The 72089-nt window shown below is 42.5% G+C and overlaps 2 protein-coding genes across 2 annotated transcripts; one reads left to right on the top strand and one right to left on the bottom strand.

Moving 5' to 3' along the window:
* Window positions 1-13777: 13777 nt before the first annotated feature.
* On the bottom strand, window positions 13778-19739 carry sh2d1ab (SH2 domain containing 1A duplicate b). Its single transcript, XM_029666336.1, has 3 exons — window positions 19430-19739; window positions 14534-14597; window positions 13778-14357 (listed from the first exon to the last, which is right to left on the bottom strand). Exons 1-3 carry the CDS (start codon window positions 19570-19572, stop codon window positions 14133-14135), a joined length of 432 nt encoding a protein of 143 aa, XP_029522196.1. The 5' UTR covers window positions 19573-19739; the 3' UTR covers window positions 13778-14132.
* Window positions 19740-32325: 12586 nt separating this feature from the next.
* LOC115133272 (6-phosphofructo-2-kinase/fructose-2,6-bisphosphatase-like) lies at window positions 32326-71764 on the top strand. The gene is made up of 14 exons (XM_029666335.2): window positions 32326-32537; window positions 32992-33117; window positions 39362-39458; window positions 39626-39692; window positions 40879-40953; window positions 57760-57816; window positions 57926-58047; window positions 58281-58488; window positions 61521-61667; window positions 61787-61891; window positions 69927-70056; window positions 70264-70326; window positions 70447-70511; window positions 70831-71764. Exons 1-14 carry the CDS (start codon window positions 32447-32449, stop codon window positions 70888-70890), a joined length of 1413 nt encoding a protein of 470 aa, XP_029522195.2. The 5' UTR covers window positions 32326-32446; the 3' UTR covers window positions 70891-71764.
* Window positions 71765-72089: the final 325 nt, after the last annotated feature.

Raw genomic sequence — 72089 nt, 5'->3', positions numbered from 1 at the left:
GTAGCCTGTTTTCCCACTCTTGTTTGTGGGTGGTTATTTTCCGTTTCAGTGTTTTCCCCATACGGGACTGTTTCGGTTTTCCTTTATTCGCTTGTTCGTTTGTTTTCTATGTTCTGTGAAATAAATATGACGAACACTTACCACGCTGCATATTAGTCCGATATTTCCTACTCCTCCTCAGAAGAGGAAGACGACAACCGTTACACTTGGTTAAGTCTTGGTGGTTCCAAACTTATTCCATTTAAGAATGATGGAGGCCACTGTGTTCTTCGCGACCTTCAATGCTGCAGAATATTTTTGGTACCCTTCCCCAGATCTGTGCCTCGACACAATCCTGTCTCGGTGCTCTGGAGATAATTTGGCTTGGTTTTTGCCTTTCCAAATCATGTACAATCAATTCAATTTACCACAGGTTTGGCTAAAACTCAAGTTTTAGGATTACCCCTGGAGAATGGAATGCACAATGAGAATGGACTGTGGACTGTGAACTAGTTGCTGAATTCCCCCCTTTCCCTCAGTGTGCAAATCCCCCTAATATACATTCTCCATTTGTATTCTAGTTGTGCTTTGTGTGTGTGTTTGATTACTGAACTTGTTGACATGGAAACCCCACCCCCTTGAGCCTGCTACATGTGGTGGAGAATGTGGGCAAAGCCAACCAAGCTTAATAACTAAACAGACGTGAAGCACAATGGTAGCACCAGTGAAACAGCTGGTGGAGGCGAACATTACACAGTAGGCTATGCATCAGGAGCTGCTGGAGGAACAGCGTCAGCAGACCGATCTCCTGTGAGCTGAACTCCGCCAGCTGATAGTCGCTCAGGCCTGCGTGGCTGCAGGTGCAGCAGTCTCTCGTCCCAAACCCAGTAGGTTAATACTGAAGCTGACAGAGCCTGATGACAGCCTAGGGAGAAATGGCCCCATGAGCAATGGACCAGCCTGGTAGCCTCCTTCCTGTCAGGCATGGCACAGAAGACATATCAGGATCTGACGGGTGACCAGGATACGCATTACGAGGGGCTGAAAAAGGAAATCCTACGCCGGTATGGTTTCATCCTGATTAGCAGGGCACCAAGATTCCATGATTGGCGTATGATGCTACAACATCCCCCCGATTGCAAATTAATGATCTAATTAGGCTGGCCAATAACTGCTGAACCACTGATGCTCATGCCCATCGAGACAGTGCTCATTGATACATTTCTACGCTCTCTCCTGTTCAAAGCTAAAAAGTTAGCAAGCCAAGCTAACCCGCAGAGCACAGATCAGCTGGGGGAACAAGTGGAAGGTCAACAGGTGTCTTTGGAGGTTCTGCGCGGTGGACAACCACAGAGGACGGAACCCTCCACTCGCCCGATGGAGCGGAGAAGGGTGGAGGATCACGCCGGGACCCCAGCCAGCTCTCTGAGATGAGCTCCCTTCCTGAACGATGCATCCCTGTGGCTTGCTGAAGGCATGCTGGGCTGAGGAGAGTGGTCCTTTCCCTGTCAACCCGGTAAGAGCCAACGGAAAGGACACCACGGCACTTTTGGACTCCGGGAGTATGGTGACCCTGATCCGACCTGACTTTGCCCAGTCCCCAAACCTGACTGACACCATGGCCATCACGTGCATACACGGTGAGACCAAAGACTACCCTACCACACTCCTCCACCTACAAGACCACAAAGGGACAATACACACGGCCAGTGGGAGTCATCCTGAACATGCCTGTGCCGGTCCTTATCGGGAGGATTTCCCGATGTTCCGCCAACTGTGGACCAGTATGTCCGCAGACGTGGGGAACAAGAAAGGAAGAGGAAGCCAGAGTGGTGGGAGGGATGCCAGAAGGAGGGATGCCTGGATGTGTGGATTCTAGGCGTCAACAAAACCCCTCTCGGAGGGTGACTCGAGTGATTTTACTGGACGGGTGTGAAGAGATCAGTGGAGGATTACTGCCGCAATTGCCTGGAGTGCCAGCAGGTGGTGCCAAAACCACACTTTCGCAGCACCTTAATTCCCCTACCCATTATTTCGGTCCCTTTCAGCAGGATTGCAATAGACCTGGTGGGACCTCTACCCAAGAGCAACCGAGGGCACCAATACATCCTGGTGATTCTGGATTATGCCTCTGGGTACCCGGAAGCCATTACCCTGCGCACCATGGCCACCAAGGGAATCGCACGTGAGTTAGTCATGCTGTTCTCCCGAGTAGGCATCCCCTACAAAATATTAACAACCAGGCAACCCTGTTCATGTCGCGAATCATGAAGGATCTCTGCAAACTAATGAAAATAACCCAATTGCGCACCTCAGTGTATCACCCGCAGACCGATGGGTTGGTGGAAAGATCTAATTGAACCCTGAAGCAGATGCTAAAGACTGTGATGGAGGCCGAAAGAATTGGGACCAGCTGCAACCCTACATGATGATCTTGATCTGAGAAGTGCCCCAAGCTTCAACAGGGTTCTCTCCCTTTGAACTCCTGTACGGGAGACGAGCCCGGGGACTGCTGGACGTGGCTAAAGAAGCCTGGACACAGCAACCATTGCCCCATTGAACCATGGTGGAACACATGGAAGACATGAGAGACCGGATGGTAACCCTGTGGCATCTGGTACGGGAACACATGCTGTGGAGGCCCAGGAGGCCCAAGCGTAGGTGTACAACAGAGGGGCACAGCGGAGAGACTTCCTGCCAGGAGACAAAGTGTTGGTGTTGGTACCCACCTCAGAATGTACTTTTTTGGCCCAATGGAAAGTGCCATATGAAGTCCTCGAGAAGGTGGGGGAAGTTAACTATAGGGTCAGATAGCCAAGACGTAGGCATCTGACCCAGATTTACCATGTGAATTTGTTAGAGAAAAGGAATGCACGGGATATACTTTACTCTATTTCCCAAAGAAGGTTACCACAGAGACCAAGCCGGAGGAGGTGCCACTGGGGGATACAGCTGAGCCAAGTACAGAAGCAGGAGCTGACGGAGTTGGTCGGCCGGAACCAGGACATGTTCTCCAGTTAACCAGGACAAACCGATCTGGTACAGCACAGCATCCTCACCGAGCCTGGGAAAAAGGTGAACCTGAGACCCTACCGCAATACCAGAAGCAGGGAAAGAGGCCGTTAGGACCGAGGTGAAAACGATGTTGGAAGATGACATTATCGAAGAGTCTAATAGTGAGTGGTGCAGCCCCATAGTGCTCGTCCCGAAACCAGACGGTACCATTCGCTTCTGTAATGGTTTTAGAATGGTAAACGAAATCTCACAGTTCGATGCATACACCATGCCCCGAATTGATTAACTAATCAAAAGGCTAGGGACCGCCCAATTTTTCAGCACGCTCGACCTGAGGAAGGGTTATTGGCAGTTGCCCTTTGCTCCAGAGGCGCGGGAGAAAACTTGTTTCGCCATCCCTGATGGGCTATTCCAATACAAGAAGTGGCCTTTGGGTTACACAGGGCCCCGGCCACCTTCCAGAGGTTCTCCGTCCGCATCGTGAGTACGCGGTTGCCTAACTCGATGATATTGTGATCCATGGGAGCAAGTGGGAGACACACCTAAACCAGGTGAGTGCAGAAATGCAGGCCTTATAGGGGCGGGGCTAACAGCTAACCCAAGGAAATGTTGGCTCGGCCTGCTGGAGGCTGAGTACACAATCGGGAGGGGATGTGTCAAACCCCAGGTGAAGAAAGCGGAGGCGATTCGGGTCTGGAAATGCCTATGCCCTCTCCAGGAGGGAGTTGGATCGTCCCTGCCTCTTGGTTGGAGAGCGGGAGCGTAATCATCGACTGACACTAATTAGCATAACACATTGGACATAAATATTACTAGAAAATATTCCTATTCATGAAAATCACAAGTGAAATATATTGAGACACAGCTTAGCCTTTTGTTAATCACCCTGTCATCTCAGATTTTCAAAATATGCTTTACAGCCAAAGCAAGACAAGCATTTGTGTAAGTTTATCGATAGCCTAGCATAGCATTATGTCCAGCTAGCAGCAGGTAACTTGGTCACGAAAATCAGAAAAGCAATCAAATTAAATCGTTTACCTTTGATGAGCTTCGGATGTTTTCACTCACGAGACTCCCAGTTAGATAGCCAATGTTCCTTTTTTCCCAAAATATTATTTTTGTTGGCGAAAAAGCTCCGTTTGTTCTTCACGTTTGGCTGAGAAATCGCCCGGAAATTTCGGTAACGACAACGCCGAAAAATATTCAAAATTAGCTCCATAATATCGACGTTGTTTATAATCAATCCTCAAGGCGTTTTCAAATATCTATTCGATAATATATCCACCGGGACAATTGTTTTTTCAGTAGGACCGATTGGAAAAATGGCTACATCTGTATTTGACGCGAGAATCACTCTGAGAGCCATCAGGTGACCACTTACACAATGTAGCCGCTTACAGGTGATTCTTCAACATAAAGGTGTAAAACTACGTCACAATGCTGTAGAAAAAGTAATCTGGTTGATAGCCCACTCAATAGGAAGCCATTGGAACGCAGAGCTTTCAAAACATGAGGTACTTCCGGATTGGATTTTTCTCAGGCTTTCGCCTGCAATATCAGTTCTGTTATACTCACAGACAATATTTTTACAGTTTTGGAAACGTTAGAGTGTTTTATATCCCAAGCGGTCAATTATATGTATATTCTAGCATCTTGGCCTGACAAAATATCCCGTTTACTTTGGTAATGTTATTTTTCCAAAAATGAAAATACTGCCCCCTAGGCACAATGGACTTCCTGCCCCAATGAGGCAAGCCTGTGGATCATTAAGCCATGGAGTGCTTGGGGATAAAAGAGGAAGCGGGCTGCGCAAACAAGGAGAGGACTGAGAGGGAAACGTGTGTTATGTAGAATGTGAGAAGAGAGATAAGTATCTGTGTGATTAGCTGTTGTGACCTAGACTGTCTGATTACCCCAACTGTGTACAGAACCGGTTTGGCTGAGGACCCAAGTTTTAGGATTACCCCTGGAGAATGACATGGACAATAAGAACAGATTGTGGACTGTGAACTGGTTGCTGAATTACCCCCTTTCCCACAGTGTGAAAATCTCCCTAATAAATTCCCGATATGTATTGTGGTTTGTGTGTGTGTTTGGTTATTGAACTTGGTGACGTGAAAACCACACCCCCTTGAGCCTACCACAATAGATTTAAATGTACTGTGAATAGTTATATTAAAATGTTTACATGCTTTGCAAGTAGAAAGTCGATACAGCATGACTAATGCCATACTCTGCTTACTGCAATAATCATCAGTTTGAATTATTTTAGTGTGAATGTAAACGTACTTACTGTGTTTTTTGGTGGAAACTGTTGCGTGTGAAAATCCCAGCGGGGTTGCAGTTTTTAACCACAAACTGATGAGCCTGTAACCTACTACCATATTGCGTTCAAAGGCCTTTGCATATTTTGTATTGCCCATTCACCCTCCGAATGGCACAAATACACAATCTGTGTTTCAATTGTCTCAAGGTGTAACGATCGTCGTTGGTGGAATTAGACCAAGATGCAGCGTGGGGTAGGTTAATCATATTCTTTAACAGCCAAAGCAAGACAAGCATTTGTGTAAGTTTATCGATAGCCTAGCATAGCATAGCATTATGCCTAGCTAGCAGCAGGCAACCTGGTCACGAAAATCAGAAGAGCAATCAAATTAAATTGTTTAATGATAACCAGAAAAACAAGAAAGAGAGAACCAACGAAATGTAGGGCTCAACAGCAACAATACAAGGACAAGATCCCACAACATAGGTGGGAGAAAAGGCTACCTAAGTATGATTCCCAATCAGAGACAGTGGTAGACAGCTGCCTCTGATAGGGAACCACACTCCGCCAAACACAAAGAAATACAACACATAGAATGCCCAACCAAATCACACCCTGACCAAACCAAATAGACATTAAAAGGCTCTCTAAGGTCAGGGCGTGACACAAGGCTTAAAAATCCTTCTTTAACCTGTCTCCTCCCCTTCATCTACACTGATTCAATTGGATTTAACAAGTGACATCAATAAGGGACCATAGCTTTCACCTGGATTCACCTGCTCAGTTTATGTCATGGAAGAGTAGATGTCCTTAATGTTTGTATACTCTGTGTATAAATACTTATGGTAATATACTGATGTAACCTGGAGTAATTGTGACCAGTAGCAGCATAAATAGAAAAATAGTAATGCCAACAAATAGTCATTGTGGAAGGTAGCCTTAGAGTTATTGGGAGCAGGAGTGATGTTGATCATCTTGAGACAAGTGGGGGTTACAGACTGGGACAAGGAGAGGCTGAAAATGACTGAAGATTCCTGCCAGCTGGTCTTTGTATCCTCTGAGAATGAGCCAAGGAATACCGTTTGGGCCTGTGGCCCTGCGAGTATTGACCCGATTAAAAACATTACTCACGTTGGCCTCGGAGAGCGAGATCACCCAGTCTTCTGGCACAGAGCGTGCCCTTGTGCACGGCTCAGTGCTGTTTTGTCAAAACGTGCATAAAATGCATTGAGCTCGTCCGGTAGAGAGGCATTGTTGGATAGATCACGGCTAGCTGTTCCTTGTAATTCGTAAAGGACAGTAGCCCCTGCCACATGCGTTGCGCATCGGAGATGGTGTAATATATTCCTATATATTGCCTTTTTGTCTGTTTGATGCCTCTGAGGAGATCGTAGAGGGACTTCTTGTACGTGTTCGTGTCCTCAGTCATAGCCTTGGGGTTGTCTGCGATAGCCTTGTGTGCAGTAGCTCGGTCCTTTAGTTCGGTGCGTACCTCAGTGTAAATCCAAGGGTTTTGATTGGGGAAGCAGTGAATCTTCACTTTTGGGACAACGTTGGCGATGCATTTCCTGATGAAGCCAGCGACGGAGTTAGTTAGCTCATTGATTTTGTATTTGTATTTATTACGGATCCCCCCTTGGCAGCAGCTAAAGAGTCTGGGTTCCAGCAAAATTAAGGCAGCTATACTATTTTTAAAACATTACAATACATTCACAGAATCCTCGAGCTGACAAGGTAAAAATCTGTCGTTCTGCCCCTGAAGAAGGCAGTTAACCCACTGTTCCTAGGCCATCATTGAAAATAATAATTTGTTCTTAACTGACTTGCCTAGTTAAATAAATGTTTAAAAATAATATCACAAAATGTTGTGTGTCCTCGATGATGCTATTGGCAGAGTCCAAACAGAGCTGTGTATGTAAATATTTTTTTTTCCTAACGCCTATGTCAGGATTTGGCCAGGGTTGTTCCGGTTTTTGGTCACTAGATGCCCCCATTGTGCCTTTTGACCTTTTGTTTTCCCTTGATCCCCATTATTATTTGCACCTGTGCCTCGTTTCCCCTGATTGTATTTAAACCCTTTGCTTTCCTCAGTCCTTTGCTCTGTGTTTGTATGTTAGCACCCAGCCCTAGTATTCTGTTAACGCTTGTTGATCCCGGTGGACGCTCTTGTGGAATTCTGTTTTTTGTTCTTGTTTATTTATTTTTGAGTATCTTTTGAGGCTTTTTGTGCTATACCTACCACCTTGTGGATTTACCTTTTTTGTCTTGGAGGATTACCTTTGTTCTTGTGGAATTCCTTTTGAGGTTGTGGAGTTACATGTGTTCCTGAAGGGCTTCACTTTTTACTACATTAAATACACCGTCTCAAGTACTGCTGTGTCTGCCTCATCTTCTGGGTTCTGCCGACTATTCGTGGCTCAGTTGGTTAAGTGACTGTTTCTCACTCCGGAGACCCGGGTTCGTAACCGGGTCCTGACAGCCTACACCGTCAGTGTCACACACTGACCTTAGAGAGCCGTTTTATTTCTCTATTTGGTTAGGACAGGGTGTTTATTTATTTTTTATTTATTTTTTATTTCATTTTTTATTTCACCTTTTATTTAACCAGGTAGGTGGGATCAGGGAATCGCCCGCAGCAAGAGCAACATCATTGGTATATACAGAGAAAAGAGTCGGCCCGAGAATTGAACCCTGTGTCACCCCCACAGAGACTGCCAGAGGACCGGACAACATGCCCTCCGATTTGACACACTGAACTCTGTCTGCAAAGTGAACCAGGCAAGGCAGTCATTAGAAAAACCGAGGCTACTGAGTCTGCCGATAAGAATATGATGATTGACAGAGTCGAAAGCCTTGGCCAGGTCAATGAAGACGGCTGCACAGTACTGTCTTTTATCGATGGCGTTTATGATATCGTTTAGTACCTTGAGCGTAGTACCTTGAGGTGCACCCGTGACCGGCTCGGAAACCAGATTGCACAGCGGGAAAGGTACGGTGGGATTCGAGATGGTCAGTGATTTGGGGTGGGCATTCTATGTTGTCTATTTCTTTGTTTTTGGCCGAGTATGGTTCCCAATCAGAGGCAGCTGTCTATCGTTGTCTCAGATTGGGGATCATACTTAGGCAGCCCTTTTTCCCACTTTCTGGTGTGGGATCTTGTCCTTGTATAGTTGCCTTGTACACTACAATACTGCACGTTTGTTATATTCTTTGTTGTTTTTGTTGTAAGTTTCACTATTAAAAAATGTGGAACTCTACGCACGCTGTGCCTTGGTCCGATCCTTTCAACAAATGTAACAGTCAGAGTGAGCATTTCAATGGACAAAGGGAAATAAATTATTAAAATGTATATTTTGGAATTATGTTCAGTAAATTAACACACACATTGATTTATTAGACATACAGTGATTTAAAAATGTAATTAAAAATACTTCTGGTGGCTATAAGCATATATTAGAACATGGAGATAATAATATTAATATTAAAATACAAAAGAGAGGTAAGACATTGTACACACACACACACACACACACACACCCATCAGTGTTGAATAGGGATTAACAGAAAGAAAGAAACAACAGATAGTGTGGGAGAGTTTTGCAAACGTGTGAAGAGCTGCGAGACGAGTGCACACACAGGAAATAGAGAGAAAGATTTTTCTCTTTTTAACATCTCACTCCCTCAGACTCTTTCTCTGTAGAAATGTGTTTGTATTTATTAAGGATCTCCATTTGCTACTTCCAAGGCAGCAGCTACTGTCCTGGGGTCCAGCAACATTAAAACAGTTATATACAGTTTAAAATATTACTTGACATTACATTTCATAACACTTTAACCAATACATTTAGTGTATTTCCTCAGGCCACAACTCCACTATCATATATTTACAATGCAACATCCATGTGTATGTGTCTGTAGAGTGTATTTCTTATCGTGTGTATGTGTCTGTGGCTCTGTGTGTCTTCATTGTCCTCCCTGTTCCATAAGGTGAATTCTTAAAACTTAAAAAAAATCTTCAAAATCTACTGCTTGCATCAGTTATCTGATGTGGAATAGAAATGTAGCCATGGAAATGTAGCCATGGCTCTATGTAGTACTGTGTGCCTCCCATAGGCTGTTCTTGACTTGGGGATTTTGAAGAGGCCTTTGGTGGCATGTGCTAGTAGTTTGAACAGACACCTCGGTACATTCAACATGTCAACACATCTTATAAAAACAAGAAATTATGAAGTCAATCTCTCCTCTACTTTGAGTCATGAGAGATTTACATGCATATTATTAAAGTTAGCTCTCTGTGTACATTTAAGGGCCAGCCATGCTGCCCTGTTCTGAGCCGACTGTAATTTCCCAAGGCCCCTCTTTGTGGAACCTGACCACACGACTGAACAATAGTCCAGGTGCGACAAAACTAAAGCATGTAGCATCTGCCTTGCTCATAGTGTTGTTAAAAATGCAGAGGAGCACTTTATTATGGAAAGACTTCTCCCCATCATAGCTACTGTTGTATGAACATGTTTTGACCATGACAGTTTTACAATCCAGGGTTATTCCAAGCAGTTTAGTCACCTCAACTTGCTCAATTTTCACATTCTTTGTTACAAGATTTAGTTAAGATTTATGGTTTAGTGAATGAAATGTTCCGACACAATGCTTTAAGTTTTTGTATTACAGTTTTTTCCAAATGCTTACACACGTTTTCGAAACTGCCTCCTTTTTTCAAAACTCTACACACAATTTCCAAAACTGCACACACAAAATGCAAAACGCCTCACATCTCCTTCAAAATGTAACACTGCATTCAAAATGCCATAAACACATGTCAGAATGAAGCATTTGCATCAAATGGCAAACATATCCAGAAATAGTACATTTTTGGATATACCATGTAAACACTGCTGTTTTAAATCTAAAGCTCTTTGGTCTGTCATAGGCTTATATCTACATTTCAATACAATGTTCGACAGTGAAAGTAATCTGCTGAGAGGGGTAACAAGTACACTGTAAACACCAATGCAATGTAGACACAGAAAATATTTATTAGGCCAAATATTACTGTTGTATACAGTAGCATACAACAAAACCATAAGCATATGTAGACCAAAAGTATATTCTTTAGAATACAGTAAAGAACACAATTGTGTGTGTGGGGTCCCGGGGGGGCAGTCCAGGAATTGGTAGGGGGGGGGGCAGTCACCAGTGCTATGCTACGCTTCATCTCTTCTCCGGCCTGGGTCTGGCCACATACTTCATCCACATCACAAGATATGTTTTCTCTTGCCAAACATCGAGGGAAGTATCTCCTAGCATGGTGTATCCAACCTTGGACAGAGGCAACCTCTATGTCCCGACATGCGTCCTCCATTGCCTGGAGAAGCGGCATGCGGGCATAGGGTTGGCGATCATACACTTTCATGCGCCAGGCTGAGAAGAATTCCTCTGTGGGATTTAGAAAAGGTGAATATGGGGGTAGGTACAAAACTACAAATTGTGGATGGGTGGCAAACCAGTTTTGGACCAGAACAGCCTGGTGAAAACTAACATTGTCCCATAAAACCACAAATCTAGAAGGCTCCTGATCTGGATCAGGGACAAGCATTGTGTAAATTGCATCCAGAAAAGTATATGGCCAGTGTTGTATGGACCCAGTGTGGCATTGTGATGTAGGACCCCATCTGAGTGATGGCAGCACACAGTTATATTACCCCCACGCTGTCCAGGGACATTGGTAATTGCCCTCTGTCCTATTACATTTCTTCCGCTGCGCCTGGTTTTGGTGAGGTTGAAACCAACCTCATCCACATAAATAAATTAATGGCGAATTACATGGGCATCTAGCTCCAATACTCTCTGTAACAGACAAAAGGATATACAGATGAGTAAATATGGTATGTCTGAAGTACTGGAAGTAGTGTTGCATACATACCTCTACAAAGTCATGTCGCATATTCTTGACTCTGTCAGAGTTTCTCTCAAAATGGCACCTTGTAAAGTTGTTTCATCGTCACTCTGTGTCGTTGGAGGATGCGTTGTATGGTCGACAGGCTTACAGCATTTATGTTGTTAAATATGGTGTCATTATTCAAGATATGCTCTCTTATTTCTCGAATCCTAATTGCATTGTTGGCCAAAACCATATTGATAATTGCAGTCTCTTGTACATCTGTAAACAAGCGTCCTCGTCCTCCGTGATGTCTTTGCCTTCCCACTCTGTACAGAATTCAAACACAGTATGTGTTCAGCATAGAAACTGTAAACAATGTACAAAACAATGTAGTACAGCATGATATCCAACCTCCTTCATGCAATGCAGTGCAGTAAATGGATGGCTTACAGTTACAAATGTTTATGCAATACTATGCAGTCATACGTATTTTACAGTACATTACTGTAATGCTAAAATAGTCATTAGATAGTTGCATACCTGTTCTCATTTCTGAAGGTTCGAATTATGGACGCCACTGTAAATCGACTCAAGTTGGGCTGGACTCTCAGTCCAGCCTCTCTCATGGTCAAACCGTGGTTGATCACATGATCAACAAGTGTTGCCCTAATCTCATTAGAGATGGCTCTCCTTCCTTCTCTTCTTTGCCCTCGTCCTCTTCTTCCTTTTCCTCTCCCTCCTACTCCTCTTGCTCTCTGTCCATTGTTGGCATCCATTGTTCAAAACAGGTAATCTGACCTTTGACCTATTTATAGGCCTATACTACAGTAAAGCAATGATTGGTTAGTGATCAGTTAAGCTATTCGTTTTTGCACATGTGAGGAGTGTGTGTGACCTGGTGAATAAGTGTAGCATTTTGATTGGTTGTGTTTGGAAAAGGAAAGCAAGTTACTTCCTGTTAGATTTTTGTGTTTTAGGTAGAGAATTGTGTGTAGTGTTTTGGAAAAAAGTGTTTTATGCAATTGACAACTGAGTCAAAGCCTGAGAAATAGCTTATGGTTTTGGATATTTGGTGTGTAGTTTTGCACTTTGAGTGAGAGGTTTCAAAAATCGTGTGACATGAAATTATTTTGTGTGTAAACAGTTGGAAAAAACTGTAATGACTAATTTAATTATTGCCACCCATTCTTAAGATAACTGCAGCTCTTTGCTAAGTATTGCATTGATTTCACCTGCTGTAGTAGCTAATATGTATAGTGTTGAGTCATCCGCATACATAGAAACACTGGCTTTACTCAAGGCCATTAGTAATGACTCATGTCATTAGTAAAGATTGAAAAAAGTAAGATTATACCTGGATTATGTTGGAGAGGCTTCCAATAAAGAACACCCTCTGTGTTCTGTTAGATAGGTAACTATTTATCCACAATATAGCAGGGGGTGTAAAGCCATAACACATATGTTTTTCCATCAGCAGACCATGATCAATAATGTCAAAAGCCGCACTGAAGTGCTCCCACAATTGTTTAATCATCAATTTCTCTCAGCCAAATATCAGTAATTTGTGTAAGTGCTGTGCTTATTAAATGTCCTTCCTATAAGTGTGATGAAAGTCTGTTGTCCATTTGTTTACAGTAAAATAGCAAAATAGCATTGTATCTGGTCAAGCACAACTTTTCCCAAAAGTTTACTGAGGGTTGATAACAGGCTGATTGGTTGGCTATTTGAGCCAGTAAAGGGGGCTTTCCTATTCTTGGGTAGCATAACACTTTCTAGTAGGCTTAGATTGAAGATATGGAAAATAGGAGTGGCAATATTGTCCGTGATTATTCTCAGTAATTTTCCATCCCGTCACTACAGAGATATAGGGTTATAGTTAGAGCTAGATTCAAACAGATCCTAGCCGACACCCACATAGTAGTTGTTTTGGAGTTGTCAGAGGTGAGCTGCATTAGAGCTGTCAAATCCACAAGTCGCTCCTTGCATTACGCTATCACAAACACAGCAATTGGATGCAGTGAAACCACACCAGATTTATAATCTGACAAATCCCATGCAGCCGTGTTACAAATTCAAACACAGGATTGCCTTAAGTTGTATTGTCTACTGAGGCGGCAGGTAGCCTAGTGGTTAGAGAGTTAGACTAGTAACTGAAAGGTTGCAAGATTGAATCCCTGAGCCGACAAGGTAAAAATCTGTTGTTCTGCCCCTGAACAAGGCAGTTAACCAACTGTTCCTAGGCTGTCATTGAAAATAAGAATGTGTTCTTAACTGACTTGCCTAGTTAAATAAAGGTAAAATAAATAAAAAATACTCCGATTAAACTGATAGACAATAAATCCCTCCATCCAAATTAAGATGAAAACATGCACTACACTTTCTCTCGACCCGTTGAATTCCTAACCTGGTGGGGACACACAAGACCATCCACCTATTTGACAGCTCATACCGCCAAAAACATGCACAATGTGGATGTCGGTCAATGCAGGTTATTAAAGCTTGATCTGAATTAATTAAGGCCTTAGTCTTTACTGGAGATGATGTGGTCCCTGATGAGGTTAGGGTTAGGGTCAGATGATTGTCCATGATGAGGTGCCATGCATGTGTGAGATAGATAAACTTTACAGAAACGTACATATTAACCAATGGCATTTATTTATTAGCATTGGTAACACATTTTCATTTGTCAGTTAGAAATTATTTTACTTTAAAAATAAAGCATACTATTTATCGGCTGACATGAAACTATGTAGTTGAGTTGTAATCGAATATAGCAACAATACTGTCTTACAAATACATTTTAAACACCAATATAGAACATCGATACCACAGATGTAAAGAGATTTAAAGGATCACATTGAAGTTTTGATACTGAAACCAAATGCTATTTTCAAATTAATGACTGGCACAATGACAACATAAGAATACAGGCCCACATCAAGAATGTCTGTCTCTAGCGTAGTCTGTCTCCCTCTGTCTCTAAGCTGTTGTCTACTGTTGGTAATGATTCTCAGTGGTGTGAGTTGGTGGCGGGCTGCTAGGGTGTGCTTTCATGTTGCCAGGCTGTGTATGATTCTCTGTGGTGACAGGGTGCGTGTGACTCTGCATGGTTACGGGGAAGAGGAGAGGTGTAGCAATGCCTTGGCCTGGTTTCTGGAAAGCTGTTATCAAGTTCTTCATTTTCCGAAAGTATCGTTTCTCCACACCGGGAGTAGTCTAGAAAAGAGAGACAGAGGGTGAGAAAGAAAGAAAGAGGTGGAGAGAAAGGGAGATGGGGAGATAAAGAGACAGGAGGAATCAGGAATAACATCAGTGTGGTGGTGAGAGCTTGAGAAAGATAGAGAGGGTGAGAAAGAGCGAAAAAGAGAGAGACAGGAGGTCTAGTGTCTTACCTCTGCTGTCCAGGAGCCTCCACCATCCAGGGACAGCCTATATGTGTACACATAGCCTTTATACCTGCACACACACCCACACAGTAAGTTTGACCATGCACATAGCAGACAATCACAGTGTCAGTATTACTATGTGTGTGTGTGTGTGTGTGTGTGTAAAGTACTTAAGTAAAAATACTAGTTAAGTAGATTTTTGGGGTACAGAGCCTTCCCGAAAGTAATCACACCCATTTACTTTTTCCACATTTTGTTGTGTCACAGCCTGAATTTAAAATATATTAAATTGAGATTTTGTCACTGGCCTACACACAACACCCCACAACGTCAAAGTGGAATTATGCTTTTACAAATGAATTAAAAATGAAAAGCTGAAATGTCTTCAGTCAATAAGTATTCAACCCCTTTGTTATGGCAAGCTTAAATACGTTCAGGATTAAAATGCCCTTAACAAGTCACATAAAGTTGCATTGATTCCCTCTGTGTGCAATACTAGTGTTTAACATGATTTTTGAATGACTAGCTAATCTCTGTACCCCCACACATACAATGATATGTAATGTCCCTCAGTCGAGCAGTGAATTTCAAATTCAACCATAAAGACCAGGCAGGTTTTCCAATGTTTTCCAAGTGCACCTATTGGTAGATGGGTAGAAATAAAAAACAGCCATTGAATATCCCTTTGAGCATGGCAAAGTTATTCATTAAACTTTGGATGGTGTATCAATACACCCAGACACTACACAGATACAAGCATCCTTCCTAACTCAGTTGCCGGAGAGGAAGGAAACCGCTCAGGGATTTCACCATGAGGCCAATGGTGACTTTGAAACAGTTACAGAGTTTAATGGCTGTGATAGGAGAAAACGGAGGATGGATCAACAACATTGTTGTTACTCCACAATTAGGGCTGTTGCGGTAACCATATTACCGCCACACTGGCAGTCACGAGTCATGAAAGGCAGTCAAATTCCACGTGACAGTTTAGTCATGGTATTTAAGCTTCTCTAAGCTCTGAAGCTGTTGATCGTCATTAGTAGCCTACCAAACTTACTAACTGCCTGGTACTCAGCACTCTATTGTCCCTCTAATAACTCTGACAGCAATGCAAATGTATTCAAAAATCAAATCAAACACTTCATGTTTTGCAACATTTCAATAGGCTATGCAATTGCGCAAGAAAACAAGAGTGATGGCCTCCACAAAAAATAGGAGGATCAGCTTTCTATAGGCTAAGCCTACTCTATATATTTCTCAACTTTCCTAATATTAAGCACATTGCATATATTTTCAACAGGAGTATAGCCTACATGGGTGGCATGAAAATAAACCACAGGGAAAAGTCCACCATTCACTATTTAAGTACATAGTGTTCTGATACAGGTGCATGATAATGGTCTATTCTAAATCAAAACTAATTTCACACATATATTATTTAGTATATGTAAAGACAAGATTAAATCAAGAATAGGCGGATGGTGGACAATACTAGCCTATGAATGATATATTATCACTTGTGAATGATGCCCAGCATAAGAAACAATGCCTTTTTTTTGCAACTTTTTCGAATCATAGTCTCATACCTCATGTAGCCTACCCCATAGGCCTATATGTTTTAATAAGGTTTGTATCACAACTAAAGTAGCCAAATAAAATTAGGCACATTAATCTGCTTTACAAGGGGTGTAGAGCCTAAGCAGCGTGTGAATTTCAAGTTTGGGGAAGATAATTGTCAACATAAAAATGCACCTTTATAATAAAAGCATTACATGCATAATTGTATTTGCTGTCACCTTTGATAATGTTTTTTCTTGGAATTGCATAAGGACAGGTGCAGTTGTGTCCCCGATGTGTCTGTCTTCACTTGTAGCACGTGAAATATACACAATCACATGATGGAGCGTGCAGCACCCAGGGAGACGTGCCTAATGGCCTCTTGCCGCAAAAGTCCTGGATTATTTTTAGGGTACATTATTGCCACACAAAGGGGATGCCACTGTGAAATTCTAGGCATTATCAAGTGCTTGTCAAATGACTGATGTCGTGTGTACAGTCTGTGCAAAAAAAACAAAGCAGAGCTCATGCCTTTCAAGCTACTTTTTTCAAATCATCATTCATCTTCTGCACATCTACCATTCCAGTGTGTAATTGCTATATTGTAATTACTTCGCCACCATGGCCTATTTATTGCCTTTAACTCCCTTATCTTATCTCATTTGCACTCACTGTATATAACTTTTTGTTTTCTTTTGTTCTACTATATTATTGACTGTGTTTTGTTTATTCCATGTGTAACTCTGTTGTTTTATGTGTCGAATTGCTATGCTTTCTCTTGGCTAGGTCGCAGTTGCAAATGAGAACTTGTTTTCAACTAACCTACCTGGTGAAATAAATAATTTTTTAACAATGCAGCCTTTCAATGTATTAAAAATCTAAACATATTAGCTCAACATTTGTAGAACAACTAAAGTTACATTAATAACTCTAAATTAAGCATATAGGAGTACCCATTTCTTTGTTAACCACTCAATACAGCATGTGTACACTCCTTCAAATCATTTGGAGAAAATATCCTTTCTATTTTATTCAGCATTGTTCAATTGTATTCTTCATAGTATAAAATAATGCCATGTCATGCTAAGATAATCTTGTCTGCTAAATGAACTAGTGTAGCCCACAGCCATTTGACATAGCTAAATCAGGACCTAACATAAGGACAACTCAGAGTATGCTATTCTGTTCTTCTGAAATAGACTACATGTTCTTCATATCATGCTTCTTTAGACCTGTCTAAAATAAATAATGGATTTATTGTGAAGGTGTAGGCTATATTACATGGATTTATTAGACTTTTTAAAATGTAGATGTTCCAAAAGTCTGCATCAGTGGCTTGTTTGGAAGCCAGGAGATGCTAAAAGTGTTAATTAACGGTCAATTACCGTGAGATCGACAGTTATTTGCTTGACAATCACCGACTGACAAAATGTTGTGACCACCAGAGCCCTATCCACAATACTAACCTATTTGCCAGAGTGAAAAGAATGAAGCCTGTACAGAATAAAAAATATTCCAAAACCTGCATCCTATTTGCAAACAAGGCAATAAAGTAATACCACAAAAAAAATGTGGCAAAGCAATTCACTTTTTGTCCTGAATACAAAGTATTTTGTTTGAGGCAAATCAAAAACAAGACATTACTGCGTACCACTCTCCATATTTTCATGCATAGTGGTGACTGCATCATGTTATAGGTATGCTTGTAATTGTTAAGGACTGAGGAGATTTTTAGGATAAAAAAAAACGGAATGGAAGCAAACTGCCTTCCAGTTTGCTTTCCACCAGACACTGGGAGATGAATTCACCTTTCAGCAGGACCATAATCTAAAACACAAGGCCAAATCTACACTGGAGTTGTTTACCAAGAAGACTGTGAATCTTCCTGAGAGGCTGAGTTACAGTTTTGACTTACATCTGCTTGAAAATCTATAGCAAGACCTGAAAATGGTTGTCTAGCAATGATCAACAACTAACTTGAAAGAGCTTGAAGAATTTTGAAGAGAATAATGGGCAAATGTTGCACAATCAAGGTGTGGAAAGCTCTTAGAGACTTTTACCAGACACTCTTATCCAGAACGACCTACAGTAGTGAGTGCATACATTTCCATACTGGTCCCCCGTGGGAATCACATGTTTTCACTTTGTCATTATGGGGTATTGTGTGTAAATGAGTGAGATACAATTATTTGTTTTATCCATTTTGAATTCAGACTAACAACAAAATGTGGAATAAGTCAAGGGGTATGAATACTTTCCGAAGGCACTGTATCTGCACTGTCCTATTTATATTTTTTACTACTTTTACAAACTATATTCTGAAAGAATTACTTTTTACTCCATACATTTTCCCTGACCCATACATTTTCCCTGACACCAAAAAGTATTTGTAAATTTTAGAATGCTTAGGCAGGATATAATTATGGTCCAATTCACGCATTTACTGTATATGAGGTGTTGTCATCCCTACTGCTTCTGATCTGGAGGAGTTTGTAAATTAAATTTGAGTGTTGAAGTGTTAAATGTACAAAATGCTGTCGGTTTGCTTAATATAAGTAATTTGATATATAGCATTTACTTTTACTTTTAAGTAAAACACTTTACCTCCACTGTACTTAAGTACATTTACAAACAGATACTTTGACTTTAACTCAAATAGTATTTTACTGGGTAACTTTTACTTTTACTTGAGTCATTTTCTATTAAGGCATCTTAACTTTACTCAAGTATGAAAATTTAGTACTTTTTCCACCGCTGCATCCTGTATCAAAAGGTTGGCTGGTCCTCACTGAAGTCCTATAGATCACTTCATTACTCCCTTTTTGTTACAAAGCTCTACTACACAAGCTTCCAACTGACCTAACTTGCTAGTATTAAAGTATGAGTTACTAAACCCGCTTGCAGGGTTGGTTAACTTCTGGTCTCGACCAATTTAGGTAAATCCTCCTTTAGTTTTAGTGCCCCCCATTGTTGGAATAAATTGCTAAATTACTTGCACCTTGATTCCCTGGTGCCGCCAAGGCAGTTTAGGACTCTGGTGTTAAATTCATTCCTTGAGGATTGCAGTTGTTTATTTTTTGGAAAAAAAACAAGAAAATCAGTTTTGCTTAATATTAAGGAATATAGCATTTTTACTTTTTACTTTTACTCAAGTACTCACGTAGTACTTTTCTCACCACTGTACTTAATTATATTTAAAACCAAATACTTTTACACTTTTACTCAAGTATTATTTTAATGGGGTAACTACTTTTTGTTGAGTCAATTTCTATTAAGGTGTCTTTTATTTTACTCAAGTGTGACAATTTAGTACATTTTCCACCACTGTGTGTGTAAGATACTCACAGCACACAGAGGCAGTAGAGCCCAGCTAGACTCTCACTGTTGCGTATCAGGTAGCTGCCGTCCCGTCCTGCTGTCCACAGCCTCATCTCCCCCTCCTCTCTGCTGATGGCTCCGTGGTACATGGCTAGTTTTTCCTGTTCCATGGCTGTGGACCACTCCACACTACTATACTGCTAACACTATCCTCTCAATAGAGTTGACTTTCAGCCTCCTAACCAAGCTCAGAACACCAGCTGACACCTCTCTTTCTGTAATGTCTGTAATGTGTGGATGCTGGCAGATCTCAGTTTCCTCTTATCTGAGTGCAGGCAAGCCAAGTATCTAACCTCTCACCTCACTCTCTCTCTCTCTCTCTCTCTCTCCATTGCTCTCTCTTTCCCTCTCTCTCTTTCTCTCTCTCACACATTTAATTTCCGTGGTAGGTTTGCAGCTCTCTCAGGAAGTTAAGTCATACTGAGAGGAAGCAACATCAAAAGCCTCAAACTGAATATTTCCACAACAATAGAGATAAAGAACAGGGGAAAAGATCAGTTTGACACTTCTGAATGAAAAAACTGATGATGCACTGCGCAGAGGAGTGTTGCCTGCTTAACCGTCTCCGTGCAAAACATCTTTAAGGGGAAAGCAGACCGCACCAACAATTATTAGCAGTGGGTTGCCACAGGGAAATTAATATGAAATCCCGGCCAATGTTTTTTGGTCAGAGGTGATAGACAGACACCAGCATTGGTCGGCACGGTATGCTTTCACCATTACTGACATGGTACAGCTCTAAAACATCATTAGTAACATCAAACATGTCTATAAAACATCCTTAGTAGTATCACACACACATCTAAAACATCACTACTAGAATCACATACAGCTCTAAAACACATTAACATAACACACACCTCCACAACATTATAAATGAATTAGAATTAGAATTATAAATGATGATATAATCAAATATATTTAATGTGCATTGATCCTGTTTGGGACAGGTGTTGGCAAGCTCCTGCTTCATTAATACATGTGTTTTGGTCCTGCTCTTCTCTACATAACTATTTGTCTGCCATCTTTGATACCATATCTAAAGTATTACAAGTGCCTTTTGCTCCTACTGCCATAACATGATTATTTGGGATAATACCTGATACTATAACACTACCAAAATACATATCTGACTTTGTAGCCTTTGTGAGTTTGTTGGCAAGAAGTTTGATTTTACTTCTGTGGAAATCTCCCTCTCATTTTGTATGGATTAAAGATGTCTTACACTTTATTAAATTGGAGAAGATAAAATATACACTACAGGATTCTTCTGACAAATTCTACCAAATGTGGCAACGTTTCTTTACCTACTGTATGTAGAGACACTGCAATTTCCCTCTACTTTACAGTAAACTGCCTACCTAAGCTTTGTATTTAATTGATCTACCTGTGAGTGTTTAATATTAGCCTGTCCTATTATAATTTTTCTATTTGTTTTGAAGACTAGCCATGTTTTTTTGTGCACTTTGTTGTTTCTAAAGTATGTTTTGTTATAAAAGTAATTACTTAAGTATTTTATATTTTCGTATGGGCATATACATTCCTAGCTCATTCAAAAAACTTGTTGCTATGTTATTTCAAATGTATAAAACCACATGTGCAATGTACTGTATTTCAAGCATTGTTTACTGTAACTGTGAAAGAAAATACCATATATACAGTGCCTTGCGAAAGTATTTGGCCCCCTTGAACTTTGCAACCTTTTGCCACATTTCAGGCTTCAAACATAAAGATATAAAACTGTATTTTTTTGTGAAGAATCAACAACAAGTGGGACACAATCATGAAGTGGAACGACATTTATTGGATATTTCAAACTTTTTTAACAAATAAAAAACTGAAAAATTGGGCATGCAAAATTATTCAGCCCCTTTACTTTCAGTGCAGCAAACTCTCTCCAAAAGTTCAGTGAGGATCTCTGAATGATCCAATGTTGACCTAAATGACTAATGATGATAAATACAATCCACCTGTGTGTAATCAAGTCTCCGTATAAATGCACCTGCACTCTGATAGTCTCAGAGGTCCGTTAAAAGCGCATAGAGCATCATGAAGAACAAGGAAACACACCAGGCAGGTCCGAGATACTGTTGTGAAGAAGTTTAAAGCCGGATTTGGATACAAAAAGATTTCCCAAGCTTTAAACATCCCAAGGAGCACTGTGCAAGCGATAATATTGAAATGGAAGGAGTATCAGACCACTGCAAATCTACCAAGACCTGGCCGTCCCTCTAAACTTTCAGCTCATACAAGGAGAAGACTGATTAGAGATGCAGCCAAGAGGCCCATGATCACTCTGGATGAACTGCAGAGATCTACAGCTGAGGTGGGAGACTCTGTCCATAGGACAACAATCAGTCGTATATTGCACAAATCTGGCCTTTATGGAAGAGTGGCAAGAAGAAAGCCATTTCTTAAAGATATCCATAAAAAGTGTCATTTAAAGTTTGCCACAAGCCACCTGGGAGACACACCAAACATGTGGAAGAAGGTGCTCTGGTCAGATGAAACCAAAATTGAACTTTTTGGCAACAATGCAAAACGTTATGTTTGGCGTAAAAGCAACACAGCTCATCACCCTGAACACACCATCCCCACTGTCAAACATGGTGGTGGCAGCATCATGGTTTGGGCCTGCTTTTCTTCAGCAGGGACAGGGAAGATGGTTAAAATTGATGGGAAGATGGATGGAGCCAAATACAGGACCATTCTGGAAGAAAACCTGATGGAGTCTGCAAAAGACCTGAGACTGGGACGGAGATTTGTCTTCCAACAAGACAATGATCCAAAACATAAAGCAAAATCTACAATGGAATGGTTCAAAAATAAACATATCCAGGTGTTAGAATGGCCAAGTCAAAGTCCAGACCTGAATCCAATCGAGAATCTGTGGAAAGAACTGAAAACTGCTGTTCACAAATGCTCTCCATCCAACCTCACTGAGCTCGAGCTGTTTTGCAAGGAGGAATGGGAAAAAATGTCAGTCTCTCGATGTGCAAAACTGATAGAGACATACCCCAAGCGACTTACAGCTGTAATCGCAGCAAAAGGTGGCGCTGCAAAGTATTAACTTAAGGGGGCTGAATAATTTTGCATGCCCAATTTTTCAGTTTTTGATTTGTTAAAAAAGTTTGAAATATCCAATAAATGTCGTTCCACTTCATGATTGTGTCCCACTTGTTGTTGATTCTTCACAAAAAAATACAGTTTTATATCTTTATGTTTGAAGCCTGAAATGTGGCAAAAGGTCGCAAAGTTCAAGGGGGCCGAATACTTTCGGCACTGTATATACTATTTTTATTGGTATTTTCTTTCACAGTTACAGTATATATATATATATATATATATATATATATGGGCTATTACAGGGAAGTATTGAGTAGAATGGAGTATTGTTTATACATATTTATTTATTTATTGACAATTGTCTCTTTTATATAAACACAAACATATGCAATATACAAAATGACAAAACAGACACATTTATCAACATAGAGGTCTCCCATCAATACTATGAACCGACCAAGGGAAACCAGAACATCTAATTTCAGGGAGCTTCTGTAAATTGTTCCACATTAAGGGCCCAAATAAACTTTCAAGCAGCTTTACCCAACTATGTGGAGACCGAAGTGTTATCCAAGCCTGAGACCGGGTTTGGTAATTTGTAAGTCTAAATTGAATTAATGATGTAGTATGGGATAATACAAGGTAAATGGGTAATACAGGGTAGTATGGGGAATTACAGATTAGAATGAGGTAATACAGGGTGCTATGGGGTAATATGGGATAGTACAATGCTCTACTTTCCGGCTACCCGGATAAAGCACTAAATAAACTTCAGTTAGTGCTAAATACAGCTGCTAGAATCCTGACTAGAACCAAAATGTTTTATCATATTACTCCAGTGCTAGCCTCCCTACACTGGTTTCCTGTCAAAGCAAGGGCTGATTTCAAGGTTTTACTGCTAACCTACAAAGCATTACATGGGCTTGCTCCTACCTATCTCTCTGATTTGGTCCTGCCGTACATACCTACACGTACGCTACGGTCACAAGACGCAGGCCTCCTAATTGTCCCTAGAATTTTTAAGCAAACAGCTGGAGGCAGGGCTTTCTCCTATAGAGCTCCATTGTTATGGAACGGTCTGCCTACCCATGTCAGAGACGCAAACTCGGTCTCAACCTTTAAGTCTTTACTGAAGACTCATCTCTTCAGTGGGTCATATGATTGAGTGTAGTCTGGCCCAGGAGTGGGAAGGTGAATGGAAAGGCTCTTGAGCAAGGAACCGCCCTTACTGTCTCTGCCTGGCCGGTTCCCCTCTTTCCACTGGGATTCTCTGCCTCTAAACCCTAATTACAGGGGCTGAGTCACTGGCTTACTGGGGCTCTCTCATGCCGTCCCTGGAGGGTCATCCTGTCTGGGTTGGCGCCCCCCCTTGGGTTGTGCCATGGCAGAGATCTTTGTGGGCTATACTCAGCCTTGTCTCAGGATGGTAAGTTGGTGGTTGAAGATATCCCTCTAGTGGTGTGGGGGCTGTGCTTTGGCAAAGTGGGTGGGGTTATATCCTTCCTGTTTGGCCCTGTCCGGGGTGTCCTCGGATGGGGCCACAGTGTCTCCTGACCCCTCCTGTCTCAGCCTCCAGTATTTATGCTGCAGTGGTTTATGTGTCGGGGTGCTAGGGTCAGTTTGTTATATCTGGAATACTTCTCCTGTCCTATTCAGTGTCCTGTGTGGATCTAAGTGTGCGTTCTCTAATTCTCTCCTTCTCTCTTTCTTTCTCTCTCTCGGAGGACCTGAGCCCTAGGACCATGCCCCAGGACTACCTGACATGATGACTCCTTGCTGTCCCCAGTCCACCTGGCCGTGCTGCTGCTCCAGTTTCAACTGTTCTGCCTTATTATTATTCGACCATGCTGGTCATTTATGAACATTTGAACATCATGTTCTGTTTTAATCTCCACCCGGCACAGCCAGAAGAGGACTGGCCACCCCACACAGCCTGGTTCCTCTCTAGGTTTCTTCCTAGGTTTTGGCCTTTCTAGGGAGTTTTTCCTAGCCACCGTGCTTCTACACCTGCATTGCTTGCTTTATGGGGTTTTAGGCTGGGTTTCTGTACAGCACTTTGAGATATCAGCTGATGTACGAAGGGCTATATAAATAAATTTGATTTGATTTTGATTTGATTACAGTGTTGTATGGGGTAATATTGGGCAATATAGGGTAGTGTGGGATAATACAGAGTGGTGTGGGGTAATACACTGAAATACAGGCTAGTATGGGGTAAAACAAGGTGGTATGGTTTAATAAATCAAATTGTATTTGTCACATGCGCCGAAAACAACAGGTTTTCACCTTACAGTGAAACGCTTACTTTACAAGCCCTTAACCAACAATGCTTAAAGAATTTAAGATAAAAATAAAAAATAAAATAAGTGTTAAGTAAAAAAGAGAAAATAGAAAATGAAAGTAACAAATTATTAAACAGCAGCAGTAAAATAACAAGCGAGGATATATATAGGGGGTACCGGTACAGAGTCAATGTGCTTGGGCACCGGTTAGTTGAGGTAATTGGGGTAATATGTACATGTAGGTAGAGTTAAAGTGACTATGCATAGATTATTAACAGAGAGTAGCAGCAGCGTAAAAGAGGTGTCTGTGTGGCCCTTTGATTAGCTGTTCAGGAGTCTTAATGGCTTGGGGGTAGAAGCTGTTAAGAAGTCTCTTGGATCTCGACTTGGCGCTCCGGTTCCGCTTGCCATGCGGTAGCAGAGAGAACAGTCTATGACTAGAGTGTCTGGAGTCTTTGACACATTTTAGGGCCTTCCTGTGACAGCGCCTGACACAGAGGTCCTGGATGGCAGGAACTTGGCCCAAGTGATGTACTGGGCCATATGCACTACTCCCTGTAGTGCCTTGCGGTCGGAGGCAGAGCAGTTGCCATATACCAGGCAGTGATGCTCTTGATGGTGCAGCTGTAGAAACTTTTGAAGATCTGAGGACCCATGACAAATCTTTTCAGTCTCCTGAGGGGAAATAGGCTTTGCGTGCCCTCTTCATGACTGTCTTAGTGTGTTTGGACAATGATAGTTTGTTGGTGATGTGGACACCAAGGAACTTGAAGGTCTCAACCTGTTCCCCTACAGCCCCAATCATCTCCTTTGTCTTGAACATGTTGAGGGAGGGGTTGTTGTCCTGGCACCACACAACAAGGTCTCTGACCTCCTCCCTATAGGCTGTCTCATCGTTGTCGGTGATCAGGCCTACCACTGTTGCGTCATCGGCATACTTGATGATGGTGTTGGAGTTGTGCATATAGCCATCCAGTCATGAGTGAACAGGGAGTACAGGAGGGGATGAGTATGCACCCCTGAGGGGCCCCTGTGTTGAGGATCAGCGTGGCGGATGTGTTGTTCCCTACCCTCACCACCTGGGGGTGGCCTGTCAGGAAGTCCAGGATCCAGTTGCAGAGGGAGGTGTTTAGTCCCAGGGTCCTTAGCTTAGTGATTAGCTTGAACGCTGAGCTGTAGTCAGTGAATAGCATTATCACATAGGGGTTCCTTTTGTCCTTGTGGGAAAGGGCAGTGTTGAGTGCAATAGAGATTGCATCATCTGTGGATCTGTTGGGGCGGTATGCAAATTGGAGCGAGTCTAGGGTTTCTGGGATAATGGTCACTAATACATATTTTCACCAGCCTTTCAAAGCACTTCATAGCTACAGACGTGAGTGCTATTTAGGCAGGTTACCTTAGGGTTTGTGTGCACAGGGACTATGGTGATCTGCTTGAAATATGTTGGTATTACAGACTTGGTCAGGGACAGGTTGAAAATGTCAGTGAAGACATTTGCCAGTTGGTCAGCGGATGCTCGGAATACACGTCCTGGTAATCTGTCTGGCCCTGCGGCCTTGTGAATGCTGACCTAGTCTAATGGTTGCAAGCCCGGTCATATCCAACGAGCGTCGGAGCCGGTGTATAGTACGATTCAATCTTAGTCCTGTATTGATGGTTCGTCTGACAGCATAGCAGGATTTCTTATAAGCTTCCGGGTTAGAGTCCCGCTCCTTGAAAGCGGCAGCTCTACCCTTTAGCTCAGTGCTGATGTTGCCTGTAATCCATGGCTTCTGATTGAGGTATGTACGTACGGTCACTGTGGGGATGAAGTCATCGATACACTTATTGATGAAGCCAGTGACTGATGTGGTGTATTCCTCAATGCCATCGGAAGAATCCCGGAACATATTCCAGTCTGTACTAGCAAAACAGTCATGTAGCTTAGCATCTGCTTCATCTGACCACTTTCTTATTGACAGAGTCACTGGTGCTTCTTGCTTTAGTTTTTGCTTGTAAGCAGGAGGATAGCATTATGGTCAGCTTTGTACGCGTCTCTATGTGTGGAGTAAAGGTGGTCCAGAGTTTTTTTCCCCTCTGGTTGCACATTTAACATGCTGATAGAAATTAGGTAAAATTGATTTGAGTTTTCTTGCATTAAAGTCCCCAGCCACTAGGAGCGCCGCCTATGGATGAGCCTTTTCCTGTTTGCTTATGGCCGTATACAACTCATTGAGTTCTGTCTTAGTGCCAGCATCGGTTTGCTGTGGACAGCTACCAAAAATATAGACTCTTTTGGGAAATAGTGTGGTCTACAGCTTATCATGAAATACTCTACCTCAGGTGAGCAAAGATTTTGTGCACCCCCTGTTGTTTACAAATATGCATATGCCTCCTCCCCTTGTCTTACCAGAGGCCTCTGTTCTATCCTGCCAAATAAGCTTAAAACCCGCCAGCCTTATGTTAATCATGTCATTGTTCAGCCACGACTCGGTGAAACGTAACATATTTCAGTTTTTTGTGTCTCGTTGGTAGGATATACGTACTTGTATGTCATCTATTTCATCTTTCATCTTTTCCTCCTGTGAATGATGGGGATGAGGGCCTTGTCGGGTGTCTGGAGTAAATCCTTCCCATCCGACTCATTGAAGAGGAAGAATTCCTCCAGTACGGGGTGAGTAATTGCTGCCCTGAAATCAAGAAGCTCTTTTCGGTCATGAGACAAGGTGTCAGAAACATTATAACAAAATAAGTTACAAATAACGTGAAAAAACATACACAATAACACAATCTCCTCAGCCATCTGCTTTGGCGCCATTGACCATAACACAGGCTAGTGTGGGGTAATAAAGGCTAGTGTGGGGTAATACAGGGTGGTATGGCATAATACAGGGTAGTATGGTGTAATACAAGGTTTTATAGGGTAATGTCAGTAAATACATGGGAGGGTGTAGTACTATTTATTTATTCATGGGAGCTCAATTGAGACCAAGGTATCATTTACAATGGTGCACTGAGTACAAACAACGAAGAAAATGAACATTTCAAATAAAACAAAGAATAATAATTTTAAAAACTACTACAAGGTACAATTACAATACTACAATTTCAACAAATTAACCATTACAATCAATCAAAACAACTGCAATCCTCAATTAATTTAACACCAGAGTCCCAAACTGCCCTTGGGTCACCAGGGAATCAGGATGCAATGAATTTTGCAGTTTATTCCAACAATGGGGGGGGGCTCTAAAACTAAAGGAGGATTCACCTCAGGAGTTATATGTTCTCATACTTTTATACTTTAGCAACGAAGTTAGGTAAGTTGGAAGACTGTGTAGTATAGATTTGTAAATAAAAAGGGAGTAATGAAGTGATCTAGAGGGACTTCAATGAGGACCAGCCAACCATACCTTAATAGAAAATGACTAAGTAAGAGTAAAAGTTACCCAGTAAAATAATACTTGAGTAAAAGTCTAAAAGTATCTGTTTTTAAATGTACTTAAGTACAGCGGTGGTAAAGTACTCAATTGTCACACTTAAAAGTAGAACTAAATTCTATATATTAAGCAAACCAGACGGTGTGATATAAGGACAGACAAGGGCACACTCCAACACTCAGACATACAAACTTAGTATTTGTGTTTAGTGAGTCTGTCAGATAAGAGGCAGTGGAGATGACAACACCTTATATTGATAGGTGCGTGAATTTGACCATAATTCTATCCTGCCTGAGCATTCTAAATGTAAGTACTTTTTGGTGTCAAGGAACATGTATGGGAGTAAAAATTACATATTTTCTTTAGGAATGTAGTAGAGTAAAAGTAAAAGTAGTAAAGAATAGAAGTAAAGTAAAGCACAGATACCCCCAATAGCTACTTAAAACTTCGTATGGCTGCAGGGGCTGAATAAGGTGCCTAAAGTAAACGGCCTGCTCCTCAGTGTCAGTTGCTAATATATGCATATTATTGTTAGTATTGGATGGAAAACACTCTAAAGTTTCTAAAACAGTTTGAATGATGTCTGTGACTATAACAGAACTCATATGGCAGGCAAAATCCTGAGTTGAAATCAAAACAGGAAGTGAAAAATCTGAGCTTTGTATGTATTCACCAGAGTCCCCAATGAAATCCCCTTGAGATATTAATGACGTTGCACTGTCTAGGGGTTCCACTAGATATCAACCATCAATAGAAATTGTAATGAGACTTCTATGGTGTTGTGGGAGTGAATGATAGCAGAATGTATCAGGTGTCCATCAAGCAGCCAATTTCTGATCATGCTTATACCTCATGGTACCCACTTGCGTTCCATTGCCCATGAAGACAAGAATACTCCGGTTGGAACTTTATTGAAGCTATATGTTAAAAACATCCTAATGATTGATTCTGTACTTCGTTTGAAATGTTTCTTCGACTTGTATAACTTTTTGAAGTTTTTGTCCAATGTAACGCTGACCAGAATGAGCGTTTGGATATGTATACCAAACGCGCTAACAAAAGAAGGTATTTGGATATAAATAACGGATATTATCGAACAAAACAAACATTTATTGTGGACCTGGGATTCCTGGAGTGCTTTCTGATGTAGATCATCAAAGGTAAAGAAATATTTATCATGTAATTTCTTGTTTATGTTGACGCCATTGTTGCGGCTGTGGTGATTTTTACTTCTGAGCGCCGTCTCAGATTATTGCATGGGTTTCTTTTTCCGTAAAGATTTTTTGAAATCTGACACAGCGGTTGCATTAAGGAGAGGTATACTTCCATGTTGTCACGATCGTCGTAGGAAGCGGACCAAAGCGCAGCGTGGTGTGAATGCATCATTTAATAGATGACAAAAACACGAAGTAAACTGTACAAAAACAATAAATAAATAACGACCGTGACGCTATCAGAAGAACTGTGCTGACACAAGCAACTAACATAGACAATCACCCACAAACCACAATGACAAAACAGGCTACCTAAATATGGTTCCCAATCAGAGACAACGACTAACACCTGCCTCTGATTGAGAACCATATCAGGCCAAACACAGAAACAGACAAACTAGACATCCAACATAGAATGCCCACCCAGCTCACGTCCTGACCAACACTAAAACAAGGAAAACACAAAAGAACTATGGTCAGAATGTGACACATGTGTATAACTTGTATTATCATCTACATTTATGATGAGTATTTCTGTTGAATCGATGTGGCTATGCAAAATCACTGGATGTTTTTGGAACTAGTGAATGTAAAGCGCCAATGTAAACTCAGATTTTCTGATATAAATATGAACTTTATCAAACAAAACATGCATGTATTGTGTAACATGAAGTCATATGAGTGTCAGCTGATGAAGATTATCAAAGGTTAGTGATGAATTTTATCTCTATTTGTGCTTTTTCTCTCTCTCTTTGGCTGGTAAAATTAGCTGTGTATTTCTGTGAGTTGGTGGTGACCTAACATAATCGTTTGTGGTGCTTTCCCCGTAAATCCTATTTGAAATCAGACACTGTGGTGGGATTAACAACAAGACTACCTTGAAAACGATATAAGATACATGTATGTTTGAGGAATTTTAATTATGAGATTTCTGTTCTTTTGAATATGGCGCCTGTACTTTCATTGGTTGTTGTCAAATCTCTCCCGTTAAATCTTAAGGTTCTTTGGGTCTCCACCGAATTAGGTAAATCCACTTTTAGTTTTAATGTTAACACTGCTGAAACAATTTGCAGAACTCATTACATTTAGATGTTCTGGTGTCACTCGGGCAGTTTAGGGTGTTGATTGTGGATCTAGTCGCTGAGGAATGTAAGAGTTTTTCATAAATGTTGCATTTTGTATCGATTGCTATTTTCTTTTACATTGTATTGGTTGTTGTATTGTTGTGATCAGCACACCCTTGAGAATGAGACCATGGTCTGAATGGGTTTGTCCTGAATAAAAATAAATAAAAATAAATAAAAAATCTTCCTTTACAGCTTTCTCAAGCTCTGTTATTAACCCTAATGATAAGGTGCGGGTGTGCGTAATGAAGGTTTCCAGGACCGGTGGTTAGTAGACCGGCGACATCCCTGGATTTACAGGCGAGGCAGAGGGGTGTCGTCGGGGACGGCATTAGCAAGGAGACTAGGAACCACCAACCTGAGGAGGGAAAAGTGAAAAGAGGTTGACATCCGGTAGTTAGTGGGAAGCTGGAATCGGTAAGCTTCCGGGAGGGCAGGCGGAGCGGGAGACAGACACGATCACCAGGATGGAAAATGTTGCCTCACTGCGGTGGTGGTCCGCCTGCTCCTCCTGATGGCGGACATCGCGCTGGATCCTCACGTGAGCAGCGTCCCAAACCTAATTTGCGTGCCATCAGGGGCTTCGGTCTGGCTTGGGGTCCATGGTGTCAGGGCCGGCTGGTACCTCAGGACACACTGGAAGGGAGACAAGCCGGTGGAGGAGTGACGAAGTGAGTTCTGGGCTTATTCCGCCCAGGGAAGAAACCGGGCCCACTCCCTCTGCCGGTCCTGACAGTGACTGCTCAGGAACCTCCCCAGCTCCTGGCTTGTCCTCTCTACCTGCCCGTTGGACTAAGGCCGGTTGACGTGGCAGTGTAGCTTTGGACATTATCAATCATAGTCTTTCACACAATCCTGTTTTTCAATTCCAACTTAGTATTTTCCAGCGGAGTCTTTTGACTAAGTGTAGTGGCTAAATTATACAATATAATTGTCCTAATACAATTTCCATTCTAGTGCTTTAGGCACCATGGAGAGTGGTGAAATGTTAGTCTTGACAAATCCAATGTCCAGAGTTTGATTCAACTTGAAAAATAATAATACATTTATTTGTCGCTCTTTTGGATACAGAAATGTATAGATTTCTACCCAAAATAATTCTGATCATTAAACTAAAGAAACAAACAGCATGGTAAACATGGTCTGGTATGGTCAAAAGACTATGTGCTGCCATTCCAGTCACTCCCAGTAGGCCTTGGAGCATGTATGCCTTTTAACTGTGTTCTCCATTGGCCTGTAGAGGGGGAACACACACTTGACAGAGGATTAATGGCAAACACATACAACAGAAATGTATCATGAATTGGAAACATGCAAATATGATGGTGAAAATGTGGCGAATGTCACTTCATTTTGTGGAACGAGGCAAATAGAGAATTAAAGAATTGGAGAATTAGAGAAACAGACAATTACAGAATCAGATAATTAGTATCATGAGTAGACCTGACATTCCCACAACATTTAGTGACTGTTATAGTGGTTGTGGTTGGGTAGCTCAGAGTGTTTGGTGAATATCTGTTCTACTCCTTCCAGTGCTATAAAGCCCTGGTACTCTAGCTCCTCCCACTCGGGAAGTAGCCCACCCATCTGTATAACCCCACTTGGAGAGGAGGAGCAAGTACCGATACCACACACACACACACACACACACACACACACACACACACACACACACACACACACACACACACACACACACACACACACACACACACACACACACACACACAGAGTTAAGCCGCTCCCATCATGAGGTGACCCACACAGACAGTTTCTCAAACTGTGTCATACACCTTGTTTCTCTCCAGGCTACTCTCTCTCTCCATCTTGCTCTCCCCCGTCTCTCTCTCGCTTACATACGTACATTGTTTTGTAAATCATGTCTCAGAGGCAGACCAAGCTAACTCAGAACCCTTTAGAGAAGATTTGGATTCCCTCCATGAGTAGCAAGCTGTACCGACGTAGAGGGTGTAAGTACACACATACACACAAATATACACATGGAAACAACAGACACACATACTGGTCGGTCTCTGTGTGGTTCATTACCTGTACAGGACAGGTTGGTGCTCGTAACAAACAGAAATTTGATATTGTTTCAAATTGTGTGTGTGTGTGTGTGTGTGTGTGTGTGTGTGTGTGTGTGTGTGTTGGGGCCAGGGTATGACTTGCAGTATGGAACACTGTACCTCTCTGAGAGAGACCTAAGGGCCGTTCACCCCTAAGACCAAGGCCATGTCTATGTGTGTAGTTGTGTGCGTACGTCTGTGCGTGTGTGTTACGTGGTCTATCCATTTGTCTAAAACTGATGTGTGTGTGTGTGTTCTTTGATCTTTGTATTACTCCAATACATGTGTATGTGTGTGCCATGTCAGTTTTTAATCCATCTGTGTGTGTGTGTATGTGTGTGTGTGTGTTTTTCAGCGTCCGTCCCTCAGTTCACTAACTCTCCTACCATGATTGTGATGGTGGGGCTGCCTGCTAGAGGGAAGACCTACATCTCCAAAAAGTTAACCAGATACCTCAACTGGATAGGAGTTCCCACTAAAGGTACCACATACACAAAATTAACCAGATACTTCAACTGGATAGGATTTCCAACAAAAGGTACCGCTACACAACACAATTTAACACAACACAATACCACAACATGTTAACCAGACACCACAACTGGATTGGCGTTCCAACTAAATGTACCATAAGACAACACGTCACACAACAAAACACTAAGTCTCAAACTCACTCAGGAAACGAACGCACAAGGTAAACTATTCAAGCTTCTGCAAAGGACAACAGAAAACAAACTTCTTTTAACCAAAAAATCTTGAGTAAATTGGACACACCTGAGTGGTTAATGTCTCTAGGACGGCCTCTGCCGCCCTCTGGTCACAGGTGGAACCATGACAGTACCCCTTCTAGGATCGGACCCAGCCGCGGAGCCAGGGCGACCACCAAGCAGTTGGTTGAAGTCCCAAAAGAGTCCTGGATCCAGGAGGCTCTGGGCAGCCTCCCACGCCCGCTCCTCTGTGCCTTGCCCTCACAGTCCACATTCATCGCAGGGTACCTCAGACCCAACGGGCATCCAACAGACAGTGTAGGCCGGGCGACCATCAACAAGTCGAGGGGGCGGAGGGGCAGGTGTAGGGGGAGAGAAGGGACTGGTCATTACTAACTTGAGACGGGAGACATGGAAGGATGGACAGACCCTCATAGACCTGGGAAGCTTGAGACAATAGTTGACCGGGTTGATGTGACTCAGGATCTTGAATGATCCTATGTAGCGTGGTGCGAGCTTCTGCAAGTCCACCTTTAAGGGAATATCACGGGTGGACAGCGACACCCATTGACCCGGTCGGAGGAGCCGAAGAGGCCTTCGGTGCTGGTTTTCCTGGTGTTGGTGTCGGGCAGAGGAGCGGAGCAAGGAGGATCGCGCACTGATCCAGGTGTTGCGACCTCGTCAAATGAACGCCTCGGCTGATGGCACCCCAGTTTCAGCCTCTTGTTATGGATACGGGAGGGCCAAACCCGAACCGTCATTCGAACGGCGACAGTCCAGTGGATGAGTTCCGCAGTGTGTTGTGAGCATACTCCACCCAGACGAGGAACTTTCTCCAGTTGCTGGCCTGGCTGGAGACGAAACAGCGGAGGAACTTTTCCAGCTCCTGGTTGGCCCGCTCCGTTTACCCATTCTACTGTGGGTGGAATCCCGAGGAGAGAATCACCTATGTCCCCAACAGGGAGCAGAAGGTTTTCCAATACTGTGCGACAAAAATGAACGGCATCTTATTGGCATTGAGCCAACCGTATACACAATTGCAAATACCACTCAATTGGGTGGCAGTTGGTCAAACATATTGCAAGTGGAACATGTCAAATGCCACGTGTTATAAACCAAAAATCCAAAAGGTGGCGAGCGCGCTCCACAGTAGGATGTCATATGTGAAATGATCTGAAAGTTAGGTCTCAAGGGTAAAATCTTCAATATTTTACAAAATGTTAAAACCTCGTAAAAAATGCGCTATGGATCAATTATGCATATGTAGAAACCGTATGGACATAGATTTGTTTTATTTTATGCGAGTTTGTCCATAAGGCCTATGTTTTGTCCATTTACCATATATGATCATAGGTAGTAAGGTTCCAAACACCATAGTAACAGAACCATGTCCAAATTGCAAAGGAAATATAAATATTGAAAGTACTTAATCAGAATGTTAAGTCCATTTGCCATGTATGACCATAGGAAGTCGGCTTCCGAACGCAAAAGTCAGTGAACCATGTGCAAATGGCATTTATAATGTTGAGATGGCCTATATACTCACCAAATTATGTATATATCACTATGTTAAACCCTGACTTAACCTAGAAGGTTTATTTGTCATGTTTGTTCACAGGAAGTCATAGGAAGTCAGAATTTCTTGTTGGTGCTGATTCCGCATGTCCATTTCATAATAGGAAGTCCTTATCGATATACGTACGTTGTCAATAGATACTGTCGACTTGCAGAAGAGCATGTTCACACTGACAATATAGCATATGTGTAACGGATACTGTCCAATAGCAATATATTGGCAATGGACACTCCACCTGCAGTATAACATGTTAAGACTGGTAATGTATTATGTGTATTGGACACTGTCCATTAGCAATACATTACAATGGGAATTTACCGTCACAAATTAGACATGCTCTAATATATTTCTGAAATGCCCAATTGCTCGTTGAACTCGGGATGGCCTAGCAGTGATAGTGGTTCCTCTCCATAGCTCATTTGTGTTGATTTCAGCCTGCCCATTAGGTCATCACCTAATTTCCGAATTAAATGTATTGGAAATGTACACTGTCCATTAGCAATACTTTACTATGGGCATTTACCATGGTGTTGGTGTTGATTTCAGCCTGTCCATTTGGTGATGGTAAATCCCTGTTTAAACTTTTTAAACTTTTTGGAAATAGACACTGCCCCTAAGACCCGAATTTAAGAGTAAATACATATCCTCCTTGAGACACCCTTGTACAGAATCCTGAGTTTCAAGTCTTTACTAATTTACAGAGAGTTGAATGCAGTGTTTTCACTAACTGTAGTTAAATATATTTCGGGGGGGTAAATTTAACAACTGCCGGTTACTCCAGGAAGTTTCAAATCAAATCAAATTGAAGACAGATTGATATGGCAACCTTAACCCACATAGTCATCAGGTTGAAGTTAGGGCAGCAGGCAATGTATTCCTATTGGGAGAGATGTCAATGTCAACTGTTAGAATAAATACTCCCTGTTTTCACTGTTATGGGTTAATTCCACATGGTCAGGGGTAGTCTTAGGAATGTTCCTAAGGTTGAATTGTGTGTCTAACCTCAACGGTTCTACCTTTGTCACCCAAAAGCACCTCAAATTTAGGTCTGACCATGAGCTATGGTCAAGTGGGGCACCTCGTTGACCTCGGCACGGCCTAGAGCCTATGGTGATGTAATTTGTTTCCCTTTCAGTGATGATTTTAGCCTGCCCATTTGTTGATTTCATCCTTATTTGATGGTAAAGTTCATATTTCCTCTTTAGGATATGAAGGGGACCATTCAATCTTTTCATGTTGATCTGTAGAGGTACATGTGACCCTGAACACGTGGAAAATACATTTAGAAAATTGCCTGCACAGAAGCAGAGTTAGAGCATAACCTGTAAACCCATGTTATCCTTGTTATCCTCATATATTTTGACACATGCATGTGTCAAACTATATGTCCAACTCGTTTAGAAGCCAGCTATCACATATTTCAGAACCGGCCCAAAAATCACAGCGCCTTCTGTTAAAACCATAATAAAAACGTATAACACGTAGTTACATTCCAGCTCCGGGTCCAGTTCTGACATTATGTGTAGGTCTAGCTGAGGCGACACCAAATAACGAGTTTCGGCTCGATAGGTCTTTTGGAGCCCGAGCAGCGACCTTAATTTGTGCTGAAAATTCACTTTTTTCAGGTGTTGCTAAAAGCGCTATCGGACTGAAAAGTGTATGGTCCATCTCTATGGACCGAGGAGGTTTTAATGCACCTAGTCTTGTGATTATTCATCTTTGAAGTCTGTTCCATTTACAAGAAATGGCCATGTCCATTTGGTTATGAATGTAAATTTGCCATATACAGTCAGTCGCCATCTGGTGGAATTTTCCGGTACAGTAAAAAAAAATCTAAAAATAAATGCATGTATATATTGGAAACGTTCCTTTTTGACTTCCTGGAAGACCAGGCCTTGGGTGGGGGATGACCTGAGGCCGTCGGCCTATTTTAAATAGCACCTGCGGATATCTAGTTAGGGACCATCCATTTGCCCTATTTTTTTTAAATATTTTTTTATTTAACTAGGCAAGTCAGTTAAGAACAAATTCTTATTTTCAATGATGGCCTAGGAACAGTGGGTTAACTGCCTGTTAAGGGGCAGAACAATAGATTTGTACCTTGTAAGCTCTGGGGATTTGAACTTGCAACCTTCCGGTTACTAGTCCAATGCTCTAACCACTAGGCGACCCTGCTGATGATTTTCATGCGTTATGTAGGGAAGTCCGTGTAGTCGAAAGACATGGGTAATCATGAGATCAGCGGTATCCTTTGCTGAGGGCAACTTGGGGAAGGCAATGAAATGGGCTGCCTTGGGGAACTGACCACCAGGATAGTGGTAAGCCCTTGGGATGGGGGTAACCCTGTGGTAAAGTTTATGGACAGGTGGGACCAGGTCCGGCTGGTGTGGGTTTGCGATATGTTTCGATTGGCATTTACCATCACGAATTTGTCATGCTCAAAAATACTGCAGAAATGCGAAATTGACTGGTACGATGAACTCGGGATGGCCGGGCAGTGTTTCTGGTTCCTCTCCATCGCTCATTGGTGTTGATTTCAGAATGTCATTTTGGTGATGGTACCTCACTGTTTAAACATATTGCAAATGGACAAAAGTCAGCCAGCAAGTCACCGTCCATCAGTCAATTAGATGTCATTCTGACACCACACCCACTTTTTCCAACTCGTTTAGAAGCCAACTGTCACATATTTCAGAGAAGGCCCATAATTCACAGCGGCGTTAGTTTAAAACATAATAAAAACGTGAAACACATAGTTACATTCTAGCTGCGGGTCCAGTTCTGACATTATGTGTAGGCCAATGTGAGGCGACCCCAAATCCCGAGTTTCGGCTTGATAGGTCATTCGGTGCCCGAGCAAGACCATAATGGTGCTGAAAATCCACTTTTTTCCATTCCTTGCTACGGGGTCCTTGAATGAGCTATCGGACAGAAACGTTAGGGTCCGTCTCTATGGGCCGAGCCGGTTTCAGTGCACTTAGTCTTGCGACTCTGGGACATTTCAAAATGTCATCATTTTCGTAATGGTCCAAATGAATTGAAGATGTTGCAAATGTACGAGGCTGTTTCTCGGTATGAGAACCTTCTAGAGCCACGCAACTCACCACGCACTATCAACCTGAGGTCAAGAACAGGTTTCTAACGTTTCAGAACTCTAGGTCTGACGATTATTTTTTAGTTCGAACCTAGTTAACTATTGCAGGCACTGTCTGTCTTTACGCACCACACTGTGTCCCTCTGTCCTAGCTGTGTGTGTGTGAGTTTTTCTTGGAAATTTTATGGGAGACATGACTGATTTACAGTTCATGGGGGTTGCTTAATCACACATGAAGTTATGATAAGATCTGACCTTTTTAACCCTTCGAAACAGCCCCTATGACACCATTTAAGGCACTTCCGGTTGGCACAGGAAGCTATAAGTAAAGACATATCCTGACTGGTATATGCCTTTACAGAATCCTGAGTTTTAAGTGTTTACGTTAAGAACTGACTGATTTAAACAGGGTTAAATGCACTATTTATCACAAACTGCTGGTTTGTTTTCACCACTTCCAGTTGCTCCAGGAAGCATAGAATCAACACAGGTAGACCTCATAGTGGCCTGATGGATTGTCATCGAAGACAGTTTCATAAGACATTCATAACCCACGTAGGCTTCAGGCTGAACTTAGGGGAGCAGGCAATGTATTCCTATGGGGAGAGAAGTCATTGAAAACTGTTTGATGTAAACACCTTCTTTTAACTGTGAAGGGTTAATGCCACACCGTAGGTTCATTTACGTGAAGCGGAAAAATTACTGCTCTATTTTCATTTTTGACCTTTAATCCCGGAAAAATGGCCATAACTCAAAAACCTTTGAGGCCTCGACCCCATCTTGTTCGGGGCCAACTGCCCATTATGCCAAACCTATGCTCACCAAGTTGTGTTTTCAAAGTCTTTTCCGTTTAGGAGAAAAGGCCACGTCGTGATTGGTGATGTTTTGTACATTTGCAATATGATTCCATTAGCCCGCTTGTGGGATTTACTTCCCTGGATAGAAGTTGTTTTGGAGGGCCAGTAGGAGCTACTCTTTCCTTTGGTCCCCCAAAAATATTCCAATGCCCCAGGGCAGTGATTGGGGACATTACAGTGTGTAGGGTGCAGTCTTTCAGATGGGATGTTAAACGGGTGTCTTGACTCTGTGATCACTAAAGATCCCATGGCACATATCATAGGGGTGTTAACCCTGGTGTCCTGGCTAAATTCCCAATCTAGCCCTAATCATCCCCAGCTTCCAATTGGCTCATTCATCCCCCCCACTTCTCCCCTGTAAGTATTCTCCAAGTCATTGCTGAAAATGAGAATGTGTTCTCAGTCAACCTACCTGATTAAAATAATGGTTAAAAAAACACAACATAAAATGTGTGTGTGTGTGTGTGTGTGTGTGGTCCTGTCCTCTCCAGTCTTTAATGTAGGTCAATACCGGCGGGATGCGACCCAGTCCTATAAGAGCTATGAGTTCTTTAGACCTGACAACCAAGAGGCCATGAAGATACGCAAGTATGAACCAATCACAAAGCCTGTTATTAGAGTATAAACTAATGAGAGCCTGTTATGAGTATGAACCGACCAGACAGCCTGTTTGAATATGAATTAGTCTGTCCTAAGAGTATGATGCAAGCTCACTGTGTGTGTTTGTGTCTGTGCTCATGCGTGCGGGTGTGTAGGGCCTGTGCCATTACGGCTCTGAAGGATGTGTGTGCCTACTTCATGCAGGAACAAGGACAGGTGGCAGTGAGTAACCACCATGGAATCCTATGAAGCAATATGGGATCTTCATGAAACTAAAATGTTTTATGCTAATACAATCCCTCAGAGAGAGATGGTTTAACAAGTAATGTATATTTTTACAAAAAGGTAGGGGTCAAAATGATTGGAACCCCTGTGTTCAATACCTTTTAATACCTGACCTTGCGAGGATAACGGCACTGAGCCTTTTTCTAAAATGTTTTATGAGAATGGAGAACACATTAGGGGAGATCTTAGGGGAGACCAACATTATTCGATTTTATACAGTAATTTTTGCTCATCTTTAACAAGGGTTTCAATCATTCCAAACTCCAATGTATATGAACCAATACGAATACATACTGTATGAACTAGTATAAAGCAATATTAACCTATATCAGGGATGGGCAACTTTGATGGGGGTGGGGGTCACAAAAACTCTGAACTCATCATAAGGGGTCGCAGTGGTTAGCGGGTCTGCGTACCGACATCCATACCCACACATGCAGTGTGTACATTGCTTGTGTGGATCCTAAGTTAAATTTTGTTGGGGGTCCCACCCCACCTTGCAAGCAAAACATTTTAGCTGCCCCCCTCTTGACAGCGGAGATAAGATTTAGCAATTTTATATAACATTTCATGCAATTCTACTTATTTTTACATTGGGCAAAGAGAAAAAATGTACAGCTTTACAGCAAATTTCCTGTGATTCTACACATTTTGCCATAGGCTGGAGAGAAATGTTTTCCGTTTTTTATTTTACATTCAGTAATTCGACCATGATTACTTCAAGTTTAGATAGCTGGCTAGACTAACTTACCAATCTAAAAAAAATGCTTACTAATTGAGTGACTCATTGAGTCAGTCATTGAGAAAAAATGCTGATTCACAAACAAATTTGGAAATTGCACCTATTCTAATGCTCAACAGTAAGTTGAGACCTCGACTGGGTAAAAAAAAAATTTGATCGGGGGGATTATCAGCAGGCCTACAAAATGCCAGTTGCCCATCACTGATATATATTAAGCACTATGATGTATATGAACCTACATTATACTGTATGAACCAGTATGGTGTATATCAGGGGTGCCAAACTCATTCCATGGAGGGCTTAAAGGAACGAGTTTAACACCTGTGATCTATTTGAACCAGTTTGAATTTAGATGAACTAGTATGATGTACATGCCCTCAGGTGTTTGATGCCACCAACACCACTATAGAACGTAGAGAAGTCATTCTCAGCTTCGCCAAGGAGAACGGATACAAGGTCAGATGGAGTGTGTAGCTGTGTGTGTATTTAGCTGTGTGTGCGTCGCTTTCTGTGAGGCTGTGTGAGTAGCTGTGTTTGTGTAGCTGTGAATTAACCAGGGCGACACATTGAGACCTAGGTCTCTCTCACAAACATGCCCTGGGAACAACAGTCACATCAGCACACACACAAATACAGTGAGGGGAAAAAGTACTTGATCCCCCTGCTGATTTTGTACATTTGCCCACTGACAAAGAAATGATCAGTCTATAATTTTAATGGTAGGTTTATTTGTTCAGAGACAGAATAACAACAAAAAAATCCAGAAAAACGCATGTCAAAAATGTTATAAATTGATTTGCATTTTAATGAGGGAAATAAGTATTTGACCCCTCTGCAAAACATGACTTAGTACTTGGTGGCAAAACAGATCTTAGTCACTTTTAAATTGTGTTTACATATTGCATCACCCATTTCATATGTACAGTATAGAGTACAGTGCTATTCTACGGATTCTTAGTCACTTTAATTGTTTGTAAATATTGCATCACCCATCTCATATGTATATTTACTGTACTACTATGCCACTGTATCTTAGTCCAATGCCGCTCTGACATACATGTATATATTTTTTATCCATTCCTTACTTAGATTTACATGCATTTTGGGTATATGTTGTGAAACTGTTAGATATTACTTGTTAGATATTACTGCACTGTCAGAGCTAGAAGCACAAGCATTTCGCTACACCTGCAATAACATCTGCTAAACACGTGCATGTGACCAATAACATTTGATTTGATTTGAGTGAAGATGCAACCCAACGGATACCTTTACAAGACTTTGAAAACAGAATGTATTTAGTTTTGCCTGTATTAAGTACAAGCTTTACATTCGTAAAGGCTTCCTGAACAACTGCAAAATCAAACTGTAATCTTGACAGGGTTCCGGCGCCGACAGAGATGGCCGCCTCGCTTCGCGTTCCTAGGAAACTATGCAGTTTTTTGTTTTTTTTACGTGTTATTTCTTACATTAGTACCCCAGGTCATCTTAGGTCATCTTAGGTTTCCTTACATACAGTCGAGAAGAACTACTGAATATAAGATCAGCGTCAACTCACCATCAGTACGACCAAGAATATGATTTTCGCGAAGCAGATCCTGTGTTCTGCCTTTCAACCAGGACAACGGAATGGATCCCATGCGGCGACCCAAAAAAACGACTCCGTAAAAGAGGGAAACGAGGCGGTCTTCTGGTCAGACTCCGGAGACGGGCACATCGTGCACCACTCCCTAGCATTCTTCTCGCCAATGTCCAGTCTCTTGACAACAAGGTTGATGAAATCCGAGCAAGGGTAGCATTCCAGAGGGACATCAGAGACTGTAACGTTCTTTGCTTCACGGAAACATGGCTCACTGGAGAGACGCTATCGGAGGCGGTGCAGCCAGCGGGTTTCTCCACGCATCGCGCCGACAGAAACAAACATCTTTCTGGTAAGAAGAGGGGCGGGGGCGTATGCCTTATGGCTAACGAGACGTGGTGTGATCAAAGAAACATATAGAAACTCAAATCCTTCTGTTCACCGGATTTAGAATTCCTCACAATCAAATGTCGACCGCATTATCCACCAAGAGAATTCTCTTCGATTATAATCACAGCCGTATATATTCCCCCCCAAGCAGACACATCGATGGCTCTGAACGAACTTTATTTGACTCTTTGCAAACTGGAATCCATACATCCTGAGGCTGCATTCATTATAGCTGGGGATTTTAACAAGGCTAATCTGAAAACAAGACTCCCTAAATTGTACCAGCATATCGATTGCGCAACCAGGGCCGGAAAAACCTTGGATCATTGTAACTCTAACTTCCGCGACGCATATAAGGCCCTGCCCCGCCCTCCTTTCGGAAAAGCTGACCACAACTCCATTTTGTTGATCCCTGCCTACAGACAGAAACTAAAACGGGAGGCTCCCATGCTGAGGTCTGTCCAACGCTGGTCCGACCAAGCTGATTCCACACTCCAAGACTGCTTCCATCACGTGGACTGGGATATGTTTCGTATTGCGTCAGATAACAACATTGACGAATACGCTGATTCGGTGTGCGAGTTCATTAGAACGTGCGTTGAAGATGTCGTTCCCATAGCAACGATTAAAACATTCCCTAACCAGAAACCATGAATTGATGGCAGCATCCGCGTGAAACTGAAAGCGCGAACCACTGCTTTTAATCAGGGCAAGGTGACTGGTAACATGACCGAATACAAACAGTGCAGCTATTCCCTCCGCAAGGCTATCAAACAAGCTAAGCGTCAGTATAGAGACAAAGTAGAATCTCAATTCAACGGCTCAGACACAAGAGGTATGTGGCAGGGTCTACAGTCAATCACGGACTACAAGAAGAAAACCAGCCCAGTCACGGACCAGGATGTCTTGCTCCCAGGCAGACTAAATAACTTTTTTGCCCGCTTTGAGGACAATACAGTGTCTCTGACACGGCCTGCAACGAAAACATGCGGACTCTCCTTCACTGCAGCCGAGGTGAGTAAAACATTTAAACGTGTTAACCCTTGCAAGGCTGCAGGCCCAGACGGCATCCCCAGCCTATTGCCTATGCTGCTCTGTACCATCACTCATTCATATATCTTTATGTAAATATTCTTTATCCCCTTACACTGTGTATAAGACAGTAGTTTTGGAATTGTTAGTTAGATTACTTGTTGGTTATTACTGCATTGTCGGAACTAGAAGCACAAGCATTTCGCTACACTCGCATTAACATCTGCTAACCATGTGTATGTGACAAATAAAATTTGATTTGATTTTGATTTGACATAGCTAAATCAGCAGTCTGAGCAATTGTATAGGTAATAGTGTCATCTGCATACAAATAAAGATCACAATTTTTGACCATTCGCATTTATGTAAATCGTAAAAAGATTTAATACTCAAATACTGATCCCTGTGGAACACCTTTATGTACTTGAAGAACACAATAGTTCTGTCTCTAAGATAGTCACGAAGCCAAGAACATGCGATAGAGCCAAGGCCTATCGATGACAGTTTCTTCAACAAAATATAATGATCAACAGTATCAAAGGCCTTAGACAGGTCTATAAACAAAGCAGCACAACTAATTTGAGCATACAAAGCATTGACAAGGTCATTCACAACTAATGTGGTGGCTGTAATAGTGCTATGCCCTGGTCTAAATCCTGATTGGTTCACAATGAAAATACATTTATCAGTCAAAAAATAACAAATCTGTACATTTACCGATGACTCAAGAATCTTAGCTGGACAAGGAAGCTTAGAAATTGGTCGGTAATTGTCAAAGAGTGTCAACAGCATATCTCCATGCTTTGGGAATAATTCCTGAAGACAATGTCAAATTTAAAATGTGAGTTACTGAGGCAGCAATTGTGTAAAGAAGCAGTGCAGCTTGGCTGGGTCGTGTTTCGGCTCTCGACCTTCACCTCTCCCGAGTCCTTACGGGAGTTGCAGCGATGGGACAAGACTGTAACTACCAATTGGATACCACGCAATTGGGGAGAGAAAATCAAACATGGAATTGCCTGAAAGAAAATACCAGAACAACATTTTCATTTTCAACAAATTACCTCCATTAATATCCAGACCAACAGTTTCAGCGTCTTTCAGCAAATTACCTCCATTAACTACCCGCATGCGGGAGCGTAACGTAGCCTCAAACTAATTAGCATAAATCTTCCTAGAAAATCTTCCTATTCATGAAAATCACAAATGAAATATATTGAGACACAGCTTAGCCTTTTGTTAATCACACTGTCATCTCAGATTTTCAAAATATGCTTCACAGCTAACGCTAGACAAGCATTTGTGTAAGTTTATCATGGCATAATGCTATGGCTCTGCTACCAGCAGGCAACATTTTCACGAAAATAAGAAAAGCAATCAAATTAAATAATTTACCTTTGAAGAACTTCGGATGTTTTCACTCAGGAGACTCCCAGTTAAATAGTAAATGTTCCTTTTTTCCAAAAATATTATTTTTGTAGGCGAAATAGCTCCGTTTGTTCTTCACGTTTGGCTGAGAAATCGACCGGAAAATGCAGTCACTACAACGCCAAACTTTTTTCCAAATTAGCTCCATAATATCGACAGAAACATGGCAAACGTTGTTTAGAATCAATCCTCAAGGTGTTTTCCACATATCTATTTGATAAAATATCCGTTGGGACAATTGGTTTCTCATAAGAAGCGATTGGAAAAATGCCTACTTGTGTACTTTACGCAAGATTTTCTGCGGGAGCCGTCATGTGACCACTTGCTAAATGTGGTCCCTTACGGCTATTCTTCAACATAAATGCGTAAAAAGACGTCACAATGCTGTAGACACCTTGGGGAATATGTAGAAAGCGTAAGCTCATTCGTAGCTCATTCACAGCCATATAAGGAGTCATTGGCATGCAGGGCTTTGAAAAATGGGGCACTTCCTGGTTGGATTTTTATCTGGGTTTCGCCTGTAACATTAGTTCTGTTGCACTCACAGACAATATCTTTGCAGTTTTGGAAACGTCAGAGTGTTTTCTATCCAAAGGTATATATGCTTAGTAGAGCATCTTGTCGTGACAAAATATCCCGTTTAAAACGGGAATATTTTTCATCCAAAAATGAAAATTCTGCCCCCTAGTTATAAAAGGTTAATATCCAGACTACACTTAAGGTGAGTTGGCTTAAAAACTGAGACAAATATAGAGCCCGCGGAAATAGAATTGTGATCAAATGCATTAATTTTATATATTTTATCAGTAATGGTGCCAAAGACAAGATTAATTTGATGAGGAAGAGAAGAATAGGTACAACCCTTCAGAGATTTAACACTTTTCCCGAATTTGGCCGAATTCCCTGCATAATCAGATAGGTAATCAAATAAATCAGATTTTGCTTTTCTAACTAGTTTCACACACCGATTTCTCAATCTCCTAAAATATTGCTAATCAGGGTTTGAGTGTGTAAATCCAGTTCTGGCCCAAACAGCATTTATATTGCATATAACTTTGACTAGCTCCAGTGTACACCAAGGGTTAGACCTATTTTTAACTCTGGTCTAATGTTCATTGCTCAGGTTTCTTGGCCCAAGCAAGTCTCTTCATATTATTGGTGTCCTTTAGTAGTGGTTTCTTTGCAGCAATTTTACCATGAAGGCCTGATTGATGTTGAGATGTGGGCTGGTAACTCAAATGAACTTATCCTCTGCAGCAGCGGTAACTCTGGGTCTTCATTTCCTGTGGTGGTCCTCATGAGAGCCAGTTTCATCATAGAGCTTGATGGTTTTTGCGACTGCACTTGGAGAAACTTTAAAATGTCATAAAATTTTCCGGATTGACGGGCCATGTTTTAAAGTAATGATGGACTATCATTTCTCTTTGCTTATTTGAGGTGTTCTTGTCATAATATGGACTTCTGTATTACCCCCCTTACCTTGTCACAACACAACTGATTGGCTCAAATGCATTTAAAACGCAATAAATTCCACAAATTAACTTTTAACAAGGCACACCTGTTAATTGAAATGCATTCCAGGTGACTACCTCATGAAGCTGGTTGAGAGAATGCCAAGAGTGTGCAAATCTAAAATCTTTGGTTACTACATGATTCCATATGTGTTATTTCGTAGTTTTGATGTCTTCACAGTTATTCTACAATGTAGAAAATAGAATAAAATAAAGAAAAACCCTTGAATGAGTAGATGTGTTCAAACTTTTGACTGGTACTGTAAGTTCAATCAAGGCTGATTTTGTAGGGTCCTTCAGATTTGGACGCATGGGTTAATTAATTAACTGGGTAAGATTTAAATTAACACACAAATATTTTAAACATTCATAGTCATGGTTTCCACAGGCAATGTTAAAGTACCCAATGATTAACACTTCAGAGGCTGAAAAGGAGGCTATTAAGTCTGTGAGCTCTATTAGCACACATTTCTTAGCAGAGGGTGGACGGTAACTCCCATGACTGTTATTGTAATGCCCGGGGTGTAGTGGAGGAAGGAGTCAGACGCAGGAGACAGAGAGTTCAGAGTAGGCTACTTCTTTACCGACCAGGTGAAAACAGACGCCACTCAAAACAAATGCCCCAAAACACAGGGGAACTAAACAGTCCCCAAAAACAGCTCACGTACACGAACAACCGTGACATACATGAGTGTACAAAGAGTACACATAAAACAATCCCGCACACCCAGCAGGCGGGGCGGCTGGCTAATAAAGCCCATCTAATAAGCCTAATTAACAACAGGTGTAACTAATAAACAGACAAGGAGGGGAGGAAAAGATCAGTGGCAGCTAGTAGGCCGGTGACGACGAGCGCCACCCGAACAGGAAGGGGAGCCACCTTCGGAAGGAGTCGTGACAGTACCCCCCCCCCCCCCCCCCCGATGCGTGGCTCCCGCAGCGCGTCGACACTGGCCTCGAGGGCGACCCGGAGGGCGAGGCGCAGGGTGATCCGGATGGAGGCGATGGAAATCCCTCAACATTGACGGATCTAAAATGTCCCCCACCGGTACCCAGCTCCCCACCGGTACCCAGACGCTCCATGAACGCCCTCCATACCCGGGACGTGAACTGGGGACCCCGATCAGAGACGATGTCCTCCGGCACCCCGTAGTGCCAGAAGACGTAGGCGAATAATGCCTCCTCAGTCTGTAGGGCTGTAGGGAGACCGGGCAACGGGAGGAGACGGCAGGACTTAGAGAACCGATCCACAATACCCAAAACCGTAGTGTTCCCCTGAGACGGGGGGAGATCGGTCAGAAAATCTACGGTAGAGTGTGAGCCCAATGAATCAGTTGGTTCCGGACACCAAGCGGCACGGACTTCCACCCACCCACTGAGGAGGCACGGGCTCAGCCCGTAACGCCCGCTCCATGTCCAAGTTCACCTCCCATACCACTGGTGCCATCAGCCTCGAGGCGGGTAGGATGGGAGTAGGCTCGGTGGACCGATCCTCCGTGTCATGAAGGCGGGACAGTGCGTCAGCCTTTACGTTCTGGGAGCCCGGTCTATATGACAGAGTAAACCGGAATCGGGTGAAGAACATGGCCCACCTTGCCTGACATGGGTTCAGTCTCCTAGCTGCCCGAATATACTCCAGATTTCGGTGGTCGGTCCAGATGAGAAAGGGATGCTTAGCCCCCTCAAGCCAGTGTCTCCACACCTTCAGAGCCCTGACTACCGCTAACAACTCCCGGTCCCCCACATCATAGTTACGCTCCGCTGGACTAAGCTTCCTCGAAAATAAAGCGCAGGGGCGGAGTTTTGGTGGCGTACCCGAGCGCTGTGATAGCACTGCACCCACCCCAGCCTCGGACGCGTCCACCTCCACTATTAAGGCTAGAGAGGGGTCCGGGTGCACCAACGGGTGCATCCGTGAACTGTGCCTTCAACCTACTGAAGGCTCTGTCCGCCTCTGCTGACCACCGCAAACGCACCGGGCCCCCCTTCGGCAGTGAGGTAATGGGAGCCGCTACCTGGCCAAAACCCCGGAAAACCTCCGGTAGTAATTGGCAAAACCCAAAAATCGCTGCACCTCCTTTACCGTGGTCGGAGTCAGCCAATTACGCACAGGTTTAATGCGGTCACACTCCATCACCACCCCCGAGGTGGAAATGCGATAACCCAGGAAGGAGACGTCTCGTTTGGAGAACACATACTTCTTAGCCTTGACGTATAGGTCATGCTCCAGCAGTCTACCAAGCACGTTGCGTACCAGAGACACATGCGCGGGGCGGGTGGCGGAATAGATCAGAATGTCATCGATATAAACAACCACGCCCTGCCCGTGCAGGTCCCTGAGAATCTCGTCTACAAAGGATTGAAAGACGGCTGGGGCATTCTTTAACCCATACGGCATGACGAGGTACTCATAGTGGCCCGATGTGGTACTAAATGTGGTTTTCCACTCGTCTCCATCCATACGCACCAGACTATACGCGCTCCTGAGATCCAGTTTTGTGAAGAACTGTGCTCCGTGAAATGATTCCACCGCTGTAGCGATGAGAGGTAGTGGGTAACTAAACCCCACTGTGATGGATTTAGACCTCTATAATCAATGCACGGACGCAAACCTCCCTCCTTTTTCTTCACAAAAAAGAAACTCGGAGACGGGTGAGATTGAGGGCCGAATGTACCCCTGTCCCAGAGACTCCGTGACATATGTCTCCATAGCCAACGTCTCCTCCTGAGACAATGGGTACACGGGACTCTTGGGAAGCGCAGCGTTTACCTGGAGATCTATCGCACAATCCCCTCCCGGTCGATGAGGTCGTAATTTAGTCGTTTTCTTTTTTACTGAAAGCGATTGCCATATTCGGGGGGGATGCGCACCGTGGAACCCTGGTCTGGACTTTCCACTGACGTGGCACCGATGGAAACTCCCAGACACCTTCCAGAATACTCCTCTGACCACCCCTGGAGAACCCCCTGTCTCCACGAAATCTTAGGATTCTGCCGAGCCAGCCAGGGAATCCCCAGCACCAGTGGAAACGCAGGCGAATCGATAATAAAGATACTTATATGCTCCATATGATTCCTCTGCGTCACCATGTCCAGTGGAACCGTGGCCTCCCTGACCAACCCTGACCCTAATGGCCGGCTATCTAGGGAGTGCACGGGAAAGGGAGAATCTATCGGCACAAGCGGAACACCCAGCTTGATGGCGAGTTCGCGATCCATAAAGTTCCCAGTTGCACCTGAATCGACTAGCGCCTTATGCTGGGAAGAGGGGGAAAAAATCAAGAAGAAAATCAAGACAAACATGTGACCAACAGGGGGTTCTGGGTTCACATTTTAGAAGCTAAAATCACAATTCATCCCATTATGAAAAATGTCATATTCAAACATTTAAATTGAGAAACATTTCCATGTGCATCTGATAACTCTGATGTGTAGACTTTCCACTGTAGAGTTTATGTCATCTTATCATTGATGAGAATGTCTCAGATGACAACCGAACTGACATCATATTCATTAAGTACCACCGCATATGTTCAATTGTTCAGGTTACCAGAATATAGTTCAATACCCCCCCACCTACTGATGTTCCCAGAATCTCTGTTAACTTGTTATGGCTGCAATCCCCCTATCGTGATAAGTGTCATCAACACCCGCTGAATAGCATGGCGCTACATACAGTAAATATATTACTATAAATATTTATATTAATGAAATCACAAGTGCAATATAGGAAAACACAGTTTAGCCTTTTGTTAATCCACCTGTCGTGTCAGATTTTGAAATTATGCTTTACAGCAAAAGCAATCCAAGCGTTTGTGAAACATGTCAAACGTTTTTTATAATCAAACTTCAGGTTGTTTTTAAAATATATAATTGATAATATATCAAGTGCAAATGTCTTTCACAGTAGGAGAGGGGAAAACAATGGCTGTCCAAATTCTGTTGCGCAAGCAAAACTCATGTGACCACTTGACGTGATGTTTTCGTTCTGGCTCATTTTTCTAAATAAAAGCCTAAAACTATGTCTGAAGACTGTTGACACCTTGAGGAAGCGATAGGAAAAGGAATCTGGTTCATATCCCTTTAAATCCAGCAAAGGGAGGCTATGGAACATGGCGTTTTCAAAATAGAAGCCACTTCCTGTTTTGATTTTCCTCAGGGTTTCGCCTGCAATATCAGTTCTGTTATACTCACAGACCATATTTTGACAGTTTTGGAAACTTTAGAGTGTTTTCTATCCAATACTAATAATAATATGCATATATTAGCAACTGAGACTGTAGAGCTGGCCGTTTACAACGGGCATCTTTTCATCCAAGCTACTCAATACTGCCCCTGCAGCCATATGAAGTTAACCAAGGGTTTTGCAAATGTAACCTCAGTAGGGTAGAGAGAGGAAAAAGGGGGGGAAGAGGTATTTATGACTGTCATAAACCTATCCCCCAGGCCAACATCATGACAGCACTGAGGCGGTGTGCAATAGTAGGAAGACCACTTTATGCAGCTCACCCTGCACTCTCAGCTCCAATGTAAATAACATGAGTAAGTCGACCTCTCATAAGCTTCCCAGTAAGCCTTAAAAACTATCAGATAACCCAGAAAAGTGCTACAAAATAGCCCATATTAACATATCTAGCCTAAGAAACAAGGTCCAATGAAGTCAATAACTTGCTTGTAACAGATGATATTCATCTTCTGACTATCTCTGAAACTCACCTAGATAATACCTTTGATGACAGTTGTAGCAATACATGGTTATAACATCTACCGAAAAGACAGAAATGCCAACGGAGGCGGTGTTGCTGTCTATTTTCAGAACCACATTCCTGTAAAGCTTAGAGACTATCTAATGTTAAATACTGTGCTGCCCACTCAGGAAAAAAACTACAAACTATAAGCAGTGCCTGCAACCTGGATCAGGTTGTCAGTCAACCTACCAGGGTAGTTACAAACAGCACAGGAATTAAATCATCAACGTATTGATCAATGTATTGATCACATCTTTACTAACACTGCAGATATTTGCCTGAAAGCAGTATCCAAATCCATAGGAAGTTGTGATCACAAAATAATAGCCATATCTAGGAAAACCAAAGTTCCAAAGGCGGGGCCTAGTATAGTGTATAAGAAGTCAAACAAGAAGTTTTGTTGTGATTCATATGTTGATGATGTAAAGAATATTTGCTTGTCTGTGGAGTGTAATGAAGAGCAACCAGACGCTGCACTTGACACATTTATGAAACTACTTAATAATAAGCACGCACCCATTAACTTCTTATGGTATAGGGGACGCTTGTGTCCCACTTGGCCAAAAGCTAGGGAAAATGCAGCGAGGCAAATTCAAATAAAATGATATAAAAATCTAACTTAGCATTTGATCCAGAAAAACACTGGTTCCAACTTGCGCAATGTGACTACAAAATATCTAAAAAGTTACCTGTAAACTTTGCCAAAACATTTCAAACTACTTTTATAATACAACTTTAGGTATTTTTAAAGGTAAATAATCGATCAAATTGAAGACGGGATGATCTCAAATCAAATCAAATCAAATTTATTTATATAGCCCTTCGTACATCAGCTGATATCTCAAAGTGCTGTACAGAAACCCAGCCTAAAACCCCAAACAGCAAACAATGCAGGTGTAAAAGCACGGTGGCTAGGAAAAACTCCCTAGAAAGGCCAAAACCTAGGAAGAAACCTAGAGAGGAACCAGGCTATGTGGGGTGGCCAGTCCTCTTCTGGCTGTGCCGGGTAGAGATTATAACAGCATTTGAACACATGATCTGTGTTCAATACAGGAAGAAAACAAACTGAAGCATGCTTTCTGGTCATGCGCCTCTATCAAACAGCACACATGAAGTGACCCTTGTTCAAGATGGCCGTACTTCTTCATTACACAAAGGATTAACCTCAACCAGTTTCTAAAGACTGGTGGCATCCAGTGGAAGCGGTAGGAACTGCAAGCAAGTCCTTTCGAAATCTGGATTCCCAATGAAATCCCATTGAAAAGAGGGTGACCTCAAACATTTTTTTTATTTGAATGGTTTGTCCTCAGGATTTTGCCTGCTATGTAAGTTCTGTTATACTCACAGACATGATTCAAACTTTTTTTAGAACATTCATTGTGTCATCTATCCAAATATACTAATAATATGCATATCTTATCTTCTGGGGATGAGTAGCAGGCAGTTGAATTTGGGCATGCTTTTCATCCAAAATTCCAAATGCTGCCCCCTATCCTAGAGAAGTTAAATAATGGATGAACCATGGCTGCCTTCCAAGCAATGGGAACCTCCCCAGAGAGGCGAGACTGGTTGAAAAGGTCAGAGATAGGTTTGGCGATGATAGGGACAGCAACCTTAAAGAAGAAAGGGTCTAAACCATCTGACCCTGAAGTTCTTTTAGGGTCAAGTTTAAGGAGCTCCTCTAGTTCCTCGGACTCAGTGACCACCTACAGGGAGAAACTTTGTAGTCGAGGAGGGGAAAAAGAGGGAGGAAAATCGTGACTAGTCACATTAGAAGGGGTGGGAGATGAGGAAATATTGGATGGCCGAGCAGGCATGGCTGAGTCAAATAGGAATCCTGACTTAATGAAGTGGTGATTAAAGAGCTCAGCCATGTGCTTCTTGTCAGTAACAACCACATCATTAACTTTAGTAAGGTACATGAGCAGCTGTGAGGAGGAGTGTTTATTCTCCAGGTCTTTAACTTTTTACGGATCACTGGGATGCTTACCGTCCCAACTGGCCAACATCCGGGGAAATTGCGGAGCGCGAAATTCAAATGACAGAAATCGTTATATTAAACATTCATGAAAATACAACTGTCACACATCATTTAAAAGCTTAACTTCTTGTTAATTCAGCCGCGTTGTCAAATTTCAACAAGGCTTTTAGGGAGAAAGCACACCATGCGATTATCTGAGGACAGCACCCCGCACACAAAAGCATTAGAAGCAGAGGTGTCACAAAAGTCAGAAATAACGATAAAATAAATCACTTACCATTGAAGATATTCATCTGGTTGCAATCACAAGGGTTCCAGCTACATAACAAATGGGCCTTTTGTTCGATAAAGTCCTTTATATCCCAAAAAAGTATGTTTCATTGGCACGCTAGACTCAGTAATACACCGGTTTCCCTCATTCAAAATGCATACAAATGAATCCCGTAAGTTACCAATAAACTTCTTCCAAACATATCCAACAATGTTTCTAATCAATCCTCAGGTACCCTAATATGTAAATAAACGATAAAATTTAGACTAAGAATACAGGAGACCATTACCGGAGATGAATAACGAAGTACGCACACACACCGGAACGCGCAACAAACACTACAGCTGAAATGGGAGCCACTTACTAAAACTACAAATTCTAGCTCATTTAAAAAAAACAAGCCTGAAACTCTTTCTAAAGACTGTTGACATCTAGTGGAAGCCCTAGGAACTGCAATCTGGGAGGACTTCCTTTTATATTCCCACTGACAGCCATAGTAATCAAGGGTGAAAAAAAAATCGGGATGGATTGTCCTCGGGTTTTTGCCTGCCATATCAGTTCTGTTATACTCACAGACATTATCCTAACTGTTTTGGAAACTTCAGAGTGTTTCCTATCCAATACTACCAATTATATGCATATCCTAGCTTCTGGGCCTGAGTAACAGGCAGTTTACTTGGGGCACCTCATTCATCCAAACTTCCAAACACTGCCCCCTACCCCGAAAAAGTTAACTGTTTTCCAGCACTTCTTGGGGTTAGACCCAAAGAGAGAGAACTGCTCCTTAAAGTAACTAACTTTGGCTTTCCGGAGAGCCTGAATGCACTTATTTCTCATTTGCCTGAACGAGAGCCAGTCAGCCTGAGTACGCTTGTGCCGAGTAACTCTGCAAGATCACAGTTGAACCAGGGGATCACTTTTTTAAAATTCTTCTTTTCTTTATGGGGGTGTGTTTGTTCTTGTGACTCCCCATCCCGGGTCCGGGAGCGTAATCGCCTGACACCAATTAGCATAACGCAACGGACATAAATCTTCCTAGAAAATCTTCCTATTCATGAAAATCACAAGTGAAATATATTGGAACACAGCTTAGCCTTTTGTTAATCACCCTGTCATCTCAGATTTTCAAAATATGCTTTACAGCCAAAGCTAGACAAGCATTTGTGTAAGTTTATCATAGACTAGCATAGCATTATGCATTGCTAGCAGCAGGCAACCTTGTCACGAAAATCAGAGAAGCAATCAAATTAAATCGTTTACCTTTGATGAACTTCGAATGTTTTCACTCACGAGACTCCCAGGTAGATAGCCAAAGTTAATTTTTTCCCAAAATATTATTTTTGTAGGCAAAATAGCTCCGTTTGTTCTTCACGTTTGGCTGAGAAATTGCCCGGAAATTACAGTCACGAAAACGGCGAAAAATATTCCAAATTAGCTCCATAATATCGACAGAAACATGGCAAACGTTGTTTATAATCAATCCTCAAGGTGTTCTTCAAATATCTAATCGATAATATATCAACCGGGACAGGTGGCTTCTTAGTAGGAAAGAGAGAAACAATGGTCGCATTTGTCTATTACGCACACATCACTCTGAGAGCCTCCAGCTGACCAATGTTGTCGTTCAGGCTCATTTTTCAAAATAAAAGCCTGAAATTATGTATTGTGACACTAGACACATTTAGGGAAGCCATAGAAAAAGGAATCTGGTTGATAGGGACGCATAGGAACGCAGAGCTTTCTAAATAAGAGTCCCTTCCTGATTGGATTTTTCTCAGGCTTTCGCCTGCAATATCAGTTCTGTTACACTCACAGACAATATTTTTACAGTTTTGGAAACTTTAGAGTGTTTTCTATCCTAAGCTGTCAATTATATGCATATTCTAGCATCTTGTCCTGACAAAATAACCCGTTTACTTTGGGAACGTTATTTTTCCAAAAATGAAAATAGTGTCCCCTAGATTCAACAGGTTAACTAACTTCTAGCCGAGCTTCAATGCAATACAACTCCGTGGCCTCCAACTGCTCTTCAATGCAAGTAAATCAAAATGCATGCTCTTCAACCGATTGCTGCCCACACCTGCCCGCCTGCCAAGCATCACTACTCTGGACGGTTCTGACTTAATATGTGACTTAATAAAATTACCTAGGTGTCTGGTTAGACTGTAAACTCTCCTTCCAGATTCACATTAAGCATCTCCAATCCAAAATTAAATCTAGAATCAGCTTCCTTCACTCATGCTGCCAAACATACCCTTGTAAGACTGACTATCCTACCGATCCTTGACTTTGGCAATGTCATTTACAAAATAGCCTCCAACACTCTACTCAGCAAATTGGATGCGGTCTATCGTTTTGTCACCAAAGCCCCATATACTACCCACCATTGCGACCTGTATGCTCTCTTTGGCTGGCCTCGCTTCATTTTCATCGCCACACCCACTGGCTCCAGGTCATCTATAACTCTCAGCTCACTGGTCACCATAGCAGCACTCACCCGTAGCACGCGCTCCAGCAGGTATATTTCACTGGTCACCCCCTAAGCCAATTCTTCCTTCGGCCACCTTTCCTTCCAGTTATCTGCTGCCCAATGACTGGAACGAACTGTATAAATCACTGAAGCTGGAGACTCATATCTCCCTCACTAGCTTTAAGCACCAGCTGTCAGATCAGCTCACAGATCACTGCACCTGTACATAGCCCACCTGAAATTAGCCCATCCAACTACCTCATCCCCATACTGTTATCTATTTTATTGATTTAGCTCCTTTACACCCCACTACCTCTTCTGCACATCTATCACAACAATGTTTAATTGCTATATTGTAATTATTTCCGCACTATGGCCTATTCATAACGGAGGTACCGTTATCCTACCTCATTTGCACACACTGTATATAGGCTTTTTATATTGTGTTGTTGACTGTATGTTTGTTTATTCCATGTGTAACTCTGTGTTGTTGTTTGTGTTACACTGCTTTGATTTATCTTGGCCAGGTCGCAGTTGTAAATGAGAACTTGTTCTCAACTAGCCTACCTGGTTAAATAAAGGTGAAAAAAATGGTAGTGGCAGCATCATGCCGTGGGGATGTTTTTCAGGATCAAGGCAAAGCTGAATGGAGCAAAGTACAGAGAGATCGTTAATGAAAAACTGCTCCAGAGCGCTCAGGATCTCAGACTGGGGCGAAGGTTCACCTTCCAACAGAACAATGACCCTAAGCACACAGCCAAGACAAAGCAGGAGTGGTTACGGGACAAGTCTCTGATTGTCCTTGATTGGCACAGCCAGAGCCTGGACTTGAACCCCATCGAACATATCTGGAGATGTGAAAATAGTTGTGCAGCAGTATCTACAGAGAAGAATGGGAGAAATTCCCCAAATACAGGTGTGCCAAGCTTGTAGCGTTATACCCAAGAAGACTCAAGGCTGTAATCACTGCCAAAGGTGTTTCAACAAAGTACTGAGTAAAGGTTTCAATAGTTATGTAAATGTAATATTTCAGGTTTTATTTTTAAGGTATTTTCAAAAATGTCTAGAAACCTGTTTTTGCTTTGTCATTATGGGTATTGTGTGTAGATTAATGAGGGGGAAAATCAATTTAATACATTTTAGAATTAGGCTGTAACGTAACAAAATATAGAAAAAGTCAAGGGGTCTGAATACTTTCCGAATGTACTGTACAACACCTCTATGCTTATGAGCACATGCAGTACGATAGCTAGATTTACAAGCCTGTTGATAGTATTGTAGGGGCTAATTACAGAGGTCTCCCTCTTGTAGCTACTGATTAACTTAGCATATCTTGGAGCTGCCACATGTGAAAGGCTCCAGGAACCCAAATTAATTGGGTGGATCCCATCCTCCTTAAATAACGTGTTTTGTTTCCAAAAGGTGTTGAAATTGTCAACAAAAGCTGCAATATTCAAGTAGCCATCTGTGAAGAGAAAGAATCCTGCTAAAGCGTCCAGTGCCACGATTCAGAGAGGAAACAGGGCCAGATATCATGGGCCTTTTATTAGTGTCTAAGCAGAGAATCAATCAGCTCTTTAAAATCCAGATTCAACTGTTCCGAGCTGCGCTTCATAGTGTTTTAAAACCCACATGGACAACAATTAGAATCGATTTCCATGGCCTGGCATGGAACATTCGTGAGCAGCTTAGTAGTGTAATTCACTCGAGCTCCGGGATAGCACAGTATTTTTGCACCAGGAACAGTGAAATGCTTTTTCAAGGAGTAGCTCAAAATCACGTCTGTAGCTGTGTGGAAATGTGTGTCATTGTCCATCTCTCCAATCAATTTTTTTCTCCCTCTCTCCTTCCACAGGTCTTCTTCATAGAGTCGTTGTGTGACGACCCAGAGATCATTGCTGAGAATATCAAAGTATGTTTCTGTTTCTATTAAGTGTACTAATCTCGCCTGTGAGTCTGTCTGTACTGATCTCTCGTGTATGTGTGTGTGTGTGTGTGTGTGTGTGTGTGTGTGTGTACAGCAAGTGAAGCTGAGCAGTCCAGACTACGCGGGTTGTGATAAAGAGGAGGCGGTCGCTGACTTCCTCAAGAGGATTGAGTGTTACAAAGTTACATACATATCCCTGAACGATGAGAAGGACAGGTAACACACACACATACACATACACACACAGGACTCTGACACTTCTCTCCCACTCCTCTTTCTCTCCTCTCTCTCCTCCCCACTAAGAGTTTGTCGTATGTTAAGATCTTCAACATAGGCAGCAGGAATCTAGTGGATTGGGTAAAGGGATTTAACATCTCTCTCCCTGTTCCCCCCCTGCCCCATTTATTTTTCTCCCTCCTCCCCCTCCCATTCTCTCTCCCCTCTTCTAGGAGTCTGTCATATATAAAGATCTTTAATGTTGGCAGCAGGTATCTGGTGAACCGTGTGCAGGACCACATCCAGAGTCGTATTGTTTATTACCTGATGAACATACATGTAGCGCCGCGGTTTATCTACCTGACCCGCCACGGAGAGAGTGAACTCAACCTTGTGGGACGCATTGGAGGAGACTCTGGCCTGTCCCCACGCGGTAACAAGGTAGGAGACTGGTCTCTCCCCAGAAGGAACCCAGGTAGGAGGCTGGTCTGTAAACAAGGTAGAGTCTGAGGTCGGTCCCTAGGAGGAAACCGGGTAGGAAACTGGTCTGTCCTCAGTAGGAAACAAGGCCGGATACTCTGGTCTGTTCCCAGGAGGAAACAAGGCCAGAGACTCGGGTCTGTCCCCAAGGAGGAAACAAGACAGGAGACTGGTCTCTCCACAGAAAGCAAGATAGAGCAAGATAGAGAAAGCAAGATAGGAGACTGGGGTTGGTCCCCTTGAGGAAAAAGGTAGGGCAGTGGTCTGTCTCTAGGAGGGAAAAAGGTAGGATACAAGTAAGGGTCTTGTCTGTAGGCCCTGCATTGAAGATCAAAATTAGCTAAAGAAATTTGTGATAAATAAAAAAGTATACCAGTTTCATTTAACTTCCAAAAAATGGACAGCTGTGCCATATAGATTGCAATATAGCTGGGAAGACATTTTTGATGTACCGATTACATGGTACATGGTTTATGAACCCGATACACAAAACAATGCTGGATTCAAAGAGTTTTTCAATTTAAATTAACCAATGGCATGTTATATTTTAGGGGGACACCACCATCCCAGCTCTGCAGATTTTGCTGCGAAGAGACAGAATTATTAGTTCATTTGTTTTGGTACTGTCCATATGTGGCTTGTTTTTGGTCGAAGGCTCAGGAATGGCTGAAGAGTTGCAACATTTACCTGGAGCGAATTCTGCAAAGATCACTGGGCGATTTAAAAAATCATAGTCACTCGATCAATAATATAATTAAAAAATATAGATTTTATTTAGAATCAGTAGAATCTTTGAGACTAGAAAGGTTCAGAACTTTTGTGAAACAGCACAGTTGAAAAATATATGTAAAATATAAATCAAAACTGGATGGTGTTCAGAAATAGATGGGAGATGAGAGGAGCTGAAGGATGGGACTAAAATCAAGCAAAATATAACTATTGTAACATATATACTGTGTCCGTAAAATGTTTATAGTATGTATAAGCTGGAAGTAGAAGCCTAACCCGGAACCAAACCGGCTGCGCGTGAGCACCATCGTGTGAAATCGTGCATACCACGGGGGACAGATCATGACACGCAGGTTAAAATATTGAAACAAACTCTGGACCAATTATATTAATTTGGGGACAGGTTGAAAAGCATTAAACATTGATGTTAATTTAGCGTGCACTTGCTTGCTAATTTGTCCTATTTAGCTAGATTGCTGTTGCTAGCTAATTTGTCCTGGGAAATAAACACGAGTTCTTATTTTACCTGAAATGCACAAGGTCCTCTACTCCACAAATTAATCCACACATAAAACAGTCAACTGAATCTTTTCTAGTCATCTCTCATCCCTCCAGGCTTTTTTTTCTCTTGACTTTAAATTGCGATTGGCAACTTTCATAAATGAGGTGCATTACCGCCACGGACCTCATTCATCTTCAGTCACCTACGTGGGTAAAACCAATAAGGAGATGGCATGTTGGCTACCTGCTTCTATAAATCAATGAGGAGATGGGAGAGGCAGGACTTGCAGCGCGATCCGCTTCAGAAATAGAACTGACTTCTATTTTAGCCCTTGGCAACGCAGACATTCGTTGGCGCGCGCGAGCAGTGTGGGTGCAATAATTTATCAATATAGATTTCAAAATGGATTTTGCAATGCTCACGCACGCAACGCGAGTGGTGTAGTCAGCCTGTAAGTAATTGTTGTCCATTAGTTTACTCCAAATAGGGGAGGGATGGTAGGGTTAAGGGAAATAATTAAGGAAAAAAAATATATATATATTTTTTTAGTTTATATATATAAATAAATATATAATATTTATATATTTACCCCCCAAAATATGGGAAATTGGAAATGATGCAGACAATACAAGCTGATCTACCCCCTAAGATTTTTTAAAAGTAGGATTACTGGTCTGTCCCTAGGAGGAAACAAGGTAAGAGATTGGGGTGTGTGTAGTTTGCCAGTGCTCTAGGAGGGTACATGCCAGTGTATCAAAGTCTAAAGGTTGTGTGTGTGTGTGTGTGTGTGTGTGTGTGTGTGTGTGTGTGTGTGTGTAGTTTGTTTAGTGCTCTAGGACAGGATTTCCCAACCCTTACCTCTGGCTCCCCCAGACGTTCCACATTTTTGTTTTAACCCTAAACTGGCGACTTGATTCAATTAGTCAAACACTTGCTGAAAAAAAAGTGAAACATCTAGGTTGGGAAACCCAGATCTCCGAATCCCTGTGTATCAGCGATCTAAAGGTGTGTGTGTGCATACATGCATACATGTGTGTTTGTGTAGTTTGCCAGTGCTCTAGGAGGGTACATGCGTAACCAGCAGTGGAGGCTCCTCAGAGGAGGAAGGGGAGGACCATCCCCTTTTCATACAATTGTTTTATTGATACACTTAAGTGTATCCTTTTTAGATAAAGCTACACTAAATATATTCACATGTCACCAAATAATTGATAAAAAAACAGTTTTGCCATGAAGTTCTACTGTACAGTAGCCTCATCAGCACTCTGTTGGGTAGCACCATTGTATAGCCAGAGGACAGCTAGTTTCTGTCCTCCTCTGGGTACATTGACTTCAATACAAAACTGAAGAAGCTCATGTTTCTCACCCCCTTCCATAGACTTACACAATAATTCTGACAACATCCGGAGGACGTCGAATCAAAGTCAAATAGGGGGTGTACATATGCTTATTTTTGTCCTGTTTCACACATGTAGAAATGTGTAAACTATAAAAGTGTGTGGTGTGAACTGGAAATGTGTTTTTTAAATATCCCACTCACCCTGAGACACCCTTAGAGAATGGGGTCACAGTATGAATCAGCAATTGCTGGCCACTCTGGAGCAATTAGAGCTAAGTGCCTTGCTCAAGGGCAGATCGACAGATTTTTTTATCTAGACAGATTTTTCAACTTTTAGGGTTAAAACAAAAATGTCTGGGGTGGCCCGCGTAACCAGTGAATCAGAGATCTAAAGTGTGTGTGTGTGTGCGTGAGTGTGTGTAGTTTGCCAGTGCTCTAGGAGGGTACATACGTAGCCAGTGTATCAGAGATTTGAAGGTGTGGACCAGCCACATGAAGAGAACCATCCAGACAGCTGAGGGTCTGAGAGTCCCCTACGAACAGTGGAAGGCCCTCAACGAGATAGACGCAGTAAGTGTGTGCGTGTGTTTAGTGTGTGTTTTGTGTGTGTGTGTGTGTGTACCTCTCTTCTTTCCTGTTTGTCAGGAGGGGGTGGGGTGTATGTGTAACCTCTCTGTCCTGCATGTCAGGGTGTGTGTGAGGAGATGACCTATGAGGAGATCCAAGACCACTACCCAGAAGAGTTTGCACTGAGAGACCAAAACAAGTACCGTTACCGCTACCCCAAGGGAGAGGTGAGGAGTGAGAGTATAATGTTTGTATACTATGTGTATGCTGTGTGTGTGTACAATGTGTATACTGTGTATAGTAATGTGTATACTGTGTATAGTAATGTGTATACCGTGTTTGGACCTCTTGGTTAAAAGTGTTGGCTTGACAGTAGCTGGATCCAGGTTTGACTCCCAGTCGGGACTACCTCCCGAATATGCTACAATAAACTTCCATTGTCGGTTTCGTTGAAACTGACTCTAATTGACAACATTTTAGCTCTAACTCCTGAGTCCATTGAAAAGGATCAGCTTGAGCAAGGTAAGGTGTAGAATTACTGATCCACAAATAATATCCCCAGCAAAATACACATTCACAATCAGACATTGATTGATTGATTGGAGACAGTTTATGTCAATTAAAGAACATTTCCTGAGATATTCTACCTGCAGCAACACCAGTGGATAATGCTGGAAATAAAAGCAAAGTGCCCTAATTATGAAAGTGTTCCACATTGGATGCTTGCCCTGTGCATCCCACAGCTGTGTAAATTTGGCTGGATGTCCTTTAGGAGATACACACAGGAATCTGGTGACCGTGAAGAATCCAGCAACAATGCAGTTCTTGACACAAACCGGTGGCACCTACCACCTTGCCCCGTTCATAGACATGTTTTTTGTTTTTCACATTCACCCTTTGAATGGCACACATACACATTCCATGTCTCAATTGCCTCAAGCTTAAAAATCCTTCGTTATTAACCTGTTTCCTCCCCTTAATTGAGTGGATTTAATAAAGGGATCAAAGTTTTCCCCTGGATTCACCTGGTCAGTCTATGTCATGGAAAGAGCAGATATTCTTAATGATTTGTAGACTCAGTGTATATAATGTATGTTTTTCAGTCCTATTTGTATTTACTATGGATCCCCCAATAGCTGTTGCCAAAGCAGTGAAATAGGCTACTTTCTCATGTGAATTAATGAGGAGCACACCTCAATTGAAACTGTTGTTAGAAAATCATTTTAAATTGACAAGTTGAAACAGCCTATGTTTGAGGCCAGCGCGTGTTAACTGTTCTGTTGAGTCACAATCACATTTTGGAACTGTGAGTGGATTCTAACATCATGCACATAAAAAAACTCACGCTGTGGCGACAGTTAGATATATTTGGAACTCACGCATGAAAAGGTTAAACACCTCTGTGTTGTGTTAGACAGGTAACTCTTTATCCACAATATAGCTGGGGGTCTAAAGCCATAAAACGTATGTTTTTCCAGCAGCAGACTATGATCGATAATTTCAAAAGCCACGCTGAAATCTAACAAAACAGCCCCCTATCATCAATTTCTCTCAGCCAATCATCAGTCATTTGTGTAAATGCTGTGCTTGTTGAATGTCCTTCCCTATAAGCGTGCTAAAAGTCTGTTGTCAATTTGTTTACTGTAATATAGCATTGTATGGTCAAACATGATCAAGGGTTGGAAACAGGCTGATTAGTCGGCTATTTGAGCTAGTAAAGGGGGTTTAACTATTCTTACGTAGGGGAATGACTTTTGCTTCCTTCTAACCCTGAGGGTGCACAGTTTCTAGTCGGCTTAAATTGAAGATATGGAAAATAGGAGTGGCAATATTATCCTCAGTAATATTCTAACCAAGTTGTAGGAACCCGGTGGCTTGTCATTGTTGATAGACAACAATCCTTTTTTTACCTCTTCCACACTCACATTACGGAATTCAAAATTACAATTCTTGTCTTTCATAATTTGTTCGGATATACTTGGCTGTGTAGTGTCAGTGTTTGAGGACTTGGTGCAGTGCTTGGAACCAGTGACCATAGGGTTAGGGTGTATTGTGTGTAGATATAATGTCTGTATAATCAGACCACTTGACCTTTTCCACATTTTGGAACATTACAGCTGTATTCTAAAAAAAAAATTGTGCAAATGTAAAACAAATAAAAACAGAAATACCTTATTTACAGAAATATTCAGACCCTTTGCTATGAGAAATTGAGCTCAAGTGCATCCTTTTTCCATTGATCATCCTTTATGTTTCTACAACTTGATTGGAGTCTACCTGTGGTAAATTCAATTGATTTGACATGAAAGGCACACACCTGTCTATATAAGGTCCCGCAGTTGATAGTGCATGTCAGCGTAAAAACCAAGCCATGAGGTTGAAGGAATTGTCCGTAGAGATCTGAGACAGGATTGTGTCGAGGCACAGATCTGAGGAAGGGTACCAAAATATTTCTGCAGCATTGAAGGTCCCCAAGAACACAGTGGCCTCCATCATTCTTAAATGTAAGAAGTTTGAAACCACCAAGACTTTTACTAGAGCTGGCCGCCCGGGCCAAACTGAGCAATCGGGGGAAAAGGACCTTGGTCAGGGTGACCAGGAACCTAAAGGTCAGTCTGACAGAGCTCTAGAGTTCCTCTGTGGAGATGGGAAATCTTTCGAGAAGGACAACCATCTCTGCAGCGCTCCACAAATCTGGCCTTTATAGTAGAGTGGCTAGATGGAAGCCACTCCTCAGTAAAAGGTACACGAGAGCTCGCTTTGAGTTTGCCAAAAGGAACCTAAAGACTCTCAGACCATGAGAAGCAAAATTCTCTGGTCTGATGAAACCAAGATTGAACTATTTTGCCTGAATGCCAAGCATCACATCTGAAGGAAACCTGGCATCATCCCTTCAGTGAAGCTTAGTGGTGGCAGTATCACAGGGATGTTTTTCAGCGGCAGGGACTGGGAGACTAGTCAGGATCGAGGGAAAGATGAAAGGAGCAAAGTACAGAGCGATCCTTGATGAGAACCTGCTCAAGAGCTGGGGCGAAGGTTCACCTTCCAACAGGACAAGGACCCTAGCACACAGCCAAGACAACGCAGGAGTGGTTTCGGGACAAGTCTTTGAATGTCCTTGATTGGCACAGCCAGAGCCCGGACTTGAACCCAATCGAACATCCCTGGAGAGACCTGAAAATAGCTGTGCAGCAACGCTCTCCATCCAATCTGACAGAGCTTGAGAGGATCTGCAGAGAAGAATTGGAGAAATTCCCCAAATACAGGTGTGCCAAGCTTGTAGCGTCATTGTCACGTCTACTCCCACTCCCCCTCTTCGGTGTTCAACGTCGCCGATTTACTGACCACCGGTCCTGGCAAATATTATTACGTGCAACTGGCATCATTCATTATGCGCACCTGCTCCTCATGATGAGCCACACCTGGACTCATTACCTCACCTATATCTGGCACTCACTTAGGTTTATTTCCCAGGAAGTATTCTCTTGTTTCTTGTATCATTCCATATTTTGTTTATTTTTAAACTCACCACCTGCACCGACTCCCAGCGTCTACGTAACATATTACTGCCTCAACAAATGGAAGCAGTAGGAAATCAGGACATCTAATCGGACGGTCGACGAACAGGGATACCTACTTCGTCAACACCATAACCAGCTGGCGCAACTGGGGAAGGCTATGGAAGAGGTTCTTCGCAGTCTTCAACGTTTCAAATATATCAGAGAGGCTAGCGGAGGATACTCTACCACCAGTCAATATAGCAAGCCAGCACACCAGTCCATTCAGCAGTCCACCCAGGTCAGCAATGACCATTTGTCCCTCCCGGAAAAATATGATGGGAACCCATCTAAATGCTGTGGCTTCCTACTCCAGTGCTTCCTCTATTTTGCACACCATATGGGAGTCCCCACCACTGACAGGTCTAAGGTTGCCATGGTTATTTCTCTGCTGACTGGATGGGCATTGGAGTGGGTTACGGCCATCTGAGAGAGAGGAGAGGAGGAGCTGGATTCATATGAGGGTGTTCATGACTCTGTTAACCATGTTAGGTGACTGGGAATATGGCCGAATCGCAAACAGTGTAGTTGTTCCCGCCATAAGGCAAAATGGAGTCGCAATTCAACGGCTCAGACACGAGACGTATGTGGCAGGGTCTACAGACAATCACGAACTACAAAGGGAAAAACAGCCACGTCGCGGACACCGACTTCTTGCTTCCAGACAAGCTAAAAACCTTCTTTGCCCCCTTTGAGGACAACACAGTGCCACGACGTGGCCTGCTACCAAGGACAGTGGATTCTCCTTCTCCGTGGCCAATGTAAGTAACACATTTAAACGTGTTTACCCTCGCAAGACTGCCGGCCCACATGGCATCTTAAGCCGCATCTTCAGAGCATACTCAGACCAGCTGGCTGGAGTGTTTCCAGACGTATTCAATTTTCTCTATCCCAGTCTCTCCCTATCCCCACATGCATAAAGATGCCCACCATTGTTCCTGTACCCAAGAAAGAAAATGTGACTGAACTAAATGACCATCTGTTACCATGAAGTGCTTTGAGAGACTAGTCAAGGATTATATCACCTCTACCTTAACTGACACCCTAGACCAGGGGTCCCCAAACTTTTTCCTGTGAGGGCCACATAACTTTTCCCTTCTCTGATGGGGGGCCGGTGTCAGTTTGTAACAGAAAAAGTGTGACGATCGTAGGGGAGCTTAAAAAATTTCTTGTTTTCCAGAAAGCCACACATAACCAAATAACCCTTTCCAGGTTCTTTACAGAAAAAAAGTCAGGAAACAAATAATAACACTATTAATGAAATAAATAATAACTAAATAACCCTCTCTGAGTTCTTCACAGAAAAAAACGGAAATAAATAATAACTAAATAACTCTCTCTGGGTTCTTCATAGAAAAAAAAGCCATGGAACATTAACTTTCTGTCGTGCCATGCACAATCTTAACAGATAAAAGTTCAGCTCAGTTGTCAGAGCAGAATCTCTCTGACACATATGAGCAGTCTCTTAAAGTTCTTGTGTTCCTTCCTTATAATCCTTTTGTAGGTTCCAGTAGGCTTGTAGACACCGCTGTTTGCAGCTCTCTCTCATCAACTTCCCTGTGAAAACCACAAAAGAAGCAGGTTGAGAAACTGAACTAAGTGATACAGCACCTACACAGCACAATACATTTCACTACCAGTATGGTTGTAAAGATGGATTTTATCCCAGTAGATTTTATTATGATTATATTTGTTTATGCTCAGAATGACTCATTCAAGTCAGAAAAGTGAGCTTACCTATGTATGTTCATCAGTGTGAACTGTGGGCCTGCATCTGGCTGGTGAGAAGTTGAATATCAGGTTCCATTCTAGTTACAGCCAGTCTCAAGCACTGATGCAAATGTTCATCTGTCAATCTTGATCTCATCGGGGTTTTCAGCAGTTTCATGCGAGAAAAGGTTTTCTCGCAGATATACGTGCTGCCAAAAACTGTGGACATTTTCATTGCGTGTTTTTTGATGTTTGGATATGTGTCGTTTGGGAGGGCGGCATAGAAGTCAATGAGACTGTTGGGCTTGAATGCGTCTTTCAGAACATCACAGTTCTGTAACTCAGCCAACTCAAACTGATATGAAGGCTGGGAATAAAAATGAGCAGTTGCGCTAGGTCTTGCACGTCCGTGCTCTCATCCAGTGCTAATGAAAAAAAGTCAAATTCTTTCGTCTTCTGCTGCAGCTGGGCATATACATTACTCCCGATTTCTTCAACGCGTCTGGTGATTGTACTCGCCGACAGACTTACGGCATTAAATGCATCTTTCTTCTCGGGACACACCTCCTCCGCGACAGCATCCATACATTTCTTAACAAACTCTCCGTCAGTGAAAGGCTTACCGCTTCTTGCTATCAGTTTAGCAACCCGAAAGCTGGCCCGAACGGATGCCTGGTTCAGCTGAGCTTGGCGTACAAATGTATTCTGCTGAGATAGTAGTCCACTTTTTAGCTTTGAGAGTTTGTCTGCTCGTATTTGGCCTTGCAAGCTATCGTACTTGTCTTTGTGACGGGATTCATAGTGTCGGCGAAGATTGTATTCTTTGAATACCGCCACCGTCTCTTGACAGATGAGACAAACAGCCTTTTCTTTGCATTGAACAAAAAAAAAATCGTTTGTCCACTGCAGGTTAAATACCCTGCATTCTGAATCAATTTTTCTCTTACCTAACCTTTTCGCCATTATTCCGTTCTCTCTTTGACAGGGCCGGGCCTAGGATTTTTTTTCTGGAGGCCAAATAGGAAAAAAATTCGATAGCGTCTCTGGTATTGTTCAGAGGGCCGGGCCAAATGTGCTGACGGGCCGTATCCGGCCCGCGGGCCGTAGTTTGTTGACCACTGCCCTAGACCCACAATTTGCTTTCCGCCCAAATAGATCCACAGACGATGCAATCTAGTGCAATTTAGGGCTCACTGCACACTGCCATATCCCATCTGGACAAGACAATTATACCTATGTAAGAATGCTGTTAATTGACTATAGCTCAGCATTCAACACCATAGTATCCTCCAAGCTCGAGGCCCTGGGTCTGAACCCCGCCCTATGCAACTGGGTCCTGGACATCCTGACAGGCTGCACCCAGGTGATGAAGGTAGGAAACAATACCTCCACTTGCTGATCCTCAACACTGGGTTCCCACAAGGATGCCCCCTCTGTACTCCCTGTTCACCCATGATTGCGTGGCCACTCACGCCTCCAACTCAATCATCAAGTTTTCAGACGACACAAAAATAGTATGCCTAATTACCAACAATGACGAGACAGTCTACAGGGAGGAAGTGAGGGCCCTGGGAGTGTGGTGCCAGGAAAAAAACCTCTCACCCAATGTCAACTAAACAAAGGAGCTTATCGTGGACTTCAGGAAACAGCAGAAGGAGCACCCCCTATCCACATCAACAGCACCACAGTGGAGAGGGTAGAAAGCTTCAAGTTCCTCAGCGTACACATCACTGACAAACTGAAATGGTCCACCCACACAGACAGTGTGGTGAAGAAGGCACAACAGTGCCTCTTTTGGCTTGGCACCTAAAACCCTCACAAACTTTTACAGACGCACAATTGAGAGCATCCTGTCGGGCTGTATCACCGCCTGGTATGGCAACTGCACTGCCCGCAACCACAGGGCTCTCCAGAGGGTGGTGCGATCTGCCCGACACATCACCGGGGTCAAACTGCCTGCCCTCCTGGACACCTGCAGCACCCGATGTCACAGGATCTATCACTGCCCGGCCATCCCGAGTTCATCTGGCCAGTCAATTTTGCATTTCTGCAGGATTTTTGAGCAAGCCAAAAAGATCATCAAGGACAACAACCACCTGAGCCACACTGCCTGTTCACATCGCTATCATCCGGAAGGCGAGGTCAGTACTGGTGCATCAAAGCTGGGACCGAGAAGTTGTTTTTGCAGTCTCTATCTCAAGGCCATCAGACTGTTAAATAGCTATCACTAGCACATTAGAGGCTGCTGCCCTATAGACTTGAAATCACTGGCCACTTTTAATAATGTTTACATATTTTGCATTACTTATCTCATATATATATATATATATATATATATATATATATATATATGTATACTGTATCTATCCTATTCTACTGTATTTTAGTCTATGCCACTCTGATATTGCTCGTCCAAATATTTATATATTCTTAATTCCATTCCTTTATTTTATATTTGTGTGTATTGTTGTGTAATTGTTAGATTATACTGCACTGTTGGAGCTACAAACACAAGCATTTTGCTACACCTGCATATATATTTTTTGCTAAACACGTGTATGTGACAAATAATATTTGATTTGATTTGAACTTTGTGGCAACAGTTTTGGAATTGCCCTTTCCTGTGTCAGCATGACAATGCCCACGTGCACAAAGCAATCGCCCAATATCAGTGCCCAACCTCACCAATGTTCTTGTGGCTGAATGGAAGCAAGTCACTACAGCAATGTTCCAACATCTAGTGAAAAGCCTTCCCAAAAGAGTGGAGGCTGTTATAGCAGCAAAGGGTGGACCAACTCCATATTAATGCCCATGATTTTGAAATTAGATGTTAGACAAGCAGGTGTCCACATACTTTTGGCCATGTAGTGTATAATGTGTGTATCGTGTGCGTGTGTGTGCAATGTTCATATATAATACGTGTATATTATGTGTGTGTGTGTGTGTGTGTGCGTGCGTGCGTGCGTGCGTGCGTGCGTGCGTGCGTGCGTGTCAGTCGTATGAGGACCTGGTGCAACGTCTGGAGCCGGTGATCATGGAACTAGAGAGACAGGAGAATGTTCTGGTGGTGTGCCACCAGGCTGTCATGCGCTGTCTGCTAGCTTACTTCCTTGATAAGAGTGCAGGTAAGACGGTCTAACCACAATCCCATAGCCTCTGACACTACACTACTACTATACTATATACCACTATCACACAGCTTGGGAACCTTTGGAACTCTGTCAATGTTGAAATTATCCATCTGTCAGTCAGAAGAAATGTTTGAGTTCTGTATCCCCATCTATCTCTCTCTCCTCTTTCTCCACTCTTCTCCCATCTCTCTCACCCTCCAGCGGAGTTGCCATATCTGAAGTGTCCTCTCCACACGGTGCTAAAACTCACCCCAGTTGCTTACGGTCGGTCTCTTTCTCTCTCTTTCTCTCCCTATGAATATTTAAGTAGAAATATTTAACAATGATAATGTTAATTGATATACTAATCATCTGTAGTCCTGGGGTCTCTATTATTTTTCTCAGGTTGTAAGGTTGAGTCCATCTTCCTCAACATTGAAGCAGTCAACACACACAGAGACAAACCAGTGGTGAGCCAACACACGTGCACCCACTACGTATAAAGTTCCCATTTCCAAATCCAACCCTCGTACCGCCTCATATGTACTAAAAGCGTCTAGTAGCAACCTACTCCTGGCTTAACAGCCTTGAACTGTCAGAAAATCTCATTTGTGGATCATACTTAAGCCCCTCTGGTTGTCAGGAGAGCCAATGCAGTGACGTCCCCACACCAAGCCCTACCTCGAACAAAATCCTGCAGAACCTCACCAAACGTAGTTTGTAGGTACACACACACAAACACACACACACACATCATCAAACCTTCTCTTTCTCTCCGTCTGTCTTCAGAATGTTGACGTGGACAGAGAACCAGAGGAGGCACTACTGACAGTCCCAGACCACATATAGAGGAGGAGAGGAGAGGATGAGAGAGGGTCGACTGATGGTCCCAGATGACATCTGGAGGAGGAGAGGAGAGCTACGATATTGCGACACAATACAGGGAGAACCAATGAAGAGACACCATTGCCGTAGAGACTGAAGTGAAGCAATAAGAGAGACTGCTGGGAAATGGAGTTTAAAGGACCAGACTACATGAACCCTACACTATAATTCTCTGTCTAAACGGTGCTAGAAAACAATGCAACATCTCTCTCAGTGGAACCCTGTTAGTGACAGTAGAATGAAGTGAATTCAACAATTTGTCTGTCTGTGTGTTAGGATCATGTAGTCTGTCTGTTTGTTAGGATCATTTGTCTGTGTATTAGGATCATGTGTCTACCGGCAGGGTAGCCTAGTGGTTAGAGCGTTGGACAAGTAACCAGAAGGTTGCAAGTTCAAACCCCCGAGCTGACAAGGTACAAATCTGTCATTCTGTCCCTGAACAGGCAGTTAACCCACTGTTCCTAGGCCGTCATTGAAAATAAGAATTTGTTCTTAACTTACTTGCCTAGTTAAATAAAGATAAAATAAATATATGTTGGGATCATGTTGTCCAGGATTTCACAAACTCAGTCCTCAAGACCCCAAGGGGTGCAAATTTTGGTTTTTGCCCTAAACAGCTGATTCAAATAATCGACTAATTATCAAGCTTTGATCATTTGAATCAGTGTTAGGGCAAAAAAAAAAAAAAAAAATGTGCACCCCTTGGGGTCCTGAGGACCAAGTTTGGGAAACGCTGATGTAGTCTATCAGGATAATCTAGTCTGTCTATGTGTTAGGATCGTGTAGTCTGCATGTGTGTTAGAATCATCTAGTCTCATCATACACTGGTTTAATTCTGCGCTCTGGTCTGGTCCATATTTCCATGCGTGTCCGTGTGTGTTGTTAGCATGTAGTGTGTGTTGAGGCTGGGATTCATTCTGAGGTGCGTTGTAGAGCGCTTGACTTGGAAATGATCAGTTGTCACCCTGACCATATTCTCTGGTTCTCTAACTATACTACCATTTTCTTCCCTAACGCCATGCATTACCTTCCTACTCTGTCTGGCCCTAACCGACTTAAAGAACATAGCAGAACAAGTCTCATTATGTTCTAGAAAGCCACTATGCGCACGAGCCTTCCGCTCCTGGAACTCCCTGAGCTGCGCCTTTAGGGTTGCAGATCTC

The sequence above is a fragment of the Oncorhynchus nerka genome, linkage group LG8 (assembly GCF_034236695.1).
Source record: "Oncorhynchus nerka isolate Pitt River linkage group LG8, Oner_Uvic_2.0, whole genome shotgun sequence".
NCBI classification, from domain to species: Eukaryota; Metazoa; Chordata; class Actinopteri; order Salmoniformes; family Salmonidae; genus Oncorhynchus; species Oncorhynchus nerka.
The sequence above is the reverse complement of the archived record's forward strand: the minus strand, read 5'-3'. Positions and strand labels throughout refer to the sequence as shown.

What these genes read in the sequence shown, in the direction of transcription:
- sh2d1ab (XM_029666336.1), bottom strand. Translation starts at nt 19,572, where the DNA reads ATGGAACAGGAAAAACTAGCCATGTACCACGGAGCCATCAGCAGAGAG. An exon ending in CTCTACTGCCTCTGTGTGCT is followed by an intron (nt 14,598 to 19,429) that starts GTGAGTATCTTA and finishes GTGTGTGTGCAG; the next exon opens with GTATAAAGGCTATGTGTACA. An exon ending in GAGGCTCCTGGACAGCAGAG is followed by an intron (nt 14,358 to 14,533) that starts GTAAGACACTAG and finishes TCTCTTTTCTAG; the next exon opens with ACTACTCCCGGTGTGGAGAA.
- LOC115133272 (XM_029666335.2), top strand. Translation starts at nt 32,447, where the DNA reads ATGTCTCAGAGGCAGACCAAGCTAACTCAGAACCCTTTAGAGAAGATT. An exon ending in CTTCCTTGATAAGAGTGCAG is followed by an intron (nt 70,057 to 70,263) that starts GTAAGACGGTCT and finishes CTCACCCTCCAG; the next exon opens with CGGAGTTGCCATATCTGAAG. An exon ending in ACTCACCCCAGTTGCTTACG is followed by an intron (nt 70,327 to 70,446) that starts GTCGGTCTCTTT and finishes TATTTTTCTCAG; the next exon opens with GTTGTAAGGTTGAGTCCATC.